At 54.1% G+C, this 60,948-nt stretch overlaps 1 protein-coding gene across 2 annotated transcripts; it reads left to right on the top strand.

The window, feature by feature from the left end:
- Positions 1 to 1,380: 1,380 nt before the first annotated feature.
- KIAA0513 (KIAA0513 ortholog) lies at positions 1,381 to 22,819 on the top strand. 2 transcript variants are annotated; one of them, XM_030458044.1, is made up of 13 exons: positions 1,381 to 1,510; positions 1,681 to 1,773; positions 11,381 to 11,866; positions 13,134 to 13,233; positions 13,445 to 13,518; positions 13,656 to 13,726; positions 14,190 to 14,397; positions 14,813 to 14,853; positions 15,705 to 15,783; positions 15,875 to 15,952; positions 19,851 to 19,931; positions 20,585 to 20,679; positions 20,804 to 22,819. In XM_030458044.1, exons 3-13 carry the CDS (start codon positions 11,547 to 11,549, stop codon positions 20,851 to 20,853), a joined length of 1,197 nt encoding a protein of 398 aa, XP_030313904.1. In that variant the 5' UTR covers positions 1,381 to 1,510; positions 1,681 to 1,773; positions 11,381 to 11,546; the 3' UTR covers positions 20,854 to 22,819. The 2 variants fall into 2 exon arrangements, with proteins under 2 accessions (XP_030313904.1, XP_008489656.1); XM_008491434.2 differs by lacking the exon at positions 1,381 to 1,510 and having other exon boundaries at positions 1,518 to 1,773.
- Positions 22,820 to 60,948: the final 38,129 nt, after the last annotated feature.

The raw sequence follows: 60,948 nt of genomic DNA, 5'->3' as shown, positions 1-60,948 counted from the left end.
TGGTGGTGCTGGGAGGAGGAAGTGTTTGCAGCTGGCTGAGCAAACAAGAGGCCCCAAGGAGGAAATGCAGAGAACCAGGCTGGGGAAAAAACCAACCTCCCTCTCCTGGGCTGCAGGGCAGGGTTAAATCCCAGATTAAAAATGGGTTTCCCCCTCTTGCTCTTCCACCCTGCCCCACAACTCCTGCTGGGAGGTGAGGTGGGTGGCACCAGGTTGGTTCAGAGTCTGGTGGGCAGGAGAAAAGCTTTCCTCTGGAACAGGCTGGAATTACAGGGGGAGTTAATTAGCTGCTTGATTACCAGACAGCTCTGGGTGAGCATCTGCAGTGGTTTAGTGCCCGATTGCCTCTTGCAGCTCCAAGATCATTTTAGATAATTTTTTCCCTCCCTTTACACCAGGCCCTGCACATCCCCTCCTTTGCCTTGCACCCACCTTGAAGCTCAGCTGATCCAACCAGACCTTTGTTGGGTGGTATTTGTTTTTTTTTCCCCAGCTCCAGCCTATCTCCGGGCAGGAGAATGATATTAAACTTGTAACAAATTACCTTGTGCATTCGAGTGAGGCTGCTCGGATGCGTTTTCTTTTCCTAACGACGGAGGCAGTGGGAATTGCAGCACCATTAATTCCTCCTTTTGCCCCCTGTGAGTTCTCAGCATCTCCCTCCCTCGCCTCATAATTGGCTCATCCAACGGGTCGGATGCTCTGCTGAAGCCTCAGCACCCTTTTGGGTTTTTTTTTTTCCTTTTGTTTTGTTTGGTTTTTTTTAAGATCTGTGTGATGAAAAATAACCAGAGCAGCCTGGAAAATGCTTCAGGGGGAAGCTGGGAGCTGGCAGGGAGGGGAGGTTTGCAGGGGGATCCGGAGGATGCTCAGCCCCCGGCATCCAGGGCTGCTCCTTCCCAGTGTTTCCTGCTGGTTTGTGCCTTTTGAACCTTTTGGGGGGGTTCTTGCTGTTGCAGAAGGGTGGGGAGAAGAGGCGGCTGCCAGGCTTTAAAGTGTTTCCAGCCTGGAGGAAGATCAGCCGTGCTGCCAGCCCTGGGACAATAAAGGTTATTAAATGTCAGGGAGAAATAAAGCTGCTTTTTTTTTTTTTCTTTTTTCTTTTTTTTCCCCTTTTTATGTTCCCTCCCCCATCCCCTCTGGCTGAACCCGCTCCGTGCTGCAGGGGGAGGAGGGGACCGGGTGCCTGGGGACATCCCAAGGACTGGAGTTTCGGGATGGGGGGCTCCTGGCCATGGGTTTGGGGGGGTCCTGGCCGTGAGTTGGGGACCTGCAGCCACAGCCTGGTGCAAAAGCAGAGAGAAATGGGTGCATCCCCCGGGAGGGAAAAGCCTCTCAGGAGCTTTGGGCTGAGGGGTGCATCCAGCCACCTCCAGCACCGGTTCCTGACGTGTCCCCAGCCCTTTGCCAAGGTGTCGGTGTTGGTGACAGCCCAGGAGGCGGTGACATTGGCCTCTGCCACACCTCTCCTTCCAGCCCCGTGCCCTCCTGGCTCCGGCAGCAGCAACAGGTATTTCCAGTCCTTCCCCCACCTCTGCCCAGCTCCGTATTTTGGGACAAGTTTCCGGAAAAAGCACCGGGTTCATCACCACCTCTCCTCGTTCATCTTTTATTTTGGGTTTTAAGCCTGCCTTTGATTTCATTTCCGTGCCCCGGCAAACTTTTGCAAAACTCTCCCAGGTTCTGCCCAGCCTGCACCCAACTCCCCGGGACACCCCAAGGACCGAGAGAACCCTCGCAGCCTTCGGAAGGAGCAGCACCCACCTCTTGAAGGTAAAAAGCAAACTGGGGATCCCTGGGGAGGGAAAAAAGGGCAAAGCTGCCGAGAGAAAACATCGGGTGCCGATCCGCACCCCGGCGTGGCAAAGAAAACAGGTTTGGGATGGCAGGAAAGTTGCTGGATTTGATTTGTGGTTTGCAGCTCGGGGTTTGTTGGGTCTCTGAGCCCCAGGGTCGCTGGGCAGTGGTCCAAGGGCAGCTCCTGTGTGTTCCCAAGTTAAGGCATCTCCCCTGGGAAGCGCTGGTCCATGGCCCCCCCCGGTGCTTCCCTCTGTATTTTTACCTCCCCCACGCTGCTGCCTGGCTCCCTCCTTTTAAACAGATGGCGGGAGTGACAATTACAGCCTGAAAAGACTGTATTTATAAATTCCTTGTTGGGCTGTTACCCGGCGTGTGAGAGAGCTTTACACAAACAGACAGCCCAGAGGCACTGCTGGAACCGGAGAGGAAATTACATCCCTCCGGGATGGGGTTTGCCAGGGAAGAGGCTTCGGTGTGCAAGTGGAAAATGAGTTTTGTTTGTGGTAAATTTGGTTAAGAATTAATCCCCTGGGGGTGACTGGCACCCCCAACCCACCGAAGGAGCCGTGGTGCACCGAGCTCCAGGAGCAGGAGGCAAAGCTGCCTCTGATGCCTCCTGTAGGGAATTTGGGTTGGTTTCCTCCTCTTCTGGGTTCTGAATGTGGAAGGTCTTAATGCAAACCGAATCGGGATGCAGTTTCCTCTTGGGAAATGATAAAATAGGCCTTTTGTCCTCCTTGTCCCTGCTCCTGTGCTGCTGGTTGGGAAGGTTGGGATGGTGATGCCCCATGGTGAGGGTTGCAGGGGATGCTGGAGGTGTTCAGTACCTGAGCTGTGGGAGCAGTGGGGTCTGTGGGGAGGTGACACCCCGGCGAGGTGCTCAGGGAGCCTGCTCAAAAATCCACGTCAGGGTTTGGAAAGGAAAGGAGAAGAATGACACTGAGTCTCCTGCCAGCACGCTGTGCCCTCAGCACCCACCTTCCTGGTGCCCTTCCCTTTGGTCCTGTGGCCACTGGCATCTCCTGAGCACCCAAAGCACTGGATGGATCCATCCTGAGCTGCTCATGTCCTATCAGGGCCCAATGGGGCTGCCAGGGGCTCTTCTGTCCCATGCATGGGGTGGAGATGGAGCACTATGCTCCTCCTGGCCATGGTGGCATCCTTGGAGGTGGCTTGTCACCCCGAGGCAGACAACAGAGAGGGGACATAACATATGTCTGCTGTGTGGGGCAAGCAGTGCAGGTGGCAGCAAGCAGCTTTTTTAGGGGGGTTTCTGGAGGCACATTGGGGTTTTCCCCCCCTGATGGAGCTGCAGTGCTGCCCTGCCACCACCTTCCCCCAGGAAATGGGGTGCTTGGCACCAACCTGGAGCAGGAAGCTGAGCTGTGCAACCTTTGCACTCCTGTGTTTGCTCCTCACCTCCTGCCTGGCATGGGCAGGAGGGAGCAGAACCACCTCCTGCTCCCTCTGCTCCCTGCAGCTGCTGCTCCTCAGATGCTTTGCCCTGCTCCCACCCCCTGCTTTATTGGGAAGGGAGAGGAAGGGGAATGGTTTCATTGCAGGAAGCCTTCTTTGGGGCCAACTCCCCACGCAGGCAGCAGTGAGGTGTTTGCAGTGCCCAGCTATTTCTGTATTAAATGCTTGATGGAGCCAAACACCATTCAGGGGAAGGATGGGGAGAGGAGCCCCACTCCTGCTGCTCCACCTTGGCCAGCAGCATCTCCCTGGGAAGGACTCATCCAGAGCTTCAGCTGCTTTCCTTTTACCCTGGGACACCTTCCTGATGTTCTGCAGGTGATGGGGACAATCATTCCCCCCCTCATCCCAACTCCCTGCCTCCTGCTTCCCTGGCTGAGCTCTCCCCCCCTCATCCTGCAGCAGATGTTTGCTGATGGAGAGGACCCCGGGGGAGGCTTTTTCCTCCCCTAAAGAAGTTAGCAGTGAGCAGCAGGGTGGTTCTGACATCTCTGCTGGGCTCAGCAGAAATGTAAGCAGCAGCTGGCAGTGCAGGAGTGTCCCTCTGATCAGGGATCCCCTTGGGAAGGGCAGAGCATCACCCCAGCCCAGCCACCACAGGGACTGTGGGTGCTGGCACCCCTGGAAGGGTTCAAAATGGGGCTTGGAGCAAGCTGGGCTGGCTGGTGGTGTCCCTGCCCATGCAGGGGGGTTGGGACTAGATGATCTTTGAAGTCCCTTCCAACCCAAACCATTCTGGGATTCTATGAACAACCCACCAAATAGCTGGGGTTTTGGGGGTTTGTTTCTTAACCTGGCTCCCAGCTGGGATTTACTGGGGCAAACTGGAGGTCAGCACAGGGCCTTGGGATTTTTCCACTGTGTCAGGTTGAGGTGGAGTAAACCACCCAAACATCCAAGGAAGGAGAAGCAGCTCAGGCCATCAGGAGGGTGATGGTTTCCCAGGGCTGGAATGGTGATGTGCCAGCCAGGTGTGGATCCTGATCCTTCAACCATTCCATAAATGAGGAGAAGGAAGTCCTGGTGCAGCAAAACCTCGAGCAGGACTAAAGAAACAGGAGGCTTTTCCCAACCTTTGGACAAGGAGGACTAAAGAAACAGGAGGATTTTCCCAGCCCTTGGACAAGCTGGGGAGTTGGGGACAGGAGGGTCCAATTTAATGCCATCAGCCAGATTGGATTAGGGGGGATTTGCAGGGGGACAGCCTGGCCCAGCAGCTTATTTAGGGTTTGAGCAGCCATGTCACAACCCCAAGGGGTGTTGCAATGTGCTGTTTCCCTGTGTGTTGAGTTGGGGTGTGGGGTTTGAAGGGTGCAGGGAGCTCCTGGGCTGGGTGTGGGGTGGTGAGGGCCCTGGGAGAGGCCATGGGATGACACAAAGACACCAGGGACCTGAGGTCTTCCTTGTCTTCTGAGCCTGAAGCCCAGGAGGTGGTGGAGGGTGAGTACCCTGTGGGGTTTTCCTACTGCTCTGGGGCTTTTAGATGCAAATTCCTGGTGCAAGGTGCTTTGTGGGGCTGAGGTGTCCCCTTGCCCCCATCCCAACTCTTGTGCTTTTGCTCTGGGCACATCCCTGCCCAGGGGACACTTCTGCCCCTCTTAGCTGGAGCTCAGCTCCCCCCATGGGGTCAGCCCTGGCTCTGGAGTGTCTGGACCTGGGCCCTGGGGCTTTGGATCTCATTTCTCCCTACTCTTGCTTTGCTCCTATTCCTTCCAGCAGGATTTGACATCCCATCCTTCTGGCTTGGAAACCTTGGCTCCTTTCTGGAGCTGTCAGCAGCTTCATCTCTACCCTACCCTGTTTTCCTGGGCTGCTTTCTGCCCTGAAGCATACACAAAAAAAATAATAATTAAAAAAAAAATTGCCCAATACTTCAGCAACTTCCACAGAAGAGCTGCTTCCCCTTGCAGCTGCTGGGGAGGTGGGGATGTCAACCTCTGCTTGGCCCCTGTTCTTCTCTCCTGGTGCTGCAGAACTGGGCTGCTGGGGTTGGTTCTGCAGCACCAGGAGAGAAGAAGAACAGCTTGGCACCCACCCGTGGCTGGGCTCGTGTCCTGTGGTGGCTGGGGAAGGACCTTGTGACACGTGTGACAGCCACCTCCCCCAAGGCTGTGTCTGTGAAAAGGGGAACAAGGTGCTGAACATCCCAGTGGGTGGCAGCTCAGCACGACCATGGGTGGGACCCTGGGGGGGGTCTGTGGGTGCCCCTGGGGTCCCTGCAAACCTCTTGGGGAAGGAAGTGGGTGCAGGGGGCTGGATGGGGGGTGGGAGATGGTGGGCACTGGTGAGGATGGTACTGGAATCCTGGGGTCACTTTTGGGCCCTTCAAGACAAGAAGGACATGGAGGGGTTGGAATGTATCCAGAGGAGGGGATGGAGCTGGGGAAGGGTCTGGAGAAGTTGTGAGGAGCTGCTAAAGGAGCTGGGGGTGCTGATCCTGGAGCAGAGGAGGCTGAGGGGAGAGCTTCTGGCTCTCTGCTGAGAGGAGGTTGGAGCCAGGGGGGTGTTGGTCTCTTTGCCCAAAGAACAAGGGATGGGACAAGAGGAAATGGCCTCAAGTTGTGCCAGGGAGGTTTAGGTTGGAGACTTGGAGGAACTTCTTCACTTCAAGGGTGATCAAACACTGGTCCTGGTGGTTGCATCCCCATCCCTGGAGGAGTTCAGAAGATGTGGTGCTGAGTGATGGGTGCTGAGTGCTGTGGTTTAGCAGAGCTGGGGTGATGGTTGCACCTGATGGTTGTAAAGGTCTTTTCCAACCAGGATGATTCTGTGATTGGATGGATCTTGGCTGAGGATGGAGCTGGGCAGCAGGGTCATCCCACCTCACTGAGCATCCCCTCTCCTTGGAAGGTGTGTTTTGGGGTACTACCACCAGAGAGAGCTTTCCTTGGCACCTCTCAAACATCTCTCATGGGTTAATAACCCATCCTGAGCCTTGAGGCAAAGGGGCTGCTGTGATCCTTGGCCTCTCCCAGAGGAGATGATGTGCTCTCCCAGCTCCTCCTGAGGATGAATCCCCTGGGAAGGGCTGTGAGATCCCAAAGCAGGTGAGGGAGGTACAAACCTGCCCATCCTGGTCCATGAGGAGGGGTTTGGTGCAGCACCAGGAGTGGTCCTGCCAGCACCTCAGTGGAGTTTTCCATTCCCTGTGCTCTGGGGCAAAGCTGAGGTCAGCAGCAGAATGGAGAGGTCCAAACCCTGCCCCCCAAATCGTGGTTCAGAACTCAGGTGTCTGTCTGGGGGAGTCAGTCAGAGCCTCCTCATCACCTTCTGCAAAACCTGGGGGTTCCAGGCTGGGTTTTTCCACCTGACTTGCAGTTTCTAATCCCTGACTTGATGACAATAATCCCCCTCAGCAGACAACCCATTAGTGATGCTCTTGGATTTCTGCTCAGCTCCAGGTCCCCAAGGCCTCATCCCATCCCCCACTCCCCAGTGGAGCCGTTTTGCAGCCCCTGGCTCCATCCCAGCTCTCTCCAGGAGGATGCTCAGTGGCAGGACTGACTCACCCAGCCTTCTCATCCCTCTGCTTGGCACCAAAAAACCATCTGAAAAGCCACTCTGGAGGATTCTGACTCCTGGCCAAGGCTGCTGCTGTGCTGGGGATGCTGCAGTCCCCTCTGCAACCCTCTGAGCTTTCCCTGGGGACCCACAATTGGCTGCTCTGGGTCCCCATGGCATCTCCTTGGGGGCAGGGGGGTGAAATGGTGATGGTTTTATCAGCCAAGGTTGTTGTTTGTCCCACCGTGGGGTGTCACTTGTCACTGTCCCCCTGCCCCAGGGAGGGGAGGATGCTCTGAAAGGGGTGGGTGTGTGGGATGCTGGAGCAGGGATGCTCTGGGGACACAGGGACTGTCACTGTCACTGTCACTGTCACTGCCTGGGCAGTGCTGCAGAACTGGGGGTGGGGGGTAGGAAGCTGTTGCTCCCTAAAGTCACCCCCCCAATTCAGGGGGATCCTGAGCAAGCATTAATTTCTCCAAGCAAGCAATAATTCCCCTGAGTGCTGCCCTCATCCAGCTGCTCTCCCCATGTGTCTCCTCCCTCCTGGGGCTTTTCTCCCCCCATCTCAGTTGCCATTTATTTTTTTTTTCTCCCCCCAGTCTCAATTGCTATTTATAATTTTATTTCTCCCCCCATCTCAATTGCCATTTATTTTTTTTCCTCCCCACCTCAATTATTATTTATAATATTATTTCTTCCCCACCTCAATTGCTATTTTTATTTAAATTTCTTTTTTTCTCCAAATAAGGGGAACCAGATCAGGCCACCCCCTCCCCCTTCCCCAGGGGGCTGAGTGATGGGGAGGCTTCAAACCCAAAACCCCCCTTGGATGCTGCAGAACCACTGGTTCTGCTTAATATTTGGGCTGTCTGGATGCAGAGGGACTGGTGTGGGGAGGGGGGGTGATGATTAATCCATCTCCAAGGCCTTTTATTTTTCTTTTTTTCCTGTGCTGCAGGGGGGGGATCGGGATGGTTCGGGGGTGGATGGTTCAGGGGGGGATGGTTCAGGGGGATCGGGATGGTTCAGGGGGGGATGGTTCAGGGGGGGATGGTTCGGGGGGGATGGTTCAGGGGGGGGATGGTTCAGGGGATCGGATGGTTCAGGGGGGATGGTTCAGGGGATCGGGATGGTTCAGGGGGATCGGGATGGTTCAGGGGGATCGGGGATGGTTCAGGGGATCGGGATGGTTCAGGGGGGGATGGTTCAGGGGGATCGGGGTGGTTCAGGGGGATCGGGATGGTTCAGGGGGGGATGGTTCAGGGGGATGGTTCAGGGGGATCGGGATGGTTCAGGGGGATCGGGATGGTTCAGGGGGGGGATGGTTCAGGGGGATCGGGATGGTTCAGGGGGGGGATGGTTCAGGGGGATCGGGATGGTTCGGGGGGGGATCGGGATGATTCTGGGAAGCCAGCCATGCTCAGCCATCCGTGCCAGCTCTGGCGAGATGACACAATGGAGGTTATTTATTCCTTTTTTTTTTTTTTTTATCCCTTTCCTCCGAGGCGGTGCGGGCTCTGCGCGCAGCCGTGCGTGGGCACCGGGAGGGAGGAGGGAAAGGAGGGAGGGAAGGGAAGGGAAAGGGACACCCAGACAGACCCACGGACACACGATGGGGACCAGAGGGAGGGATCCCATCCTCCTGGTGTCCCCAGCACTGTTCCGTGCCGGATATACTGGACCCAAGTGATGCTGCTGCTCCCCCAGCAAGGGGAACCGGAGCTGCTGGGGGCAGGTAACAACCAGGGATAGGGATGGGGATGGGGATTTGGGGGGGATGGGATGGGGATTTTGGGGGGGATGGGGATTTGGGGGGGATGGGAGCTCTGCTGTCACCCCAAGGACAGCCCCTGGTGCCATGGGTGCCCTTGCCTTGCTGAGGTTGAACCCATCCTTTTCCTCCATCATCACATGGGAAAAGAGGGGGGGGGAATCTGCTTTTTCTCATCAGCCCTCCCCCTCCCCCCCAGCCTTTTAACCTCACCCTGGGGGCATTCATCCTCACCAGGTGGGATGCAGAGTCCCCAGGTGCCCCCCAGCCATGTCCCTGGAGGACATTTTTAACCCCAAACCCCATCTCCAGTGGGAAGGAGGTGGGGGCTGAGTGCATTCAGGGAAACCCCCCCTTCCCCCCCCACTCCATGGGCTTTTTGGGGAGCCAAAATACAACCTGGACCCTGAGGGCCTGAGGGGAAACTCTTTGGGGGTGAATAAGGGGAGTTGCAGGGATTTTGGGGCTCCCTGGAGCTGCGTGTGTGGGAGATGGGAGGTGGGGGGAGATGGAGAGCTGCTGGCAAATGTGGAAGGAGCAGGGGCTGCTGGGCACAGACCTGGGGATTCTGCAGCCCAGGGCTATTCAAGAGACATTTAATTCCCCTCTGAAGTCCAAACAGACCCAGGGAGCTGCCATCTGGTGTCTCATGGCAGTGGGAAGAAAAGGGATATTTTATTTTTTTTCAATTTATTATTATTATTATTATTATTATTATTATTATTATTATTTGTTTTTTTTGTCTTCTTGCAAAGCTGGGAGCTTGCTGGGCTTCAGGTTGCCTGGCAATGGCTCCATTGGGGCAAACTGGCCAAGACCCTCTGGGTAAAAGCTGATTTTGGGAGATGTGTGTGGGGGGAAAGGGGTCAGAAGAAGCTTTGCAGCTCTGGGGAGACCTAGGGGCACCCATCACCTACCCAAAAACCCTACCCTGGGTGTTAGGACCCAGGCTGTGGGCTCCTTATCCCATTCCCCATCTCTGGGAGCTGTGTCTGGCATGCACTGAGTGTGTGTGGTCTCTGCTCCACCTCTGGTCTCAGCTCAGAGCCTCCCTGGGGTTCGTTTTTGGGGGGGATGGGGGAAGATTTTGATGGAGTTGGAGGAGCTGGAACTTGAGCACTTGGGCAGCATCTGCTGCAAGGGTGGCTTTGGGGACAGGGGAAGGGTGAAGGGGAGCAGATGAGGACAAGCAGCCCAGGAGGAGGAGGAGTTGGATTTTCTTCCAAGTCTCAGGGCTCATCCAAACAAGGAGGTTTTTTTTGGGGGGAAAGGGGGGTGTTTGAAGAGGAGTTTGGTGGGGTTTGGGGTGGTTTGGAGGATGTGGCACCTGCTGGGTCTGTGTCCCTCAGCCCCAGGGTGTTGGCATGGCAGGAGGGAGGCAGGGGAACAAGACTGACCAGTTCCCTTGGAGGAAACAAGCTGTTCCCTACAGGCACAGGGAGTTCTCCTGGGCAGGAACAAAGCTTTGTCCCTGGAGCCTCCACACAGCCCTGCCAGGCTGGCTCAGCACCCATCAGGATGGACCCATCGTGTCCCCAAGCTGCTGGGGTGGGCATAGTGGAAGAGATGGGGGGGGATCCAGGGTCTGAAGGTGCTGGTGGGGTTTTGGAGAGGTCTGGATGTGCTTGTGGGGGTTTTGGGAAGGTCTGGATGTGCTGGTGGAGGTTTTGGAGGGGTCTGGATGTGCTGGTGAGGACTTTGGATGGATCTGGATGTGCTGGTGAAGGATTTGGAGGGGTCTGGTTGTGCTTGTGGGGGTTTTGGGGGGTGGGTCTGGGTGTGCTGGTGAGGACTTAGGATGGATCTGGATGTGCTGCTGGGGGTTTTGGAGAGGTCTGGATGTGTTCTTCAGTTTAATTACCGTTTTTAATCACCCCTGGTGCCTCCAGGCTGCAGGACCATCTCCAAGGTGGTGGGGGGATGGCTGGGAAGCCTGGGCACCCACAGCAGCTGCCAGCATCTTAAAATACCTTTTCTGGCCTTGGTTGAAGGGCAGAGCTTTGTGGTGAGCTGGTCAGTGAGTTGTTTAACCCTTTTCTGACCTTCTGTGAGCCAAAGGCACTCCCTAAGCTCAGCAGGACCCAGCTGGCAGTCCAGAAAGTCAACTGTGTCCTGAAGCAAAACCAGAGGTCACCATCACTCCAGCACAGTCCTGGAGATGTTTGGAGAAATATCCTGGAGGTGTCTGTCTGTCCCCTGTGCTCCTGGGGTGGTGGTGTTGGGTTTCTGGGCTGTCCTGCCCAGAGTTTGGAGCACAGGAGGCTGAGAGGAAACCTTCTGGCTCTGTGCAATCTCTGGAGGGGTTTCAGAGCTCTGGAGATGTGGTGCTGGTGGGCATGGGTTAGTGCTGAACTCAGGGATGGGCTAATGGCTGCATCACTTGTCACCTCCCATGGCAGAACCAATGTACCTGAGGACACAAGTGACACTAACAAAGAGGTAGCTTCAGGGCAGACCCTTCTTTGGCTCTGTTTTTGCTGCCCTGGGATGTGGAGGTGCTGGAGCATCATGGTCCATCACTCTCCATCACTCTCCATCACTCTCCATCACTCTCCATCACTCTCCATCATGGTCCATCTCCTGTCAATGCTCTCTGGAGAGCAGAGCTGCAGGGTGACAAACCCCCCTGAAGGGTGCAGGAAGCATTCCCTGGATCTGACTCTTCCCAGGGCTGGTGGGGAGCACCTACCTCCACCTGCCCAGTTCACCCCTTTCCTCTCCTTTCCCCTTGCTGATGGGCACCTTGGGGACACCACAGGTGGCAGCCTGTGGTCTCCTTGTCCCCAGTGGTGATTTACTCCTCACCCTTGTCCTTCCCCTGTCTTTCAGATGTCCCACAGTAACCCAGTGCCCCCCAGCAGGACCTGCCTGCCTTAGCCAGCCCTTCCTCCCAGCCATCCCCCTGGCCATGGCCTTGGCACCCCAGTGAGGCCCCAGAGGACAAGGAACAGGTCACCCCACTGCCACCACCACCACCACGTCCCCTGGGAGAGCCATGGAGACCCCCACGGAGGTGCCTGTTGGGAACCTCATCGACTTGGACACCGAAACCCCCCCAGGGGTCCCCTCGGAGCCCTCTCCCCATATTGCCCCGAGTGACAACGGGGACACGGGGGAGATGGAGAGCGATGCCACCGAGTCAGCAGACAGTGACAACGACATGGGGGACATCCCCAGGGGCTGGGGCAGCTACAGACGTTCCTCCTCCAATGAGTCCTTCTCCTCTGGGCAGAGCACGGAGTCTGCCCGGGACCAGGGGGCAGCTGAGCACCGGGATTTCATCCGCCACTACGTGGAGAAGATCTTCACAGGGGGGTGAGCAGAAGGGGACAGCCCGTGGGATGCCACGTGGGGGGGTTTCCCACTCCAGGACCCATCCTCTGGTGTCCTTTCCTCCTGCATGGCCCCGTGCTCCCAGCCCTGGGGAAGCTTTGGGTTTGAGTTGGGGGATGCAGGGTCTGGTTTGTGCCCCTCTCTTGGGTAGGTCTTGCACCCCCAGCTTCCCTCCTTTCTCCTTAATCCCCTTTTGTATGGCAGGGGCTCACATTGCTGGGGGTGTTACCATGATGGGGGGGTCACCATGCTGGGAGTGTCACAGTGCTGGGGGTGTCACCATGCTGGAGGTCTCCATCTCCTCTCCCCCACTGAGCATCTCTGCTGATGCTCATGCAAATGCCAGCAGCTCACACTTGCCCCTAACTCTGCCTCCACAGCCCCTCATCCCCCAGCCCCTCATCCCCCAGCCCCACATCCCCCAACCCCTCATCCCCCAACCCCTCATCCCCCAACCCCTCATCTCCCAACCCCTCATCCCCCAGCCCCTCATGCCCCACATCCCCCCAGCCCCACATCCCCAAGCCCCACATCCCCCAACCCCTCATCCCCCAACCCCTCATCCCCCAACCCCTTATCCCCAATCCCCCAGCCCCCAGCCCCACATCCCCCAGCCCCACATCCCCCAGCCCCACATCCCCCAGCCCCACATCCCCCAGCCCCACATCCCCCAACCCCTCATCCCCCAACCCCTCATCCCCCAACCCCTTATCCCCAATCCCCCATCCCCCAATCCCACATCCCCCAGCCCCTCATGCCCCACATCTCCCAGCCCCACATCCCCCAACCCCTCATCCCCCCAACCCCTCATCCCCCAACCCCTCATCCCCCCAACCCCTCATCCCCCCAGCCCCACATCCCCCCAGCCCCACATCCCCCCAGCTCCCTTGCTCCTGCCAAGCCAAGCGTGAGGAGCAGCCCCGGGGTTGGTTTTGCTGGGGGGCACAGTGTCTCTGGAGCTCAGCTTCTGCTCGGGCTGTCCTTGGCTTTTCCCTTCTCCTGCTGCCTTTGGGAGAGAATGAAACAAAACCACAAAAACCCCCATAAGCCCAAAGATGACAAAATGGGTCCTCCTTTCCCCACCTTCCTCTGCCTTTCCCTAATCCAGCATCACAGCTGCCCAGAGGGATAACGTGGAAGGGGGTTGGATGGAGAGGGGTGGTGGCCACATCCCCAATTTTAATGGTATGGGGTGGGTTTGAGGTTGGGTTTTGATGCTTCTTTTTTTTTTTTTTTTTCCCTGTTCCAGAGAGGATTTGGACCAAGAAGAGAAAGCCAGGTTTGGGGAGCTGTGCAGTGGAGAAAATGGGAAGGGCAGGGAGTGGTTTGCCAGATATGTGAGCGCCCAGGTAAGGGAAGGGTGGGTGGAAAAGACACCACCTCTACCAGGGCTTTGGAGCAGCAGGGAATTTAGGAATGTTTTTTGGAAGGGGGGAGGGTAAGGGCTTCAGTGCAGGGAGATCCCAAGGGGACTCAGTGCCCCTGGAGGCAGGGCAAGGTGTGCTTGTTGCTGCGTGGAGCAGAAATCACCTTTTTCTGTCTCAAATTCAACCCCACCAGCGCTGCAACTCGAAGTGTGTCTCGGAGCAGACCTTCTACCGCCTGATGCAGTCCTTTGCCCTCGTGCTCTTCGAGTAAGTCGAGGTCTGGGGGCTTGGATGCAACCAAAAAAGCTCCTGAGATGGGGGATGTGGCTTGAGGAGGGGCAGCGAGCAGGGGGATGCTCGGGTTGGTGGGTGTCTTCACCCCATCTTCCCCCTCTCTCTCTCAGGTGTCACCAGATGGATGATTTCAGCCCTGCCAAGAACCTCATGACCATGTGTTTCACCTACTACTACCTGGGTAAGAGGTGCCAGAACCCTTGGGCTTTGCTTGGGCTGGAGACCAGTGGTGAAATGTGCCCTGTGCAGTGGGGAGGGGATGGGTACCCAAACCTGGCTGCTTCTGGTTGCCTCCAGTCTCAAGCAGAAAAGAGTTTCCATGGCCCAGAAGCTCTGCAAACCTCCTGGAGAGCCTGGCTGGGGGTCTGCTTTGCCACTGAGGGATATTCCCTCCCCAGATGTTCCTCAACCCTGGGCTGTGATGTGAACCCTGCAGCCCAGAAGCACTTTGGGTCATTACTGGGTGTGTGGTGGTCACTCCTCTGGGGGGGGGGGAGATGGATTTTCCATCCCAGATAGAAGGGATAAAGACCTTGGAGAATCAGGATGGGGTCTGGGCTGTTTCCATCTGGCTCCTGGTCTCCAGAATAGCTGGGAGGGGACCTGCAGCACCCAGAACTGAGCTCCTGCCATGTTTCCTGCAGGCAAACCCCATGTGCTGCCCTTGGAGGCCAAGGAGAAGCCCATGGGCAGCATCGACTCCTACCTGAAGTCTGCCAACAGCTGGCTGGCTGAGAAGAAGGACATTGCAGAGAGGCTGCTGAAAACCACCTCAGCCAAGACAGAGAACGTCAAGGGCTTCTTCGGGGGCCTGGAGACCAAGCTGAAGGGTCCTGTCCCCAAAAAGAGCGAGTGGGTGCCCACCCTGGGGGGGTGGGCTGAGGAATGGGGTCACACAGGGACCAAATCCCTGGGTGTAGGGTCACCACGAGGCAGGGGTGGTTGTGGCCATGGGAAGACAACCCCAAGCTTGGTCTGGTGCTTCAGACCTTGGTCATGGGGATTCTGATGGTCTGGGGGCCCCTGGCCATGGAGATGGGGAGTTCTGGGGGATGGTGATGATGCTTTGTGGTCTTCTGCAGCATCTCTGTGTGATTGGGGTGGACATCCCAGTGTCCCTCAGGCAGATTTTAGGGGACAGTAGTGGTGTGGGAGGAGGGGGGTCTTTGAATGAAGGTGTTCCCCTTGCCAAGAGGCAGAGAGGTTTGGTGCAGGGGCTGTCAGGGGGACAGCATCTCAGGAGCTGACACTGCTTTCTGTGCCACAGAGAAGGGGAGGAGAAACCCAAGGAGAAGCTGAAGAAGAGAGGTGAGTGGAGCCAGCACTGCTGGAGCAGGCAGGGCCAAGGCATCCCTGGGGAAGGAACAAGAGTTGGAAGTGGTAGGAGATGATGCCCAGCACTGATGGAGTTGTGGGATGGGGAGAAGGGCAGGAAGGACCAGTGCTGACTCCTCAGTGCTCCAAAGGAGGTTTCTCATTGCTTTGGAGTTATCCCAGCTCCTGTCCCACAAGGACATCTCCCAGTGTCTTGTCCTCAGAGGCACAAGTCACAGAGGTTTGGGCATCCTCCCCCTCTGAGCTTTCGTGGTAGCTGTGTGTGCTACCAGCCCAGTGGTCCATCCAGTCCTTTGAGTGTCCTCCTGGGACACCCACACCTCGATCAGAATGAGTTTCTGCCCACCAAAGGCAGCCACAGGTCCTCTTCTTGTTGCTGAGGATGAGTATTTGGTTTGCAGACCTTGTCATCACAGCTGCCTGGGGGCCAAGCCAAGAGGGGTGCAAAGTCTGGGCATGGGTGGGAAGGTGGGGGGCATCCAGACCTCAGGAGCCTGCAAGAAAAACTGGGGAGGGGTTTGGGACAAAGGGCTGGAGGGATGAGACGAGGAGTAATGACTTTGGATTGGAAGAGGGGAGATGGAGATGAAGTATTAGGAAGGAATTCTGCCCTGTGAGGGTGCTGAGCCCCAGGGTGCCCCCAGAAGCTGTGGCTGCCCCATCCCTGGAGGTGTTGAAGGTTGGATGGGGTTTGGAACATCCTGAGCTGGTGGGAGGTGTCCCTGACCATGGCAGAAGGGTTGGAACTGGGTGGGATTGAAGGTCCCTTCCCACCCAAAGCACTCTGGAATTCTGTGGGTCTGTGTATCCCTGTATCCCCACAGTTTCCATGCAGAGCCCAGAGGAGGAGAAGAAAGGAGAGAAGATCTACCTGTACATGCACCTCAAGCAGCAGCCCATCTGGTAAAGCCTGGCTCCTGCTTGGCATTTGGACTCGGGGACAGGCTGGGAGGGATGGGAGGTGTGAGCATTCCCAACCTCTCCTTCCCCACAGGCACAACCTGAGGTTCTGGAACGCTGCCTTCTTCGATGCCGTGCACTGCGAGCGCAGGAAGAGGTCCCCAACCACCAGGTAGGACACGTCCCCTGGGAACAGGAGGTGCCCTATCCCCTCCAGCCCCACAACACTGCTTCTGATGGCTTCTAGACCATGGAGAAACGTTCTGCTTTCCACCCTGGAAAGCTGCTGGGCTGGGGGGTGGGTGGGTGAGATCCACATCTTCTGAGGGATCTGGGAGCACCAAGGTTTCCTTGCTCCTTTTGCATTGGGTTTTTTGGTTGTTTTTTATTTTTTTATTTATTTATTGGCAAGAACAAAACCCTAGAGGTGTGTCCAGAAGACCAGGCCCAGGGTTCAGGCTTTTGGTGTTCATTTACAAGCAGATCTGGGGGAAGATGCTAGGTGCAGCCCTTTGAGGAGGTGCAGAGGGGATGTCTTGGGTCCTGGTTGCCCCTGGGAGGGCTGTGCATGTGCTGCCAGCACAGCCTGGGGACCAAGGTGAGGACAAGGATCAGGATAAACCCTGGAAAGGGAAGGGGCTGCTCATTCCAGGGGGTGGCTGAGCATCTGGATGCTTGGGCATGGGATGCAGGGCTGAGAGAGCTGCTCCTCAGGCTCCTGCCCATCACCTCCTGCTCCAGCATGGAGCTGCCATGAGGGCTGGACCAATTCCTTCCTCCATCAACCCATGCCTGGGAAGTGCTGGGAGCTCTTGGGATCAGATTCCTCCAACTCAGGGCATTCCAGCAGCCCCTTTTCTGAGGGGTCAGGGCACTTCTTGATGCAGCCAACCTTTCTCCATCCTCCCCAAGGGCCCAACTCGAGCCACCACAGCTCTGGCTCACCCCACGGGATGCTCCGTGCATCCACCAAGATTTATCCCACCCTTTTTCTCCACCATCAACCTCTCCTCTTTGTCCCTTTTTTATTCCCTGAGGGAAACTCCCCACCAATGGCACCAGAGCTGCTTTGGCTTTGATCAACCCCTAGATTAAGAGCAGCAAAATGTCTCAGGAGGACGTGGGCCACCAGGAGCTGCTTCCCCTGGAGTAACAAGTCCCACCAAGCAGCTTGGGGTATCTCAGGGGGGTTGGAAGGCGGTGGTGAACCCCCCACAGTCCTCCAAAGGGGATACTGGAAGCCACTGGGTGAACTGGGATGCGGTTTGCTGGACACGGGGGATTTGAATCCCTGGCAGGAGGAGCTGGGGGCCCCTGGGATGGGTTTGAAACCCCAGGAATGGTTTTTTTATCCATGGCAGGTGTCTGCAGGGTCCCTGCTGATGGGTTTGTGACCATTCCCATCACTGGGGGGGTTTGATCTCCTCTGGGGTGGGTGGGCAAGGGATGGTGTTAAGGGGGGGGGGGGAGGAGGGTGAGAGGGAAGGAACCCAAACTAAATCCCTATTTTTGTCTCTTTCTTTTCCTCTCTCTGCCTCTAACAACCTCCTTCCACCTCTTCTTCTCTCCTTGCCCCTCTCCATCCCCTCTGTCTTGCATGATCTTGCCCCCACCACTGGTTTTGGCCCCGTTTCTGCTGCCACTCCAGAGGGAACGCTGGGGAGGAAGAGGAGCAGAGGTGTGTCTGGCCCCGGACTCGGTGCTTTAAAGTGTCCAAAAAGCTCCCTTCAGGACCAAAATCCTGCCCTGGGGAAGGTTAAAAAAAAAAAAGCATCAAAAAAGCAGCATTTTTGTTTTTTTGGGGGGTGGTGGTGGTGTTTTTCCACCCAGGAGCTTTGACTTCATGGGTGTCACCTTTTCCAGAAAGGGTTGGAAAGGTTTCCATCGGGTTCCTCTGCAATGTGGCTTTTAAAAAAGGAACCTGATGGGCTTCCAGCTGAGCTATGATGTGGGAATCAGCTGCCCAGCTGCTGGGAAACACTTCCCCAGGCAGGATTTGGCCATGAACTGAGTCTCTCCATGGAGAAAACATCTTTCCCCCCCCCTTCCTCCTCCTCCATCTCCTGTCCTTCCTGCTTGCTCCCAGCTTCTGCTGTGAGGACCTTGGGGAAAAAAAAAAACTGGTATTTTTCTTTTCAATGCTCTCTTGAAAAGCTCCAAAGCAGAACACAGAGCTCAGAATCCAAGGCTTGAAGCTGGGAATGCTCCCTGCTCTCCTGCTGGAGCTTGGGATGCTCCACCTTGGAGCAAATCCCTCCGGGAGCCAAGGGGCAGAAGCTCAGCAGGGAATTCCCAGCCTGGTTTTGCCAGGGAACTGGAAGAGTTTTGCTCCCAGGGCACCTTGCTGAGGGTGACACTGGGGCTGGAAGCCATTCCCAGGGATCCCATCCCACCCTCCTGGAGCTCCCCAGCTCCAGGCCATGCCCAAGTTTTCCTGGTGAGATGTTATTCCAGCCCTGCCATGCTGGGATGAAGATGGAAGTGGTTCAGGAGAGCCACACAGGGGATTTCCCTGCTTTTTTTTCCCTTCTTTTTTTCCCTTCTTTTTTTTCCTTCTTTTTTTTCCTTCTTATTTTTTTCCTTCTTTTTCCCTTCTTTTTTTCCCTCTTCTTTTTTCCTTCGTTTTTTCCTTCTATTTTTCCTTCTTTGTTTTCCTTCTTTTTTCCTTCTTTTTTCCCTTCTTTTTTTCCTTCTTCTTTTTTCCTTCTTCTTTTTTCCTTCTTTTTTTTCCTTCTATTTTTTCCCTTCTTTTTTTCCCTTCTTTTTTCCCTTCCTTTTTTCCCCTTCTTTTTTCCTTCTTTTTTTTCCCTTCTTTTTTCCCTTCTTTTTTCCCTTCTTTTTTTCCCTTCTTTTTTTTCCCTTCTTTTTTTTTTTCTTCTTTTTTTTTCCCTTTTTTCTTCTAAAATTCCCTCTAAACAAATCACAGAACTTTCCACAACCCCCCTAAACCTCACTCCTGGGGATGCCCCTCTCAGCTCAGCAGCTTCCCCAGCAGGCCCAGCCTGGGCTGTGTTCCGTGGGGTCCCTTTTATGGGCTCAGCCAACCTGAGCACCCCTCCTCTCCCATTTCCAGCACCACGACCCCACCCTGGGGCTGAGCCCCCCTCTCTGGGTTTACCCCCAGACCCTTTATCCCCAGCAACTCCTTCCCCCCCCAGCTCAGCCCCTTCCATCCTGCTTGGCCAGCTGCAAACCTGCCACCTTCTCCTGCTGTCCTCCTCTTCCTTTCCCATCCATACAACTATTTTTCCTTCTGCTTTTTCCTTGCTTTTCCTCCTCTTATCCTTGGCTGGACCCTCACCTGAGTTCTTGGGAAGGGGTTGGCTTTTCCTTGGGGCTGGATTTCTCCCCCCCCTGTGCATGCCCTGAGCTCCCTCTGCCACCACCCGAGCCTTGCACGGCCACAGTGACATTTCTGTGACATTTTCTTCCCATTTGGGGAAGAAAGCCTGGATGGGGACTCACCTGGTCTTGGTTGCAACCACCCACAGCTTCCAACCCCTCCTTCCCTTCAAGGCAATCCCCAGTTTGCCTTTGCCAGGGAGCTGGAGTGGAGCTGGAGCATCCTCAGGGCCAGGCTGTGATTTGGGAAGCCAGGGGGTGGGGAGGGGGGATGGGAGCCTCCTGCCATCCTGGGGGGATCTTCTTGGGAAGCATCTCAGGGCTTCAGAGCCCTGCTGCAGGTGTTTGGTACCCTCCTGGCATTATCCCCCATCCCAAGGCTGGGGAGGCTTCAGCAGAGGGATGGACACCTCCAACCCTGCCACCCCTCCTCTTCTTGTCCCTCTTGCCCAAGAGAGGTGAGAAACCCAAGCTCAGAGGTCAGTGCTGTTTCCTGGGGTCTCCAGGAGAAAAGCCAAGGTTGAAGGTGACTTTCTCCTGGGATGTCTCCTGCTTTGCCCCAGGGTGAGAACTCTTCGGATGGGTGGAGGTGTGGGACCTCCCCCAGTACCCCCGGTGGCCAGAGGAGCTCCCAGTCCTTTCCAGTCCCTCAGGGATGGGGTGGAGGGCAGGGGCTGGGGTTCTTGGGGTGCTGCTGAGAGGTGCCTGAGGGTTTTGATGCCTTGCAGGGAGAAGTGGTGCCACATGAGCCAGGAGGAGCGTGCCGACAGCCTGCGCTTCAACGAGAACATCACCTTCGGGCAGCTGGGGTGAGCAGGGCACCAGCAGCCTCCTGGGGCTTCACCAGCCGTGCTGGGACACCCAGCAGAAGTTCCCCCACTGGGGACATCCCTCAGGGTGTAAAGAATCATAAAATCATGGGATGCTTTGGGTTGGGAGAGACCTTAATGGCTACTTAGTGCCAACTCCTCTGCCATGCCCAGGGACACCTCCCACCAGCCCAGGTTGCTCCAAGCCCCATCCAACCTAGACTTGAAGACTTCCAGGGATGGGGCAGCCCTCTCTGGGCAGCCTCTCAGGGTCTCACCAAGGGTCTCACCCCCTTCTGGGGTCCCACCAAGAATGCTTGATGTTCCTCCCTGCGACCTGCTCCTGCAGCTCCAGGAACAACAGGGATCTGGGATGCTCTCCCTCAGCCAAGCATCATAGAACCATTAAGGTTGGAAAACCCCTTCAAGATCATCAAGTCCAGCCCTAATCCAACTCCCACAACCACCAAAGCTCCTGAAGCACCATATTTAAATGCTTCTTGGGCACCTTCAGGGATGGAGACTCCAGCACCTCCCTGGGAGGTCCCTGGGTGTCTCAGCACCCAGGCCGAGGGGCTGTGGGGAGGAAGAGGAGAAGGGCTGGGAGGGGTTGCTTCATCCCTCTTCAAAAACCTCTCCCACCCCCTCCTCAGCACCTTCATTCACAACATGCTGGCCTTTGGCTTGAGCAAGAAGCTCTGCAGTGATTTCCTCAAGAAGCAGGCGACCATCGGCAACCTGGATGAAGGTAGGGGGCAACCTGGGGGGTGGGCAACCCCTTCCCAAGGGGTTGGAGGGATGGATCCCACCTCTCTGACCCGGGATGCTTCAGCACCATCCTCCCAGCCCCTTTTTTTTTCTCTCCTCTGTAGAGCAATACAAGCTGCTCAGCGACCACATCGAGCAGATGGCCACCGAGTAGCCACGGGGCTGGCACGCTGCAAAGGGAGGTGGTGGCCAAGAGAGGCTGGGGAGGGGAGAAACCCCCCCCCCTACCTGGGGCTACCTGAACCTGCAAGTGGGCTAATATCAAAAGAAAAGGCAAAGCAATCAGCCAGAGAAGCTGCAATAAAACCTGCATGATCCTCCAGCAAACTCCTGAGCTGCTCCAGGGCTGGCTGTAGAAATAGGAACCAAGCAGCCCCCTTCCTCCCCCCCCCAAAAGCCCCCCTGTATTGGACCCCCCCACTTCACTTTTTGGAGTAGGTAGTCTCAAAAGTGTGTTTTGTATGGTAAAAAACCAAAACCAACAGCAACAAAATAACAAACAATGAGAGGAAAGCAAAAAGCAAATGACTGCTGCAAGCCCTGGGGGGTTTGAGGGGTGAATTCTTGGGGCTGCAGCCCCCTCCCTGCCCCATGAAATGCTGCTGGGGGGGTCTTTTTGGGGTGGTGCCAAAGGTATTTGGTGCTGGGTGCCTTTCTGAGGCTCCTGTGGGAAATCCAGAGGATCCCGAGGCTGAAAGCTCCAGTGGGAGCTGGAGCAGGGATGTGGGAAGTGAGGGATCACATCCCACTGCTGGGGATGTGTCCAGCCCCCCAGGGAAGGCTCTGCCTTGGCTGGGACACAGCTGCCTTTTGGGGGGGGGGCACAGGGTGCTCACAGCATGGGGCTTTGTGCTGGCACAGCAGGAGATGGCTCTGGGGGGATGCAGGACCCAGATGTGGGGGGATGAAGGAGCTGAGATGGGATGCAGGATCCAGCTGGGATGGGATGTAGGAACTGATTGTGATGGGATGCAAGATCCAGCTGTGGTGGGATATAGGAGCTGCCTGCAGGATCTAGATCTGGTGGGATGCAGGAGCTGACTGTGATGGGATGCTGGATCCATCTGTGGGGTGGGATGTAGGAGCTGTCTGCAGGATCCAGATGTGTTGGGATGCAGGATCCAGATGTGATGGGATGCAGGATCCAGCTGTGGTGGGATGTAGGAGCTGTCTGGGATGCAGGATCCTGATGTGTTGGGATGCAGGAGCTGACTGTGATGGGATGCTGGATCCAGCTGTGGTGTGGGATATAGGAGCTGTCTGCAGGATCCAGACGTGTTGGGATGCAGGATCCAGGTGTGATGTGGGATGTAGGAGCTGTCTGCAGGATCCAGCTGTGTTGGGATGTCCAAGGCAAGAGAAGGTCTTTGGGTCAGTCTGGAGCAGGCTGTGATGTGCAGCCAGGGCTGTGACCCCTGGCCAGGGCCATGGGCACTGCAGGGCATTGCTGGGAGCTGCATTTCCCAGTTTAAGGAGCTGGAGGGAAATCCTTCCATTGGGAAACCTTCCCTGCACTGCCTGGGTGGTTTTTGGACGTCTGGGCAGAGACAAATCATGGTTTGCTCCTTATGAATCTGGAGGAAAAAAGGAAAAAAAGCCATGGTGTGGATCAGCAGCATCCCTCACCCCCAAAATGCCATCCTAAAACATAAATCCAGGGATCATCAGCCCATTTCCCCCATGCTGCCAGCTGCAGCCCCAATAAAACAGCAGAACAAGGTGGGTTTGATGTTGTAGCTCTCATTTTCTCCTGGGTTTCCTCACTCCTGGGATTTTGGGGCTCTGCTCCATGCTGGGTCTCTCAGGAAGGCTCAGATCCAAACTTGGCTGGTCCCAAAGAGCTGGCCAGAGTGAACAAAACCCTTCTGGAGAGCAGAAATATTCTGGAGCATCAACATCAAGCAGCTCAACACCAAGACCTCCATCCTGGAGCATCCCATCCCTACAGCATCCCTGAGTCTGTCTCCACTCGGCTGTTTCTCTCCATGTCTTTGTTATTATTTTGTTTATTTCCGAGGTGAAAAGACAGCAACAAAGTCTGGGGGTGAAAGATATATTATTTGCATGTGTATTTTTCTAAGAAAAAGATATAATTAAAATAAAAAACAGCCATAAAACCTTCTTGGCTGGGAGTCCTTGGAGGATGGGGTGTGGGAGATGGGAATAAATTGGCTTTAAAATGACTTTTTTAACTCATTTTCCCCCCTCAGCTTCTCCCTTTTGATGTTTTTTTTTATTCTAACAGGGAAAAAAAAATGGATGCACCTTTTAAAGCAACATTAAGGTTTGCCCTGCAGCCAGTGAGGCAGAGGAAGGAGATTTAATTCTGATTTCCTTTATCCCCTGTGCCCTCAGCCTGCCTGCTGAGCTGAGGATGGGGCTGGGATCCTGCTCTGACCTGGGGACATTTGATTTCTCTGTATTTAGGAATCAATTACTCAGCATTAGCTCATTAAAGCAGCAACAACAAAGATGTTCCCTGGGAGATCAGAGCCCTTCAGGGCTGTGTGGGGCCAAGCTGAGCCTCTGCCCTGCCCTGCTGCTTTCTGGATGACCCAGGAGGAAGGTTTCATGGCCAGGTTTCTCTTAGGGGATCTGAAAATGCCCCACAGGCACCTTGTTTGGGGTGCTCATAGGATGGGTTGGGTTGGAAGGGACCTTTAAGGGTCACCCAGTCCAAGCCCCTGCAGTGAGCAGGGATGTCTTGGAGCAGATCAGGATGCTCAGAACCTCATCAAGCCTCACCTGGAATGGCTCCAGGGATGAGGTCTCCATCATCTCTCTGGACAACCTCTCCCAGGCTTTCACCACCCTCATAGGGAAAAACTTCTTCCTGCTGTCTGATCTAAACCTGCCCTGCTCCAGACCATCCTTCCTCATCCCATCCCTCCAGACCCTCGTCCCAAGTCCCTCCCCACTTTTCCTGCAGCCCCTTTAGGTGCTCTAAGGTCTCCCTGGAGCCTTCTCACCCCCAGGCTGAACACCCCCAACTCTCTCAGCCTGGTTCCATAAAAGAGGAGCTCAAACCCTCAGCTCTTTTGGGTTGTCCTGCTCTGGATTTGCTTCATCAAGTCCCTGTTTTTCTGGTGTTAAGGGTTCTCCTGAGCTGGACACAGCATTCCATGAGTATGGGTTGACCAGCTCTGGAAAACCAGAAGCCCTGGAATGGTTTTTGTTGCCTCTGCCCAGGGAATTACTTTTCCCCTGGCCTGAGCAGTTTGTGTGCAGAAGGAGATGCTCATTCCTCCAGGCTTTGCTCTGCCCTGAGCTTGCAGAAAGGGCTTGAGAGGCCAAAGGGGCAGCACCCCCAGACCCATCATCCCCAGACCCATCATCCCCAGACCCATCACCCCCAGCTGGGAGCTCTGGGGGGGCTTCTCTTCATGGGTGGGGGTCACTGAGCTCACTGGGAGTGAGAAATGAAGTGTCCTGAGGGGCAGCTGGGGGGTGGTACCCTGCTCAGGAAGCTCTTTGGCTGAGCTGAGCCCACCCATCACTTTAAATCCCCAGAAATGGGGTTGGGCTGAGCTTTGGGGAGCCACAGGAGGAGACAAAACCCCTTCAAAGGTAAGAGGAGGAGGAGGAAGGTCCCAGCCTGGCTCCTGGGGGAGGTATTAATGACACGTCCCACACCACAGCTTTAGGAAAGCTGATCCCATCCTTGGCTGATGCCACCTGGAAGCCAGGGATTAGCCATGGCCTGGGGGGCTGCTCTGAGTTCTTGTCACCCCTGTCCCTCCCTGGAAAGGACATCAGCTCAGAGGGCTCAGGGGGTTGCTGTGCCTCACTTCAAGCTGCTAAAAGACCCCCAAACCTTCCCTTTGGAGTTGTGCTGGGGAGCAAGGAGTATTCCTAACAAATTGGAGATGGGTTTGCTTGGAAAAACACCTCCAAGCTGCTGGGATTTGTGGCTGATCAATCACCCTCAGCTGTCCCAGCCCTTTCAGGTGTTCATCACCCAACAAGCAGCCACGGGGGGGCCGGAATTCCTGGGGCTGGGTAGGGAGGGGAGATCCCCCCTGTCCATAACCACCTCCTGATTTATGGGCACTGACTCTTAGGATTATTTTTTTTTTTTTAATTTCTTCTTATTATTATTTAATCTTGAGAAGGAAAAGCCTTGACTCTGGCTGACTGCTCTCCCCCTCCTGCTGCTGGGCCAGCTGGAGCCAGGATTTAGGGCAGTTTGACAGCAGCAGCAGCAGCTTTTGGGGAGGTTTGAGCCCTGCAATGCAGGGGCTGCTCCTCTGCCTCTGCTCAGGAGCTGCTTGGGGACTGGAGCTCCTCAGCCTCCTCCTGGCTCCGGGATAAAACACAGGGAAAAACCCAGCACAAAGCTCGGGTTCCGGGAGGAGTTCTGGCAGGAGCAGCACGGAACTCGGTGCCCTGCAACAAAACAGATGATGGAAAAAAAAACCCTTTTGGAGGACAAAACCTCTGGGTTTGGCCAAGTCCTGGCAATCCTTGCTCAGCCTCAGCACATCCAGGCTGGCACCCAAGGCTGCCAGGCACTCTGGCCAGTATCCCATAGGGATGCTGCAGTGCCAACCCGGTACCCACGCAGCAAGACCCCAAAATTTCTGCCCCAGACCCCCATAGTTTCTGCCAGGGATGCTGGGGATCGGTTTCGTAGCCCCATCAAGTGTCTGCCAAGTGAACTGCATGGCTGGCTTCCAGCTCCCTGGCCCTTGGGGCCAGCAGCCCTTGGCCCCACAGGGTGTTAAAGGGAAAATCTGCGGCTGTTGCTGCTTTCGAAGCCAGGTTGTGCCTGGAAAAAAAGGAAAATATTCCTGGCAGATGTGAGCCCATCTGCTTTCTGGCTGGAAGGAAGAGTGGGTGTGAAAAGTGGGATTTTCTGGGAGAGCTGGAGCCCTGGACCCACCCAGGTTGGTGACCTTCCAGGTGGGTTTTGGTGGGGAATCGTCCTGGTTTGGTGCTAGTGCAAGGTGCAGGGGTGCTGGTGGGTAAATGGTGAGATAAAAGTGAGGGTAATCAGGGGGAAAACACACACACTGCCCAGCAGGTGGGTCTGGGCTTTGCAGGAGGCCTGCAGAAATCCTGCACTGCAGTGCCCTCCCCTTCAGATTCTCTGATGTCTAATACGGGGCTGCTCAGCCTTGGCTCAGTGCTTTGGGGCTCTCTCTGCTGGATGCTGCTGAATTTCCTAGGGAATGTGGGAAGGAAACCTGTTGAAATCCCCATATTCCTCCCTCCAAACCCAGGAGTATGTCCAGAAGATGTTTCCTAAGTGCCTATGAAACCCCCCACTCCCCCCAGCGATGGGGATGGGTGTGTTATCCTTTAAACCTCTAAACCCAGGGAGATGGATCCCCCCCATGAAATCATTTGGGTTTCTCCTTCTCTGACCAATTTCCAGTTGAAACTCAAGGTAAAGGCTGAGTCAGGGCAATGAAACCCAGACTGGGCAGTGGGGAAACCTCTGTCCCCTGCAGCCACCTCCCAGCTGTGACATCCATCCTCTCCCTCTGCACTTTTAACCTGCATGTGCCCAAGGTGCCTGCAGCTCCTTGGCTGGCTGGGGAGGTGCAAGGTGGTGTCTTGGCTGGATTATTTCCATCAAGTGTTCACCTCAGCCTTGATTTTTCTCCCTGCTGGTTGCCCAAAGGGCCCCAAAGGGCCATGGGCTCAGCCTACCTTGCCCCTCCACGAGGAAAGAGGGATGTATAATGCTGGATAAGCTGGAAAATCCCAGGTTTTTTCCTGCCAGCTTGGAGCTGTTGGAGTAGGATTCTCCAGGATGCTTCCTGGAGTGCAGCAAATGCATCTTGGTGCAGAGAATCCTATTTCTGACAGCACTGCCAAAGCCTTCTGCAGTTTTCTCCCGGCTCTGGGACTTTTCCATGGCTCTGCAAGCCCCAGGGGAGGAGGATGCAGGCAGAGCCTGGCTGAGTGGGCTGGCTCAGGGATGGGAATCCGTACCTCCCTGACCCCCCACCAGCAAGAAATCCCAGCCTGGAGCTTGGGAAGCTCTTCAAGATCTCTGTGTGTGTCTGGGGCTGCGAGTGGTGGTGGGAGGGTGACTTTCCCCTCCTGGGCAGAGTGGTGGGGGGGGTGTTTTGTTGGTTTGGTTTTTATTTCCCTGCAGCACACCGGGTTCCTCTGCTCCAGCTGCATCCCCATCCCCGGGCTGGGGGGTTTTCAGCCCTTGCTGCAGTTCCCAGGTGGAAGGAGCCACTATGGGCTGCAAGAAGGAGGCAGAAATCCCCTGGGGGGGAGGTAGGAGGGATGCGAGAAATCTCTTGTGTCACCTCCAGGCAAGGTGACCTCCTCCAGCCTGTAGAGATTCATCTGAGAGCAACACCTCCTCCTCCCCGGGGGGTGGGAGATGGAGGGGGGGAGAAACCCTGCAAAGAATTCCAAGAAAAAAAAAAAAAAAAGGAAACAAGAAAAGCTGGAGATCCCCCAGGGATTGCTGTGGGGCTGCAGACAGCAAAGCTGCTTTCTCACTAAAAAGAGGCAAAATTGGGATTTATTTTTATATATTTATTTGGGGTTATTATATATTATATATATTTATTAATATTTGGGTTTGTTTTTTTCCCTTGGCTCTCCTGTTCCTGCCTCTGCTACTTCCAAGCAGGATGCAAGGGGACAGGAGGGACAGGCAGGGCCATTGCTTTGCTGGCCCTCAGCAGGGGTTGGAAATGGGTTGGGAAATTCCCTTTTCCCAGGGAAAAGGATTGTAGTGGGGTGGTTGCTTTGCCTCGGAGTTTTGGCATCCAACCCCCTCCTGGTTGCCATGGAGGGGATGCTCAGAGGAGCTGGTCCCTGAAAGAGGGGAGGGAAAGGGTGGAAAGAGGGAGAGGAAAGGGATGGAAACGAAGAGGAAAAAGATGGAAAGAGGGGGAGGAAAAGGATGGAAACGAAGAGGGAAAGGATGGAAACGGGGAAGAAAGGGGTGGAAACAAGGGAGGAGAAGGATGGAAATGGGAGAGGAAAAGGATGGAAAGAGGGGAGGAGAAGGGTGGAAATGGGAGGAAAAGGATGGAAATGAAAAGGGAAAGGATGGAAACAGGGGAGGAAAGGGATGGAAAGAGGGGGAGGAAAAGGGTGGAAATGGGGGAGGGAAAGGATGGAAATGGGAGAGGAAAAGGGTGGAAACAGGGTAGGAAAAGGATGGAAACGGGGAGGGAAGGGATGGAAACAAGGGAGGAGAAGGATGGAAATGGGAGAGGAAAAGGATGGAAAGAGGGGAGGAAAGGGATGGAAAGAGGGGGAGGAAAAGAGTGGAAACAGGGTAGGGAAAGGATGGAAAGAGGGGAGGAAAAGGGTGGAAAGGGGGAGGAAAAGGATGGAAGGAGGGGGAGGAAAAGGATGGAAAGAGGGGGAGGAAAAGGGTGGAAATGGGAGGGAAAGGATGGAAACGGGGAGGGAAAGGATGGAAATGGGAGGAAAGGGATGGAAAGAGGGGAGGAAAAGGGTGGAAACAGGGTAGGGTAAGCGATGGAAAGGGGGGAGGAAAAGGATGGAAATGGGAGGAAAAGGATGCTCAAACACAGGTAGCTGGGAGGCCAAGTTTCCCAAGATGGCACTGTGGTGTTTTGTTGTATTTTATTTATTTTTCCCCCCCTTTCCCCCCCCCTTTTTTTTCTTTTTCTTTTCTTTTATTGTTTTGTTTTAATTTTAATATATTTTTAATTGCTATGATTTGCTTCATCCTTGCTCAGGAGCGAGGTTTGGCTTTGAGCTCCCTTGGTGGATTTTTTTGTGGGTTTTTTTTTTCATTTTCTCTTTTGATTTCTTTTTTTTTTTAATCTTATTTTTATTATCTCTTTTATTGCTATTTTTGTCTTTATTTTTCCCTCTCTCTTTCTCGCATTTTTCTCTTCTCTTTTTTCTCATTTTTATTTTCTTTCTTTTTTCCTTATTTCTCCCCCCTTCTTTTCCTCTTATTTTTTCCCTCTATTTTCTTTTCTTTTTCTTTTTCTTTTATTTGTTTTCGTCTTATTTGCTCTTTTATTCCTCTTATTTTTATTTTCTCTTTTAACAAAAATAAGAGAAAAAGAAAAGAAAAATGAAGAAAAGAAAAAAAAGAAAAGAGAAAAGAAAAAGAAAAGAAAAAAGAAAAAAAGAAAAAGAAAAGAAAAAGAAAAAGGAAAAGAAAAGAAAAAAGAAAAAAGGAAAAGAAAAGAAAAAAAGAAAAAAAGAAAAAGAAAAAATAAAAGAAAAATGAAGAAAAGAAAAAAAATTTAAAAAAGAAAATTAAAAAAAAAATTAAAAAAAAAGAAAAGAAAAATGAAGGGAAAAAACCCCAAACCCCACCAAACCCCCACCCAAGAGCCCAGGCTGCTGGGTTTTCCAGGGGTGGGCACGGACACATCCCTCCTGTCCCACCCGTGTCCCCATCCATCCCTGGGGGACTTCCCGGGACACCCCCAACCCCAGCTCTGTCCCCCTGCCCGGCCCGGGGGGGTTCGGTTCCGCCGGTCCCGGGAGCCCGGAGGGGTTTTCATCTCCTGCTCCCGCTCCCTGCAATTAACTCCGTTCCCTCCCTCGGTTCCTGCAGAGCTTTAATTAAAATCCATTGTTCGCCTCGCCAATTACTTGCTCTGGCCCCCGGATAACCCCTGCGCAGCCTGCGGGGGGGTTGGGGTTTTTCTCTTCTTTCCCCCTCCCTCCCTCTCTTTTTTTTTTCCTTTTTTTTCCTTTTTTTCCCCTTTTTTTTCTTTTTTTTTTTAAATTTATTTTTTCCTTTTATTTTTCCCTTTTTCCCTTTTATTTTTCTTTTTCCCCTTTTTTCCCCCTTTTTTCCCCCTTTTTCCCCCTTTTTTCCCCCTTTTTTCCCCCTTTTTCCCCCTTTTTTCCCCCTTCTTTCCCCCCTTCTTTCCCCCCTTTTTCCCCCCTTTTTCCCCCCTTTTTCCCCCCTTCTTTTCCCCCTTCTTTTCCCCCCTTCTTTTCCCCCCTCTTTCCCCCCTTCTTTTCCCCCCCCTTTTCCCCCCCCTTTTTCCCCCCCCCTTTTTCCCCCCCCCCTTTTCCCCCCCCCTTTTCCCCCACCCTTTTCCCCCCCCCCTTTTTCCCCCCCCTTTTTTCCCCCCCCCTTTTTCCCCCCCCCTTTTTCCCCCCCCCCTTTTTCCCCCCCCCTTTTTTCCCCCCCCCTTTTTCCCCCCCCCCTTTTTCCCCCCCCCTTTTTTCCCCCCCCCTTTTTCCCCCCCCCCTTTTTCCCCCCCCCTTTTTTCCCCCCCTTTTTTTCCCCCTGAAAAGAAAAAAGAGGGGGCTTTGCCCCAAGAGCTCTCGTTGACTCCTCCTGCACCCGGCAGCTGCTGCTCCAGCAGGGGAGAAAAACCTGGAGCGAACCTGGATGGCCTCAGGGCTTGAGAGGGAGCTCAGGATCCAGCCTTACCCACCCCCTCCATCCCCCCCCCCTACCCCTCTCCCCCATCCTGCCCTCCCCTGGGATCCTGCCACCACCCTCCTGATGCTTGTCCTGGTGGACAAGGGTGGGTGCTGGGTCCTGGTGACATGTGTTGCTGGTCCTTGGTGACAACCGGTGCGTGCTGGTTCCTGGGTGGGACATGATGATTCTGGTCCTGGTGACAAGGTGGTGCTGGTCCTGGTGACACGATGATTCTGGTCCTGGTGACAAGGTGGTGCTGGTCCTGGTGACAAGGTGGTGCTGGTCCTGGTGACATGATGATCTGGTCCTTGGTGACAAGGTGGTGCTGGTTCCTGTGACCACGTGATTCTGCTTCCTGGTGACAAGGTGGTGCTGGTCCTGGTGACATGATGATTCTGGTCCTGGTGACACGATGATTCTGGTCCTGGTGACAAGGTGGTGCTGGTCCTGGTGACATGATGATTCTGGTCCTGGTGACAAGGTGGTGCTGGTTCCTGGCCGGTGACACGAGGTGATTTGGTCCTGTGGTGACAAGGTGGTGCTGGTCCTGGTGACACGATGATTTCTGGTCCTGGGTTGGACAAGGGGGGGGGTGTTCTGCGTCCTGGGGGTGGGGTTCCCTTGGTGACACGATGATTCTGGTCCTGGTGACAAGGTGGTGCTGGTCCTGGTGACATGATGATTCTGGTCCTGGTGACAAGGTGGTGCTGGTCCTGGTGACATGATGATTCTGGTCCTGGTGACAAGGTGGTGCTGGTCCTGGTGACATGATGATTCTGGTCCTGGTGACAAGGTGGTGCTGGTCCTGGTGACACGATGATTCTGGTCCTGGTGACAAGGTGGTGCTGGTCCTGGTGACATGATGATTCTGGTCCTGGTGATTTGGTGGCTGGAAGAGATTTGGGAGGAGGGAATTGAGGGATGGGATGAAGGGGGAAGGGTTTCATGTTAAACCTTCTCCCAGCCAGCCTGAGAGGGTTGATTTTTTGGGAGAAGCCAAGCTCCATGTCACTGGAGTCAGAGCAAGCACACGTGGTCCTTTGTGTTCTCCTGGGGATGTGGACTTTTTATATATATATTTATTATTATTATCATTATTTTGAGGTTTCAGACTCCATCCTCCTGGCTGCATTTAGGTGGCTGCTGCTTCACACCTGAACGCTCTCAGCTCTGCTCCTCTCCTCCCCCCCAAAACCAAAGCTCTGGAGCAGCAGGAGGAAATTGAGCTGATTATCTCTGCTGCCCAAGTGAAAATTTAAATGGAAATTTCATTTTTTTCTCCACCCAGCAGGGAACCAGGTTCCTCCCAGGGCCCTGGCTGAAAACCTGATGGTTACCTGATGCTCCAGGCAGGCAGAGCAATAGGTGATGGGCTGAAAGGCTTGGGGATCCTAGAAGACTTTCTGGGGGATGTGCTGGGCATGGAGGTGCCAGTGGGAGTTCCCAGTGGGATTTTGGGGCTGGGGAGAGGGAACTGAGCATCTCCTGAGCTTTGAGCACCACCTGAGATGCTCTCAGCATCCTCAGGGCACAGCATGATCCCCTTCCTGGTGCTGAGTGATGCTCAGAGAACTCTGGATGCTTCCAGGTGTTCTCAGCCAAGTGTTGTTCTGCCTCATCCAGCCGCCCTTGGCCACCTTCTGCTCTTCACTGCCATCAACCTGGTGGCCACCACTGTCACCTGCAGAAGGTGACATTGCCATGGAGCCACCAGCATCTCCTCCCAGGGTGGGGTTTTTGGGGCACCCAAAGGTTGCAAAGGGTTGAAGATGAAGGGCAGGAGGACCCCATCCCCTTTGTCCCTCACTTGGGGAACCTCTTGGAGAGGGGATTGGAGGGATCCATCAAGGAGAAGAAACCACAGGTGGAGGATTCCCCAGGAACTGGACCCATGCCCTGACCCGCTGTTCCCCCCTGGATTTTTTTTTTATTATTTTAGGGTTTTTTTTGGGGTGGGGGGCAGGAGAGAGGGGGATCTGTGGCTCTATGGGGACCATTTTCTCCCACCCCACATGGATTGGATCCCTCAGCCCATGGATTCCTTCCCGTGGCAGATCCAGGCTGGGCTTCCTCTGGGCATTTCTTTTGGGTTGGGATTTTTTGTTTTTAATTGCCAAACAAAAGGCAGCCTTGGAGAGAGGGAGCCCCAACCCCTTTTGTCTTCAGGGGAAGGAGAAAAAGATGTGAAGGGAGGAGGGCAAGCCCTAGGCCACCAATCCCCACCCAGCCTGGGGGTCACCGTGTGTGTGTCCCCCCCCCAAAACCCCTTTCAGGCATCAGCTGCCCCTTCCCTGGGGAAACCACTTGGAGATGGGGGCAAAAGGGGAGCAGCTGCTGGGTTCTGCTGCAGGCAGGTGTGCTGATCACTTGTGCTCTCCTGAGCTTTTCTTTCTTTCCTTTTCTTTATTTTTTTTTTTATTTGTTTTGGTTGGGTTTTTTAGTCTGGTGTTGGGGTTTTTTTGTTTTTCTTTTTAATCCCCTATAAAACAAAGCCAAAAAGGGGGCAGCTGCACCCAGCTGAGCATCCTGCAGCATCCCCCCAGGCTTTGGGGGGTTTTGGCTTTGCAGGTGATTCCTGCTTCAGCTTTTTGCCCAAAAAATTTTTCTTTCTTCCCCCCTTCACGTTTTGGTTGGTTGTTTTGGGGTCTTTTTTGGGGTTTTTTTGGGGGTGGGGAAGGCTTCCAGACAAGTCAAAGCTTTTTTTGCTGGAGCAAGGATGTTTTTGGGAGCATTACACCTCCCCCTCCCCTATCTCTGGGGCTGCCCAGCCAAGGGGTGGCTATTTCTGGGCTGAAAAAAAAAAGGAAAAAAAAAAAGGAAAATATCCAACTGCTGAAATTGGCAGTGAATCCCCTGACTGTAATAAACAGCTTCCCAGCCAAGGCCTTTGGCTATTTTCTCTCTGCTTTGGCTGGGAGAGGAAGATTTATTTTATTTGCTGCTTGGAATTTATTTTTCCCCCTCTCTTTTGTTGTCTTCTTTTGCTTGGGGGGGGTTGCTGGGGTTAACAAGACCACCTTGTCCCCAACCAGCTTGAGGTGGCAGCTCCCCTGAGTGTCCCCAGCTCTGTGGAGGTGTCAGGGCCACCCCTGGCTCTAGAATGAAGAGGTTTTTGGGGGGTGAAATCAAAGCCCAACCCTTAGGGATCTGTGGGGTGTTGGTTGCCTCCAGGTGAGTCTTGATATTAAACAAAACAAACAAAAAAAAAAAAAAAAAAAAAACACAACCCAAAAAAAAAAAAAAAAGGAAAAAACCCAAAATAAACCAAACCTAAACCCCAAACCTGTCTCTACAAGAATTTTCCTGGCTGAGGAAGCAACCCATGGGGCAGAAGGATGGATGGAAGGATGGATGGAATCTCCAGCTCCTCATTTTCCCCAGGGTGTTTGGGATGCTGAGCCCCCTCCCTGGTGTTTTGCTGCCCCTGGGTGCCCCTTTTCCCCATCCTGCACCCCCCCACCCTTCACCCTGTGCTGCTGAACCTCATTCCCATGGGATGCAGAAGGGAATGGAGGTGGAGGAACCAGCCCTGAGTGCTGGCCCAGCATCCCCCAAGGCTCCTGGGGTGGGAGGAGGGAGTTTGCAGCTTGTCACCGAGGGGACCTGGCAGCGGCTGCTCCTCTCTGTTTATTGATGTTAAAGCTCGATTTACTCTCTTGGAACGGCTCCTTTTTTGCCTCCCACCTCCTGGTTCCCGTCGGTTTTCCTGCTGAGTTACCCTGTTTGCTCTCCAGTCGGGGGGAGGAAGGGGAGGGAGCAGGATAAAACTCAGAAATGTTATCTTCCCCCAAACCCTGAGGGCAGAATCCCCTCCCTGGGGGGTGGGCAAGGATTGGGAAAAGTGGGATTAATCCCAGCCTGAAGATCACCACTTGAAAGGGTTTAATCCCTGTTTTTCCATGCCAGCAATGGGGTTGGGGGAGGCAAAAAAGGTTCAGGGGAGGGGGTGATGCTGCTACAGTCGGTTCTGGTCCAGAGGGAACCCGCAGGAGGGGGATCCTACAATCCTGTAGGATTTGGCATTGGATTGCTTGCTTTCCCTGCAGCTTGCAGGGTCACCCCAAGCATCTCCAGGGTTTTTTTTTTTTCTTCCTGCTGGAGAAGCAGCTTTTGACCATTGATTTTTCCCTGGCTCTGGAGCTGTGGCTGAAGGGCAGGGCTGGCTGAGCTGGTGAATCCTTCATTTAACAGGGATCAAGCCCCTTTGGAAGCCAAGGGCAGCTGCTGGCACGGAGAGGGGATCTTGGAAGGATTGCCAACTCCAGCAGAGGCAGGAGGATGATTGCTGGGGCTTGGCCAAACCTTTGCTGCATTTTCCTGATGAAAAGGGGGTGCAGACCTGGCCTGAACCCACCACCCCCGGGCTCATCCCACCCGGTGCTGCTTTCCCTGCAGGATCCCTGCAGGATCAGCTTTTCCTTTGCTCTCCCCAGCCCTGCAGCATCTCTCCAGCCAGCCCGAGGGAAACCAGGCCTGACTCCAGCCAGATTTGGGAGCCTGGCAAGGGCTCAGCCTTGGCAGAGCAGCCAGGGGAACAGCTTGCAGCAGCCTCTCTTCCCCTCCCAGCTCCTGCTGGGGTGCATTCCCCAACCTCTCCTGCCTCTGTTCCACTCCTGTGTTTTCCCCTCCCTCTCTCTCCCCTTTTATTTTTTTTATTTTATATATATATATATATTATTTTTTTTTACCCTTTCCCCTTAACTGTAAATGCACCATAAAAATGGATCAAATTGCCTAAATCACTGTCATTAAATCAGTGTGAGTCCCCCCCACCCCCCCTCCCTCCCCTCTGCTCCAAGCCTGGCAGAGAACATTTGTTCCAAAGGCTGAACAGCCCTCTTATTGCTCTGAAAGCATATTTGCTGCTTGATGGAAGGAAGAGAGGGGGAGAAAGGGGGAAAAAAACCCAAAACAACAAACCAACCAGCCTGCAAGGGAAGGAAGGAAGGAAGGAAAAAGGGGTTGAAACCCCCCAGGGTGGGGGATGCTGCTCCTTGAGCAGGGATTGACACCCAGGGTGCTGGCTGGTGGGGTCCCCCCACCCCAAAGCCCTTTGGAATGATGGAAAAGTGTTTGCCAGAGCTGGAAGATGCTCAGCGTGGTGCATGTGTTGCTGGAAAATAAGGCAGGTCAAGCTGCTGGAGCTTGCTGAGTCCCTGGGTTGATTAAACCCTGCCAGTCCTCAGCTTTAGACCTGTTGGGGGCTGAATAAAAAACCTTTTTTTTTTTCCTTTTTTTTTTCCTTTTCTTTTTCTTTTCTTTTCTCCCCTTCTCCCTCTCCCTGGGCCCTGTTGGAGCCAGCAGCTTGGGAGAGCTGGGGAAAAGCAATTATTCTGGAAATTCAGGTGGGTTTTTTGGTTTGGTTTGGTTTTTTGTTTTTCTTTTTAAGAGCTGCTTTGGCAGAGGGATGGATGAAGCCGACTTCAGGAGGTGCCCAGAGTTCCCACGGAGCCAATGCAGGAATGCTTCTACCCAGGTGGTCTGGAAAATCCCCACAGAGAGAGGGAAAGAGAGAAGAAACCTGGGCAGTGAGGCTGGGGAGAGCTGGAGGGGGATCAAAGGCTGGGGCTGGGGCTGCTGCAGGTGGCAGGAGGTGCTGTGGCCAAGCACATCCTGAAGGCATCCCCGAAAACATCCCCAAAGTATCCCCAAACCCAGCTCCCAGGCACCAGCACCCCCTCCTGTTCTTTACAGAGCCTCTTGCCAAGCTCTTTCGTTCACTGGAGACTTTCTGGGTGGGTGCTTTGGCCCCCAGGAAGGTTGCTGGGAGGATTCATGTTCCCTCCCCATCCATCCTCCTCCATCCCATGAGCTGGGATGTCCCTTGGAGCTGCTTCCTGAGCCATAAGGGACTGGGGGGAGCCTCCAAACCTAAAATCTGACCCCGGGGATGGTGCCCAGGGGGAGGGTGATGGAGCAGGGTCTCCTGCTGCTGCATCCACCTTTGCTCGTGAAGCCTGAAGAGCAAGAGAAGGGTTGGATGTAGGACTCCCCAGGAGGGGACAAGATGCTGTGGGTGCAGTAGCTAAAACCCAAAGGAGCTGAAATGCAAACCAGACATGCAGCACGGGGAAATGGGGGGGTCTAAGGTGGTGTTCCCCAAGGCAGAAGACCCTGTAGGCAGGGAGCCCTTTTCCAGGAGATGAGGGGCTGGGTTTCCCTTGGAAATGGGAGCCTGGAGGCCACTGGTCCCTCCCCGAGGGCTTTGCAGATTAATTATTCCCAGGGTAAGGAGCTGCTTAATGACTTCCCCACCCCCCCAACCCCTCTCCCCTCCCTCTTCCCATGGGAACTTGCAGGGACAGCTTCTCCTTGTCCCTGGGAGAGGAGGTGATGGATGGGAAGTTTCATCCCTCAGCATCCTACTGCTTGCAAGCCACCGGGCAGCTACTTGGCCCCGGTGTAAATCAGGAATGAGGCCTTTTAAAAGCAGAGAGTTTGTGTCTCCTGCTGAATGCTCTGTGTGGGACGAGGGGAGGAATAACCAGAGGGGGGTGGGGGGTGGGATGTGGAACCATCTTGAGGGTTGGGGAGAGGGGTTTGGGGGGGTCGTGGTTTGGTGGTTTGGTCTTGAAATGCCTGGGGGCAGCAGAGCTGTCTGGCCAAAAAGGAAAACAAACAAAAAAAGGTTGTTAATTCAGGGGAAGTGTTTTCAAGCTCTGGAACCACCATGGAAGTATGGGAGATGTTCAGCTGGAAGCTGGAGTGGTGATTTTCCTCCTGGCTGCATCCCAGCCTGTGGGGATGCTGAGGGACAAAGCTCATTTCAGTCCTGTCTGCTCTGTCCTGGGATCACCCGTGACCTTCCCACACCAGGTTTCCACCCCGTGGAGCTGTGTCCTGGGCAGAACAACCTCACTGGGGCTTTCCCAGGACTTTTTGCAGGACTTGAGGCCCTCAGCGACCTTCACATCCAACCCCTCCATCTTCAAGGAAAGAGGATGGGGGCCAACAGGTAGGGCAAGCCACCAGCCAGACCTGGGGTGACATCTCAAGAGCTGGAGGTGACATCTCAGATGGTGATGCCAATCAGTGGGGTCATGGCCATTTGCCTGGAGAAACTGGACACCAGTAAGAGGAGGGAACTGGGACCAATATGGCAGAGGTGAGGAGAGCTGAAACTCAAGTGAAGGGTGAGGGGCAGGTCTGGGAGGTGCTCTTGTCTCTGGAGATGTTCTGGCAGCACCTGGGACCAGGAAGCCTCCTTGCCCCCTCAGGGGGGGGTCTCAAACAAGGTGAACATCAGCTCACCATGGTGGTGACAGCGTGGCTGAGCACGGGCACACTCAGCACACACGTGGCACCAAGGGACAGCGGGATCCCCATCAGCCGAGGTGCCAGGACCTTGGGTGGGACCCAGGCTGTCCCTGCTCTCCCTGTCCCTGGGCCAGCAGAGGGCAACAGTGACCTTTGCAACCAGCTGTCCCCAAAAGATCGCCCTCCCAGCTGCCTTGGGGCATGCCGGCTCCAGGGGGGGCCCATGGCACCAGGGAGGGGGGTGCTGGTTCCTCAGAGAGCCACCAGGCTTGGGGCATCACCTGCTGGGTAGAGTGGTGGGGTCCAGGCTTGACCTGGCAGGGTGACCCCATCAGTGGGGGGAGGATCCCCATCTTAGAGTCTGTAGATGGTGGGAGATTGTCACCCCATGGGTGGACACCAAGGTGGGACCATTATCCTATTGATGGGCTTCATGGTGGGGATAATTATCCTAATGATGGGCTCCAGGGTGGGGATTCTCACCCTACTGATGGGATTCATGGTGGGGATCATTATCCCAATGATGGGCTCCAAGGTGGGATCATTATCCCAATGATGGGCTTCATGGTAGGGATCATTATCCCAATGATGGGTTCCAGGGTGGGATTCCTCACCCCACTGATGGGCTTCATGGTGGGGATCATTATCCCAATGATGGGTTCCAGGGTGGGATCATTATCCCATTGATGGGCTCCAAAGTGGGGATCCTCACCCCACTGATGGGTTCCATGGTGGGGATCATTATCCCATTGATGGGCTGCAAGGGATCATTATCCTAATGATGGGCCCCAAGGTGGGGGTTGTTACCCCCTCCCCAGACTCCTCAGTGGGCTATATAGCAAGGAGAGCTACTCTGAGCCCAAAGTTTGTACCTGAGCAGGGCTGCTTCAGCTCCCAGCATTGCTCTGGAGGGTGCTGGGGTTTCTCTTGGCATGGTTGGACCAGCTCCAGACCTCCCCAGGGATGTGATGCCAGGTAAGCACTGCTCTGATCCTCAGGAAAAAATGTTGGATGGGGCCTTGGAAGCCAAAGTGTGACTGTGATCTTTGGGAGGGATGTGGGTGCTCCCCTGGGCAGGAGGATGTGGAGTTGCTGGAGGAGTTCTGGAGCAGGAGGAATGGTGAGGAACCTGAAACCCAGAGTGGAGGTGTGAGCAGCAGGCTGAGGGAGGGGGTTCTGCCCCCCAACTCTGCTCTCGTGAGACCTCTCTGTAGTGTGGTGGTCAGACTGGAGAAGAAAAGGTTCCAGGGACATCTCAGAGCACATTTCAGTGCCTGAAGGGGCTCTGGAAAAGCTGGGGAGGGGCTTTGGACAAGGACCTGGAGGGATGGGGCAAGGACCTGGAGGGATGGGGCAAGGACCTGGAGGGATGGGACAAGGGGTGATGGTTTTAAACTGGAAGAAGGGAGATGGAGATGAAATATTAAGAAGAAATCTTTTGCTGTGAGGGGGGAAGAAGTTTTTTTGCTGTGGCTGCCCCATCCCTGGCAGTGTCTCAGCCCAGGTGGGATGGGGCTTGGAGCACCCTGGGCTGTGGGAGGTGTCCCTGAGCATGGCAGAGATGAACCCAGATGAGCTTTAAGGTCCAAGGTGAGGATGTCCCTGCTCCCTGCAGGACTAGGTGACCTTCAGAGGTCCTTTCCACCCCCAATTATTCTCTGATTCTCTTCTGTGTGCACAGGGATGGGGGCTGCCAGGCCCCTCTGGATGTGCCACAGGGCTGGGGACATCTCAGGTGGCTTCTCCAGGGGTTGGCAGGTTTTACCCTGGTGGGGAGAGAGTGGGGTTGAGCTCCTGCTGAGAGCTTTGGTTAATATTAAACCATTAAAGGTGCTCAGCTCTGAAGAGAGGCATTGGTTGGAGCTTTAACCCTGTGTTTGCTGATTCCCAGCCCATTCCTCCCTTGCTGCCCAGGGAATTTTCATCTCTAATTCCCCCCCTATATATATTTTTTTTAATTATTTTTTTTTTAATTTTCCTTTCCCAGCTCTTTTCCTGCCCAAACAAACAAAACAAAACCAAAAACCAAAAGGTCATCACTAAAATACGGGGCTTTTTTTTGTTTTATTTTTTCCCCAATCTATTAATTAAAAATCCTGTGATACTCTGGGAAAAAAATAATAATTAAAAGATGGTGTTTGAACTGGAAATTGTACTTTAAAGCAAGCCCAGCTGTTTAATTCCAGCCTCCATCCCTCACGGGAGGGGTAGGGGCTGGGTGCTGCCTCTTCTCTGCTCCCCCTTTCATCTCTTCACTCAAAGGATTTGGGGGGGGGGGTTCGATTTCCTTTTTATTTCCCCCACCCAAGGTGGAATCTGCAACCAATTTGGTGGGTGGGAAATGAAATAAACCCCAGGAAAAGGAGGATATCTGGAGCTGGAGCAAACCCCGTGCTGCCTCCTGGTGCTTCCAGAGCCACAAGGAATCTGCTTTCCCTTTGCCCAGCCTGATCTGGGCTTTTTTTAGGTATTTTTTTGGCCTGTCTTTCCCACTCCCCCCACCCCCCCGCGCCAGAAGGAACCGATGAGTTTTGCATCTGCTGCAGCATCTGTTTTACCCATTGGGGCTGAGAAGGGGGGGTAAAAAAATTCGGTTGGGGAAAAAAAAAAAAACCAAAACCAAACCAAAAAAGCATCCTCTGAGAGCCCCTGGCTCTGGGAGGAATTAAATGTGGAGAAATTTAGCAGGGGGGGAGCAGCTGGGTGTCCCCCCGAGGCTCAGCACCCTCTGGAGGTGGTAAATCCAAGGGGGGGGGGTTGGGTGATGAGGATGCTGATGGAGCTGGGTTCCTTCCAGAGCATCAGTAATTTTTATTTTTTTTTTTTTGGGGGGTGGGGGGATGAACTTTGAGGCTGCTGAGGTCCTGAGGATGTGTTGATATTCCCACTGGATGAATCCAGCCCCTCCAGGCTTGGGTTCTGCCCCAGGGGCTCCACTGGCAGCTGGAAAAAAAAAAAAAACAGAAAAAAACAAACCAAAATAAATGTAACTAAACCTCCTGGCCATGGGTGAAAGCACAGAGCTCCCAGATGGGGTTTTGTGGCCGGTGGGGTGGCCACGGGGTTGTCCCCAAGCTGTGGTGGCAGGGCTTGGTGTCCCTAGGGATTCCTGGCTGTGGAGCAGGACCCCAAGGCAGCAGGATGAGGTCCCTCTGCTCAGCCCAGCAAGATGTGGCCAAGGTGGGAGGTGCTGAGCATCCCCATGATGGTCCTAGGGAGCTGGGGACAGTGGGTGACATCCCCTCTGGTTGCTCAGCTCCCCAGGGATCAACTTTTGGGTGGCTTTGGCTGGGCTCTCCTGCAGCTGGGATGCTTTCCCCATGCCTCCCCTGGTCCTACTGAGCTTCACCCTCTCCTTCCAGCCTGCTTCACTCCAAGTTGCTCCTGTTTGGACCCAGCACCCCTTGGTGTGGGGTCTAAACCCTGTCCTGCCCAGATCCTCCACTCTTCGTGGCCTTCTGGTCTTGCTTGGTCCTTCTGGTGGGCTCCTGGTCTTGCTTGGAGCCTGCACCTCTTATTGGGCTCCCAGCCCTGCTCCTATGTGGTCCCTGCACCCCTTGTTGGGCTCCTGGTTTTGCCTGGACCCTGCATCCTTTACTGGGCTCCCAGTCCTGGTCCTACCTAGCTCCTGTATCCCCTGATGGGCTCCTGGTCTTACTTGGACCCTGCATCCCTTATTGGGCTCCCAGTCCTGGTCCTACATGGCCCCTGTGCCCCTTGATGGGCTCCTGGTCTTACTTGATCCCTGCACCCTTTACTGGGCTCCCAGTCCTGGTCCTGCCTGGCCCCTGCACCCCTTGATGGGCTCCTGGTCTTGCTTGGACCCTGCATCCCTTGATGGGCTCCCAATCCTGCTCCTAGCTGGCTCCTGCATCCCCTGGTGGGCTCCTGGTCCTGCTTGGACCCTGCACCCCTTATTGGGCTCCCAGTCCTGGTCCTACATGGCCTCTGCATCCCTTGATGGGCTCCCAGTCCTGGTCCTATGTGGTCCCTGCACCCCTTGATGGGCTCCTGGTCTTGCTTGGACCCTGCACCCCTTATTGGGCTCCCAATCCTGCTCCTAGCTGGCCCCTGCACCCCTTGATGGGCTCCTGGTTCTGCTTGGACCCTGCATCTCCTGATGGGCTCCCAGTCCTGGTCCTACCCGTCTCCTGCATCCCCTGATGGGCTCCTGGTCCTGCTTGGACCCTGCATCTCCTGATGGGCTCCCAGTCCTGGTCCTACCTGGCTCCTGCATCCCCTGATGGGATTCTGGTCCTGCTTGGACCCTGCGCCCCTTATTGGGCTCCCAGTCCTGGTCCTACCTGGCTCCTGCACCCCTTGATGGGCTCCTGGTCCTGCCTGGCCCCTGCATCCCTTGATGGGCTTCCAGTCCTGCTCAGCTCCTGTCTCTCCTTTTCCTTCTTCCCTTGGGAGGCTGCTCCAAGCTTCCATTTCTCCCCCCTGTGTGGGGTGGCTGTGCCATGAGCCTTTTCAGGAGAACATTAAAGCCTTTGTCTGGTCGGGAGTGGGGAGCAGAGCATTTAGGAGGAATTAGTGGTTACATTGAAAGGGGAAAATAAGGGTTCCTGGGTTAAATGCACTTTAAATGTCTTAATAATTGCAATTGGCCGAGTCGTTCCTCCCCGGAGCCAAAAGGCTGTAATATGGGAAGCTTTGCTCTCATCAGGAGCAGCGCTGATCCCTTCTGTAGGAAGCCACAGAGGATGGAGGGAATTATTGCTGGGAGCTCCCTGAGCTGAGCTGCTTGGCTGCCACCCCCTCCTGAACCCCCCGGTCACCAGCACAGCCAGGATGGGGCTCTGTGCCACCCCCCCTTCCCTCGTTTGTGTCACCCCCTCCCCCCGTTTGTGTCACCCCCCCCGTTTGTGTTTAACCTCTCCCCGCTTGTGTCCCCCCCCCGTTTGTATGTCCCCCCCACCCCCCGTTTGTGCCGTGTCCCCCCCCGTTTGTGCCGTGTCCCCCCCCCGTTTGTGTGTGTCGTGTGTTCCCCCCCGTTTGTGTCGTGTGTCCCCCCGTTTGTGCCACCCCCCCCCGTCTGTACCCCCCCTTCTTTGCCGCTCCCCCCCCCCCCGTCTTTGCCACCCCCCCCGTTTGTGCCAATCCCCCCCGGTCTGTGCCCCCCTCCCCCCCCCGTTTGTGCCACCCCCCCCCTCTGTCACCCCCTCCTTCTTGTGTCACACCCCCCCCCATGTGTCACCCCCCTCTTCTTGATGTGGGGGGGACATTGTCCTGCTGGTTGTCCCCCGGGCTTGAGAAGCTCCGTGGAGCTCCAGCAGCCACCTCGGCGCTGGCAGGAGGTGGTTGGTGCCCTGCAGGTGTTTGGTTGGACCCCCCCAACACCCCATCCCACCCCCCCCCAACACCCCATCCCACCCCCCCCAGCCGCATCCCGGCTCCTTGGCTCCAGCCAGGCAGGGCCACGTCATCCATCAGCCCTGACAGCTCCTGCTGCAAGGAGCCTTTGTTGGCACCTCCGGGCCGAGCCAAGGAGAGGAAAAGGGGAAAAAAACCCCAAACCTAAAGAAAAGAACAACAAAAAAACCCCAAACAAAACCTAAACACCCCCCAAAAAAACCCTAAAAAAATCCCCCCCCAAGAAATCCCCCCCCAAGAAACTGCCCCCCAAAACCACCGCCCCAAACCTCTTCCCCCCCAAACCTCTTCCCCCCCAAACCTCTTCCCCCCCAAACCTCTTCCCCCCCAAACCTCTTCCCACCTCTCTCTCTCCCCCCCCACCTCTCTCTCTCCCCCCACCTCTCTCTCTCCCCCCCAACCTCTCTCTCCCCCCCAACCTCTCTCTCCCCCCTAACCTCTCTCTCCCCCCCCTAACCTCTCTCCCTCCCCCAACCTCTCTCTCTCCCTCCCCCCAACCTCTCTCTCTCCTCCCCCCAACCTCTCTCTCCCCCCCCCAACCTCTCTCTCTCCCCCCCCAACCTCTCTCTCTCCCCCCCCCAACCTCTCTCTCTCCCCCCCCCAACCTCTCTCTCCCCCCCAACCTCTCTCCCCCCCCCCAACCTCTCTCTCCCCCCCAACCTCTCTCTCCCCCCCAACCTCTCTCCCTCCCCCCAACCTCTCTCCTCCCCCAACCTCTCTCCTCCCCCAACCTCTCTCCTCCCCCCAACCTCTCTCCCCCCCCAACCTCTCTCTCTCCCCCCCCAACCTCTCTCTCTCCCCCCCAACCTCTCTCTCTCCCCCCAACTCTCTCTCTCCCCCCAACCTCTCTCTCTCCCCCCAACCTCTCTCTCTCCCCCCAACCTCTCTCTCCCCCAACCTCTCTCTCCCCCCCCAACCTCTCTCCCCCCCCCAACCTCTCTCCCTCCCCCCAACCTCTCTCCCTCCCCCCCACCTCTCTCTCTCCCCCCCCCAACCTCTCTCTCCCCCCCCCAACCTCTCTCTCCCCCCCAACCTCTCTCTCCCCCCCCAACCTCTCTCTCCCCCCCCAACCTCTCTCTCCCCCCCCCAACCTCTCTCTCCCCCCCCCAACCTCTCTCTCCCCCCCAACCTCTCTCTCCCCCCCCAACCTCTCTCTCCCCCCCCCAACCTCTCTCTCCCCCCCCAACCTCTCTCTCCCCCCCCAACCTCTCTCTCCCTCCCCCCAACTCTCTCCCCCCCCCCAACCTCTCTCTCCCCCCCCAACCTCTCTCCCTCCCCCCAACCTCTCTCTCTCCCCCCCCAACCTCTCTCTCTCCCCCCCAACCTCTCTCTCTCCCCCCCACCTCCTCATCCCCCCCCCAACCTCTCCCTCCCACCTCTCTCCCTCCCCCCAACCTCTCTCCCTCCCCCCAACCTCTCTCCTCCCCCCAACCTCTCTCCCTCCCCCAACCTCTCTCCCTCCCCCCAACCTCTCTCCCTCCCCCAACCTCTCTCCCCCCCCCAACCTCTCTCTCTCCCCCCCCAACCTCTCTCTCTCCCCCCCCAACCTCTCTCTCCCCCCCAACCTCTCTCTCTCCCTCCCCCCAACCTCTCTCTCCCTCCCCCCAACCTCTCTCCCTCCCCCAACCTCTCTTCCCCCCCCCGGGGGGAGACCTAGAAGGAGAAGTGTCCCTATGGGGGTGTCCCCGTGTGTCCCCATCACCCCTTCCACACCTCCCTCCCCACCAGCGCAGTGGTTGGGGGAAAGGGAGGTGAAAAGGTGCAGCCTGGAGGGGGTTAAAGGCAAAAAAAAAAAAAAATTAAAAAAAAGAATTAAAAATAAAATAATAACAAAAAAAATTTTAAAAATTAAAAAATAAAAAAGAATTAAAAAATTAAAAATAAAATAAAACAAATCAATAAAAAAAAATAAAATAAACAAATGAATATATATTATTTATTTAATAAATAAAAATAAAATTAAAAATTAAAGATTAATAAATAAAAAATAAAAATAAAAAATTTTAAAATAAATAAGTTTAAAAATTAAAAATAAAAAATTAAACAAAAAATAAAAAAAATAAAAAAAAATAAATAAAAAATAAAAAAATCAAAAATTAAAAAAATGCAGCTTTTCATTTATTACGTGGCCAAAAGCGATTTGGCAGCCAAACCAGATAAAGCCTCTGGAATAGCAGGAATTCTCCAGCCGCTGAGACTCCGAAGGGTAAAGCCTCTGGAATGTGTCTGGAGAGGGGGGGTCCGGGTGTGTTTTCTGCTCTGCCCCCCCTGCGAGTTCCGTGGGAGTGCTGGAGGCTGCGGGATGTGCGGCTGCATCAGCGGGGATTGGGGGGAAATTCCCCCCCCTTGCCGAGGGTCTGGTTTTTGTTTGTTTGGGGTTTTTTTTTGGGGGGGGGGGGGAGCCGCTGCCGTGGTGCCTGGGGGAGCGACAGGGACCAAAGCGGCGCTGTGGTTGGGTTGGGGTTGGTGGGGGAGGATGAGGAGGATGCTCGGGGCTGCTCCTGCCCTGGGAAGCAAAGAGAGAGAGGGCTGGGGGGGGGGGGGTGTTCAACCTGCAGCCGGAGGGGTCTTGGGCAGCAAAAATCATAATTAAAAAAAATTTTAAAAAATTAAAAAATTTTAAAAAACTAAAAAAATTTAAAAAATTTAAAAAAAATTTTAAGAAGATCTAAAAAGATCTAAAAAACTAAAAAAAAAATCTAAAAGATTTTTAAAAATCTAAAAGATTAAAAAAATTAAAAATTAAAAAAAATTTTAAAAATTTAAAAACTAAAAAATGAAAAATAAAAAATAAAATAAAAAATTAAGTCATTAAAAGTTAAAAAATAAAAATCAAAAATCAAAAATTTAAACAAATTTAAAAATTAAAAAAAATTTAAAATTTTACAAATTAAAAAATTTAAAAATTAAAAATAAAATAAATAAAAATAAAAATAAAAATTTTATTAAAAAATTTAAAATAAAAAATTTTAAAAAATTAAATTAAAAAAATTTTAATTGAAAAATTAAAAACCTAAAAATCAAAAACCAAAGCTTTAAAAATTAAAAATAAAATTAAAAAAAAATAAAAATTTTAAAATTTTCAAAAATTAAAAATAAAAAAATTAAAATTAAAAAAAAAAAAAATTAAAGTTTAAAAAAAAAAACAACTAGAAAGCAGTAGAGCTGTGTGTGGCCCCCTCCCTCACTGCTGCTGCAGGAGGCAGGAGGATGGCACTGTCCCCTCTGCAGGGTCTCCTGCAGCTCAGGTTTCTCTGCTCCATCTTCAAGCCTGGTTGAGGCCTGGGGTCACCATCCCACCCCCTGCCCATCCCCTGCCTTCCCTCTGCCCCAAACACCCCCCTCATAAGCTCAGGTTGTGGAGGAGGGAAGGAGCCACCCAGCTCCCTGTAAAAGGGGAAAAAAATCCTAAAAAGGGGAAAAAAATCCTAAAAAGGGAAAAAATCCTAAAAAGGGAAATAATCCTAAAAAGGGAAAGCAACCCATCCTAAAAAGGGGGTGACAAAGCTCTGTCCCTTTGCTCAGGGGACAAAACATCCCTGCTGGTTTTGGGGGGGATGAAATGTCTCTGGGGGGGAGGATTGAGCTGGAGCTGGGCCACCCCACCCTCCCCCTTCTCTTCTTCTTCCTCCCCCCTTCTCTTCTTCCTCTCCCCTTCTCTTCTTCTCCTCTCCCCTTCTCTTCTTCTTCCTCCCCCCTTCTCTTCTTCTTCCCCTCCCCCTTCTCTTCTTCTTCCTCCCCCTTCTCTTCTTCTTCCTCCCCCTTCTCTTCTTCTTCCTTCTCCCCCTTCTTCTTTTCTTCTTCCTCTCCCCTTCTCTTCTTCTTCCTCCCCCCTTCTTTTCTTCTTCCTTGCTGGAGCTGGGAATGCTGTTTGGATCCTTCCCAGTATCCCAGTAAAAGGAAGGATGCCCCAGCACAGGCTGGGTGGGAGCTGTCGGTGTCCCAGCCCCACACTCTGGATCTCAGATTTGGGGCAGGGAGAGGAGGAACCAGGCAAGGTCTGGTTGGGGATTTATCTCTGGGCCTCAGGCAGAACAAGGAGTTCCCTGTCGGGATAACTCGGGTTATCCAGGAGCTGCTGGGATCTCCGGGATGGGAGCTGGGGAACGTGGGCACAGCCAGGATGGTGGCACCAGGGCTGGGGAGCTCTGAGCATCCTGCCAGGGATGAGCCATTTGGGGCAGGTTTGGGGCTTTGGTTTCCAGCAGGGTTGGGGTAGGGGGGCAGAGCCCTTTCCCCCCCCAGCAGAGGGGCAAAATCACCCAGGGCATCTCTGTTGGTGTCAAAATGCCCCGAGCTGAGCTCTGAGCTTTATTTTAACCCCAATTCCTCCTTTTCATGCTCTGTTTCCCTTCCCTTCACCTGGGGGTGACAGGACAAGAGGCTTAATTTTTTTTTTAATTTATTTTTCCCCTTTATTTCCCTCCTTTTCTTTCTTTTTTTTTTCCCCATGGCAGATCTTGCACCTGCAGCCACTCGACAGTGTGAAGCAGCAGGATTTATTTGTTGCTGCCCTGCAGCCCCCTCCCCAGCAGGACTTGGGGGGGGGGGGGGCAGCCAAATTGTCCCTTCTTTGTCCTTGCAGTGGTGACACAGCCCTGCTGGCAGGGCAGAGACCCCCAGGACACTTCCAGACATCAGGTGGCTTTGTGTAGAAGAAAAAAAAAAAATCCAATGGAGCTTTTTGGGGTTGGGGAGACCCCAATGTTCCATTCAAGGGGAGGGGGTGAGTTGATATCCCCTGAGAAGAAGGGAAATTCCCATTTTCCAGTCCCTGGGTGTGTTTCCCTCCCCCAGATTTGCACGGATGCAGCTTCCAGCATCCTCCTGACCATCAGGGAGCCTCTTCCCTTGCCTCTTCCCTCTTGTTCCTCCCAGGCCAGGTTTTAATACCAGTAAGATCATCACCAGGAGCTAATGCTGCACCTTCCTTTATTTATTTTGAGTGTTTAACAGGGGAAAAAAAAGACTGCAAGAAGAGCTTGAGCCTCTCCCCATCACCTCTGCTGCCTGAGTAGTGTCACAGCAAAACCTCGGAGAGCATCCCTGGAACAGGGACTCCTCCAGCTGCTGGGCTGGCAGACAAAAAGGTGTATTTTGGGTTTTTTTTTTCCCTCCCCAGGGTTTTATTGTTATGGGAATACTCAGGCAGATTGCTGCCATCTGCCTGACAGGGCTCCCCAAATCCTGTGCACCCTGATTTTCCTTTTTTCCCCATGGAATGGAGTTTTCCCTGGGTTAGGAGGATGAGGGGACTTCTCCCCCCCCCCCCCCCCCCACTGTTTTCTCTGCTGGAGGCTTGTTTGGCTGCTAGGAAAAAAAAACAAAATAAAACCCAACCCCACAGTAATAATTATCATTATGCATTATTTGACCCAGGATAAGCAACACCTGAGAGCTTTCCTGCAGCAAAAACTCTGGCTGCACCAAACCCAGCAGGTCCCTTCTCTTCTTCTTCCTCTCCCCTTCTCTTCTTCTTCCTCTCCCCTTCTCTTCTTCTTCCTCTCCCCTTCTCTTCTTCTTCTCCCCTTCTCTTCTTCTTCCTCCCCCTTCTCTTCTTCTTCTCCCCTTCTCTTCTTCTTCTTCTCCCCTTCTCTTCTTCTTCTTCTCCCCTTCTCTTCTTCTTCCTCCCCCTTCTCTTCTTCTCCTCCCCCCTTCTCTTCTTCTTCCTCCCCCCTTCTCTTCTTCTTCCTCCCCCCTTCTCTTCTTCTTCCTCCCCCCTTCTCTTCTTCTTCCTCCCCCTTCTCTTCTTCTTCTCCCTTCTCTTCTTCTTCTTCTCCCCTTCTCTTCTTCTTCCTCCCCCTTCTCTTCTTCTTCCTCCCCCCTTCTCTTCTTCTTCCTCCCCCCTTCTCTTCTTCTTCCTCCCCCCTTCTCTTCTTCTTCCTCCCCCCTTCTCTTCTTCTTCCTCCCCCTTCTCTTCTTCTTCCTCCCCCCTTCTCTTCTTCTTCCTCCCCCCTTCTCTTCTTCTTCCTCCCCCTTCTCTTCTTCTTCCTCCCCCCTTCTCTTCTTCTTCCTCCCCCTTCTCTTCTTCTTCCTCCCCCCTTCTCCCTGAGTCAATTCCTTAAAAAAAAAAAAAATCAATATGAAAATGAATTTTTTTTTCCCTAAAACCCAAGATAAAATCCAGCCACTCCTCTCTGCTCCGTTTCCCCTCCTTGAGATGGTTTGCAGGAGCTTCTGAGCTGCTTTTCCCCAGCTCTTGAAATATAAAATCTAAGCTGTGAAATGGCAGCTTCTGGGACACGGGGTAAAAATAATGCTGGGGAGGTGAGAGGGGATTTCCCAGTTTTCAGTTTAGCTGCTGGAAGTTCTGCTTTTTGGCACTGGGGGGTGGGTATGGGGATTATTCCCCCGTGGTGTGGGGTGTTTGGCTTTGGTGTGGTGCAGAGCTGAAGGGTTTTGCATCCTCTGGGAAATAACTAAGTCCTGGCTGCTAATTGGGTACCAAATGAGAGCTCTGGGGGGTAAGAGGAGGTGATGCTCTGGGTGCTGAGCATCCCTTGGGCACTGCAGCATCCCCAAACCTGCTCCCAGGCTGCTCTCTCCTCATCCAATGGAACAAATCTGCTCTTTTTCCAGAGGCTGGGTAGCAGCAGGGGAATCTTCTCTCCAGCTCTGCCTGCTTTATGCTGCTGTGGCCTGAGGTTTCCTTCTTATTTCCATGTTTTTCATCCCAAGAACTGCACCCGCCGTTGCTCCTGTTGGCCTGGGAGCTGCTTAATAGGTTGGTTTTGTTGTTGTTGCTGTTGAAAAGGGAGTTGCTCCATGATTTGAATCCCATTGAGCTGCTGCTGTTGCTGCTGTGCAGCAGTGAGGAGTTCCCTGGGTCAGCTCTGGGCTCTCTTGTGGGGGGATAAAAGGGAAATCGTTTGCTTTCTGCTGCCTGCCTCCCCCTTCATGTTTCCTCTGAAGCTCTTCTGGTCTCTCTTAACCCCCTGACTCGATGCTTTCTCCTCCCTGCCCTTGTAGCCCTGAACTGGGCTGTGCTGGGGGAAGGAGCAGCCAGCAGAGCTGCCTGGCCTGCCTCCTCCTCCTTCTCCTCCTTCTCCTCCTCCTCCTCCTCCATCCCCTTCTTCTTCCTCTCCCCTGTTTCTTCTTCCTCTCCCCTGTTTCTTCTTCCTCTCCCCTGTTTCTTCTTCCTCTCCCCTGTTTCTTCTTCCTCTCCCCTGTTTCTTCTTCCTCTCCCCTGTTCTTCTTCCCTTCTTCCTCTCCTTCTTCTCTTCTTCCTCTCCCTTCTTCTCTTCTTCCTCTTCCCCTTCTTCTCTTCTTCCTCCCCCTTCTCTCTCTTCTTCCTCTCCCCTTCTTCTCTTCTTCCTCCCCCTTCTTCTCTTCTTCCTCCCCCTTCTTCTCTTCTTCCTCCCCTTCTTCTCTTCTTCCTCCCCCCTTCTTCTCTTCTTCCTCCCCTCTTCTTCTCTTCTTCCTCCCCCCTTCTTCTCTTCTTCCTCCCCCCTTCTTCTCTCTTCCTCCCCTTCTCTCTTTTCCTCCCCTTCTTCTCTTCTTCCTCCCCCCTTCTTCTCTTCTTCCTCCCCCTTCTTCTCTTCTTCCTCCCCCCTTCTTCTCTTCTTCCTCCCCCCTTCTTCTCTTCTTCCTCCCCCCTTCTTCTCTTCTTCCTCCCCCCTTCTTCTCTTCTTCCTCCCCCTTCTTCTCTTCTTCCTTCCCCCTTCTCCCTGTGCCTCTCCCTGCTGGATCCCAGTGGTTTGCATTCATCCAGCTGCCTCCACACTCACATCTCCATCCCCAGGGATTTTTGGGCTCATTTCAAGCCCCAGGAGCACTCCCTCCATCCCATTCCTCAGTGCCCAACCTCCTCTGCTGCTTCCCTTCTCAAGCCCATCCCCTCCAAACCCTCCCGGCGCCGACACCATCCCCACCACCACCACCACCCCTTCCCAAAGCCCCCTCCAGCACGTTCCTGCGTGCTTGGCAGGATCAGACCTCAATTCCTTCCCTCAGGAGCTATTTGCTGACCTCGGGGGTGGCTTTGGCAGCATCTGGCACCACTCTGCAGCCTTCATCCATCCCACTCCCCCCCCTTTTCCATCACCCACCCCCTGCCTGCCGTGCACTGGCTGCTGCCTCCTCTCCCTGCCTGCACACATCCTGCTCAGCCCCTGCCAGGCTCCCTGGGGCCAGGACTTCTTCCTGGGAATGTCTTGGGATTGCCCAAGCCTCCTCTTGACTCCAAGCTTGGCATCCAACACTCCCCATGCTACAGCCTGGGTGGTGGGGAGCAGCTTCAGGTTGGGGTAGTTTTGGTTTGGGGCTTTTTTTTTGTTTGTTTTTCCTTTATTGGGGGATTTAAAGAAAAAGAAAAATCCCCAGGAAAACCTTTTTTTTTTTCATTTTCTAAGTTATTTTTTTTTCCTCTGGACTCTCCAGCACTCCCCATCCTGCTCCAGCATGGCAGCAGGAGTGATGGGGGAGAGCAGGACCCTCCAGAGCTCCCCCCCTTCCATCCTTCTCCTAAATTAGGAAGGGGGAGCTTATTTATCCAACAGCTGCTAAAATAAGGAGGTTTTACCCAAGTGTCCATCCCTAGGGATGCTGCTGCCTTCTCCTCCCTCTCCTTGAGCCTTTGGGAGATGCTGCCCATTCCCAGCAGGGATCCTGGGATCCAGGGGGTGAGGGTGGCTGGAGAGGGTGGGTCTGGGCTGTTTTTTATAGGAATTGGCTGTCTCAGCACTGGTTTATTAAAAAAAAAAATCACCCCACGTAGAGCTGGGCTGGATCCGTGTTCTCTGGGACTTTCCCTCCTGCATTTGTCAGTGTCAGCAGGAGTAATTTCATAAATATGCTGGGAGCAGGGGTGGGGACTTCACCCAGACTTTACGTCAATGTAAACAGCCCTAATTGGTGCTGGAGCCTCATAATTCCAGGATTTTCCCCCCCCCCTCCTCTTTCTCCTCCTCTTGCCTGTGTGCATCGAGGAAACTCACAGTGCCAAGGCTGTGTTTTCATTCATAAATCCTTTTTTTTTTTTTTTTTTCTGGGGGGGAAGCAGGGCCTTGCTGGTGTTTTCTCCTCGAGGGGGCTTTTTATTTCCTCCCCAATCTGACTTATCCATTTCTTACACTGATGGTGGAAGCACAGGGGGGTTCAATGGGGTCAGTGCTGGGAAGGGAATAGAACCATTTACTGCTCCATGCCCCCACCCTGGGGGGCTGCCTTCCAGCAATCCCTGCTCCCAGTTACTCCTGGGATGATGATGGAAGAGCAGGATCTTTGTTGGGGTGAAGATGAAGTCCCCTCCTGCACCCACGTTGAGGTTGGGGTCGTGGCTGTGCTGGGTGCTTGGTTTGGGGCCCAGCAGCCACCTGGGTGCTGGTTTACCTGGGGAAGGCAGAGCTGGGGGTGATGTTATGGACACCCCCACACCTCCAGCATGGTTGGACTTAGGATGATCTTAAAGTTCTTTTCCAACTCAAACCATCCTGCGGGCTCTTCAAGCTGCCCAGCCTCAAAAACAAGGGGCCAGGGGTCCCACTGGGCTGCCAGTCACCCACATCCATTAGAATCTTGTCCCTACCTATGAAATGGAGCTTGTAAAATAAAAAATAAAATTTAAAAAAACCCCAAACCAACCCAATTTGGCAGCAGCCAGGGCAGGGTTACTCTGAGCATCATCCCCAGCCCCCCAGGGAGGGTTGGCAGCCTTGGGCTGAGGTTTTGGGGCTTTGGAGCCATCCTGCTCTGCTGCTCCAAGGGTTTTGGGGGCAGTAGAAAGAGTCCTCAGCAGCTGAGCTCTTTCCAAGCCCCTCTGAACATTTGGGGTGCTGCTGTGGGTGTTGGATTTGGGTGGGTGGGAAGGCTTGGTGGAGTTGGGGCTGCTCGGCTGCCTTCCCACCCACCCACCCACCCTCGGGGCTCAGCAGGGTAAATCCAGGGAGCTGGGTTTCATCCCCCCTCAGTGGCTGTGGTGGGAAAGGCAGCCCTGTGGGTTTCAGACACAATTGAATCCCTCTCAGCTCCATCAAGAAAGTGGGAAAGGCCTGGGAATGGCAGGAGGCAGGATCTGGGCATCCTTGATCCTGCCTTGGGGTCACAGCAGTGCTGGTGTCACCCTGCCCTGCAGCACACCCTCCTCTTTCTTCCTCAAGCCCCTCTCTTCCTCCTCTTTCTTCCTCAAGTCCCTCTCTTTGCTGCCTTTGACATCTTGCAGATGTTTTCCCTTTTTTGTTTTATTTTTTTTTTCCCTGGGCTGGTCAGTGGAAGGGGAATGGTTTGGGGATCCATCGGAAGCGCCGTAAATCATCCCCGATGGGTTCCTCAGAAGGGCTTCCAGCCAGGGCCATAAACATCTTCCCTGCAGCCAAGATGACATCCCTGGAGCTTCTCAGCCATCCACTCAGCCAGCCTGCAGCTCGCTGCCTCTCTTGCATCCAGCTAGCACTCAACAGCTGATAACTTTACCCCCCCAACCACCACCCCCCCTCCTCCTCCTCCTCCCTCTTTGGCTTCCAAGAGTTGAGTTGTTCTTCAAACTAAGCAGCTCCAAAGGGCCCTCAGCCAACAGCTGACAAACCCAAGGAGGAGGTTTGGGGAGCTGGGTGCTTTGGTGGTTAAAAAAAAACAACCAAAAAGCACCCCCAGGGTGCTGCTCTCTGGGACATCCATCCTTGGCCAGGTCACCCCCCCCCTGAGAAGCAGCAAGGTTCCTCCTCTGTGAGGGAAGGGTCTGGAAAAGGTGATTTAGTTCTGCTGTTCAAACCAACTCCCACTTTGGGGAAAAAAAGGTAAAGAAACCCCAAATCTTGAGTAGGATTAATTTTTATTTTTTTTTTTAGGAACCTTTGTCACCCCTCTTGATTCTTCTCTGAGTTTTCCCACCAGCAGGGTTGGGAAATCTGTGTTTTACACCACTTGTGAGCTCCAGGCTCTTGTGAGGGGTGCTGGATTTCAGCCAAAAGGGCTGGAAGGGATCCCCTGAATTCCCCTTCACCCTGGGCAGGAGCTGTCATTTCATAGAGAGCTGGAATAACAGGAATGTTCTAAGGAAAATGGGATGGAAAACTATCCCTGGGTGATGGATATTCCTGGTTGTGTTGTGGAATATGAAGTCTCTTGCCATGGGGAAGCTGCTTCCTTATGGGTGTTCCTCTGTGTTTTAGGGCCCCTGGGTGCTACAAGCCCTTCAGGAAAGGGTCACCCTTCCAGAACCTTTGCAGGAGAGGTAGTCTGGGGGGGGGGAATAGCAAACCAGGGATTTCCACTTAAGTTTGGCAACGTTTGGTCACTGCTACCCCTGTGTTTCCATGCTGAGGATGGAGCTGGGACCACCAGGGGTGCAGAAGGAGGTTTTGGGGTGGCTGAGCCCCATTGGTGTTTGCAGCCAGGGTACAGCTGGAAGTTTCTCCCACTTCTCCAGTGGGTCTTTCCATGCTCATGCCCATTCCTGTGGGATGTAGCTTGGCCCTGGGCAGGTATTTGCTGCCCTTGAAAGGCTTTGGTGCTCTGTCCCCTCCTCTGCAGGGTTGACCCTGTGGGATTTGGGGGTCAGGATGGGGGTTTAGGTGGTGGGTCTGGCATCCAACATCCCCACCAGCATCCTGGAGCACCTCTGGGTGCTCCCTTCCTCCCTCCCTCCCCACCCCCCAGGTCCTGCTCTCCCTGACTCTTCCTCTCTCCCAGCAGAGAAAGGTTTGGATAAATAAAGTTCGGAAAAAATCCCGAGCTGGAGCTGCTGACTCCTTGTGCAAGAGGTTTAAAATAGGCCAGGATGTTCCAGCCCTGCCAGCTGGAAAACAACCAGGGACAATGACACGGGAGCCCCGTGCCAGGTTCCTCACTCCCACACAGGCAGCCCTGGGATGTCACCTCCTGGCATGGCAAAGGAGGGGACATCAGGGGCTTGGCAGGAGCCACCAGGTTGGTTGTGACTTGGTGGTGGGAGACTGGTTGAACTGGTTTGGTGGGAAAAGAGCTTGAAGTGCAAGTCTTGACCCAGCAGTGCCAAGGCCACCCCTGCCCCACGTCCCTCAGCACCACAGCTCCATGACCTGGAAACCCTTCCAGGGATGATGGGGACTTCAGCCCTGCCCTGGGCAGCCTGGGCCAGGCCCTGACAACCCTTTCCAGGGAGAAATTGTCCCCAAGCTCCAACCTAAACCTCCCCTGGCACAACTTGTGTCCTCAGGTAGGGTGGTTCTGCCATGGGAGGTGGCAAGGGACAAGTGATGCCCCCTGAGGTGTGAGCAGCCCCACAGCAGCAGCCAGATGAGTCCAGGCATTAACCCAACTCTGAGCCCAGTGCTAACCCATGGCCCTCAGCACCACAGCTCCAGAGCCTGGAAACCCCTCCAGGGATGGGGATTCAATTACCAGGACCAGCGTTTGATCACCCTTGCAGTGAAGAAGTTTCTCCTAACATCCAAACCTAAACCTCCCTGGCACAACTTGAGGCCATTTCCTCTTGTCCCATCCCTTGTTCTTTGGGCAAAGAGACCAACACCCCCCTGGCTCCAACCTCCTCTCAGCAGAGAGCCAGAAGCTCTCCCCTCAGCCTCCTCTGCTCCAAGATCAACACCCCCAGCTCCTTTAGCAGCTCCTCACAACTTCTCCAGCCCCTTCTCCTTCTGCTCCAGCCCCTTCCCCAGCTCCATCCCCTCCTCTGGATACATTCCAACCCCTCCATATCCTTCTTGTCTTGAAGGGCCCAAAACTGACCCCAGGATTCCAGGATCAACCTCACCAGTGCCCAGCACAGGGGGGACCCATCTCCCACCCCCCACCCAGCATCCTGCACCCACTTCCTTCCCCACAAGGTTTTCAGGGGAAACCCCTCCATGTCCTTCTTGTGGCTTCTGAGACATTTCCCTTCACTGTGCAGGTGAGATGTCACTGAGGAGGGAAACAGAGTCACTGGGGAGGTCAGGCCATGCAGGGGAACATCTCTCTCCCCCTCTGTCCATGCCTCACGCCATCCTCCTGCTGCTCCTATTGTGTTTCTATATTTTTAACTCTAAATACTTTTTTGTTGTTGTTGTTGTTGCTTCTGCTGCTGGCCAGGAGCCCAGGAGGGAAGCAGAACCCAGCTGGGCTGGGCAGAGAGGTGGTGTTGGGGTAGGGACTGCATCCCCCCTGGAGCCATCAGCCCAAGGTGCCTTTCCCGTGCCTGGTGGCCCTTTGGGGACAGGAAGGGCTGCATTGTAAGGAGGCCTTCCAGGATTTCCTCTGGCAGCTTTTGGAGCAGGATGAGGCCAGGCAGCAGCTTCCAGGGGAACCTGCAGCCTGCCTGGATGCTGGGGTGACCTGGGGACTGCTCCTTCCCCAGGGCAACTTTCAGGCTTTTGGGGCTGGGAGTCCTGAGGGGATTTGGCAAAGCAGGGGACAGTTCCTACAGGCTGAGACAGCAAAAAGGTGGAAGCCCCATCAGCCCTGGGCTGATCCAGCAGAGCCAAGAGGCTCTGGGTTGGATCTGGAGCTGAATCTTCACCCCTCTGGCCTAAAAATGTTGTGTGAAGGAGGCAACGAGGTCTCCAGCATGGGCATTTTCACTCCTCTCTTCTCCTAAAGGTGATCCTGGAGCATCCTCATGGATACTGCTGGTGCCAGCTGGGCATGGAGGTGAGGATGTCAGCAGTGCCCTGGAACTCCCAGGACAGCAGAGGGGACATCCACAGGTAGCACCCCCTCCTCATCCCTGCCTGGCTTCCTTCTCCCTCCATCTCCCCTCCCATCATCCCTGATCTTCCAAAGTGACAAAGATCCTGCTTCTCCTTGGTGCTTCCCACAGGAGGAATGAGGAGGAGCTGGGAGGATGCAGGCAGAAGCCTCCATCTGCAGGGACAGGGGGGCAGCTCCAGGGCTCCAGCTCCTGGAAGCTCCAGGGCAGCTCAGAGCTGGGGCATCACCTCCAACTGGAAGGCTGCAGCATCCTGCCCCAGGAAGGACCATTCCCTAGGGAATGGGGATTTACTGGCTGCCTGCAGCTTGCCTTCAAGTGCTCAGCACCTTGGCTGGGAGGGGAAGAGGAGGAGGAGGAGGATTTGGCAGCTGGGAGCGAGGGGATTAGCAGAGATTTGCTGGATCTGGAGGAGGGAGGTGCCGAGTTGCATTTGCTGGAGGAGAAACCCTGCAGCAGGGGATCCCTGAGGGTGCTGCAGGTCCCTGTCAGCTCAGCACAGCCCTGGGGAGATGCCAGGGAGGAGGGGGAGATGCTGCAGGCTGGAATAGGTACCCCAGGCAAGGGTTGAGAGGGGACAGCAGCAGGAGGATCCAACAGAGAATTCCTCAGGAGGTTGGATTGGAGCTGAGCATCCCCACTGCTGGGGCTCAGATGCATTTTTGGAACTCAGGGCCTGGCAGAGGGGAGTTGGGGGGGGGGGTGTCAAGGGAGCCTGCATCCTCCTGGAACAAGGAGCCAGCATCAAAGGGAAATGCCTGAGCCAAGCAATAACCCAGGCTAACAACACACCGAAAAAAACCCTCAGAAAACACCAAGAAAAAAAAAAAACCTCTCCCTTTTCATTTCCCTCCCTCCCCTCTTGACCTTGAGGAATGCTGGAAGGTGTCATGGCAGCAGCAGTTCCCAGCCTCTGGGAGCTGGAGGGGAGAAGGAGGGAGGGGGGAGGAGGAATTTTTTTATATTATTTTTATTATTATTATTATTATTTTATTATTTTTTTTTCTTTTCTTCCTTCGGGGCACCCTGCCAAGAATAACAGCCGACTCCAGCAGGTCGGCACAGGAAGGGAACGGCTGGAACCTGATTTGCAGGCAGAGTCTCTGAGAGCCAGAATGCAGTTTATTGAAGAGGGCTCCGGGGAGGCATAAACCTGACCCCCCCACACCCCAAAAATGAAAAGAAAAGAAAAGAAAAGAAAAGGAAAGAAAAAGAAAAGAAAAGAAAAGAAAAGAAAAGAAAAGAAAAGAAAAGAAAAGAAAAGAAAGAAAAGAAAAGAAAAGAAAAGAAAAGAAGGAAAAGGAAAAGAGGAAAAAGAGGGGGGAAAGGGAAAAAGAAAAAAAGGAAAAAAGGGGAAAACAGGGGGAAAAAAGGAGAAAAAAGGGGAAAATATAAAAATAATGAGTAATGGGCTTCCAATGAAGCTCTTTTTTTTGTTTTTGATGTGCTTTTGAAAAAGACTTTCAGCTAAACTCACTTTGAGTTCAGGTCACTGGCACTGATTTAGGGAGGGAGAGGGGAGGAAGGGAGAGAGGTCAAGGATGGGGTTCCCCACCCTGAGTACCCCCTGATTTGGGGCCAGAGTCCCCCAGGGTGAAGACCCCTTGGCCTGCTGGGTGCTGGGTGCCTGGGAGACACCCTGGGCACAGGCTGAGAAGTTTGGTGTCCTCACTGCTGCTCCTGAGTCCAACACTGGCCCTGGTTGGAGGGCTGGGAAGGTCCCCAAGGAAGGGACACTGAGAGCATCCCTGAGGATGGAGTGAGGAGAATCCCTGTTGGGTCCAGGGAAGGGCTGAGCTATGGGAATTTGGGAGGGCTGGGCTAATAATCCTGCAGCTTATCCCCCGTGCCTCAGTTTCCCTGGATGTGACAGCTCTGTGCCCATAGGGATGTGTTTGGGGAGGGTGATGGGATCAGCATCACTCAAGGAAGGTGAGTTTGGGCTAGCAGGGATGAGTGCCTGGCTGCTTGCCCCTGTGTGGGCTGAGCTTGCCACTGCGTGGCCACTGCCTTCTGCCAACAACAACAACAAAAAGAATTATTCTTCACAAGGCAAAAGTTTCTCAGCTCCCCTTTTGGTTGCAGAAAGGCAGATTGGTTCCTGCTCAGCTCTGCCTTGGGTTTCCTAACCTGCCTTTAAAAATAAAATTAAAAAAAAAAAAAAGAAAAAAGACAGAAAACAACCCTTGTCCATCACTTGGCCACCCCAAGGCACAGCAGAACCTCCCAAACAAGCATTTCCACCAATTCTTACTGGGAAGACAGGGGAGGCAGCCCTTGATCTCCAGCCCTGCTGGGGAACCTGCTGAGCTCCCAGCCCTTGCTCTGCTAATCTCCTCCTGCAGATCCCACAAGATATTCCCAAGAGGGAGCATGGGCTGGGCTGGCTTTGTTCCACAACTCCATCCTTGGGGACATCTTTGCCTCCCAGCAAGCAGCAGTTGGCTCTGGGGGAGGCAGGACCACGGGTGGGGGTGACAGTGGGTGACAAGCCACCGGTGCTGCCAGCCTCATCCTCACCCCAATCCTGGGAAGCAGCAGGGAGAAGCAGGATCCTTGCAGCCGGGGTGCTGGGATGGGGTGAAACCTTGCAGCTCTCTCCAGCTCCCTTCTAATTCCTTTCCCAGCTGTGTTGCCTCAGCTCCATGACCAGGCTGTAACCGGAGCGGGTCAGCCTTTTGCTGATGGAATGTTTTTTCCATCGGGAAATACCAATTTCTGTGGGAACATCTCAATTTTAACCAAATTTTGCTTTGTTTTTTCTTTTTTTTTTCTTTTTTTTTTGAGGGGGATGATACGTAAAGCCCAAGGTTTTCAAGGAGGTTTGACCTCCTCCTAGCATTCCTTGAGGAACGAGCATCCTGGAGCTCTCTGGGTGCTGACATAGGAGTAAAATCCAGGCTGAGGAAAGCCCCAGGTGCCCTTCAAAAACTGGAAGCTTGACTACTTTTTATAAAAAAGTCAAAATGGAGTCACCTGGTGGATCAACCTCAGAGAGACAGAGAGTTTCTGGAGGAAGCTCCAGCCTTAGTTTCCCTCTACTCCTTTATTTCTACACCTTGTGTTTCCTTTGCCCAGGCAGCAAAACTTGGGCATCCCAGGGTTTGGCATCCTGGGTACCAGAGGCTGGAGAGACAACACCAAGGAGGATTTTCACCTGCATCCTGAGGGGATGAAGACATCAAATTCCTTTTTAGGTGCCTTTTTTTTTTTTTATTTTGGAGCTTCACCAGCCAGAGATCCAGCCTGGGCTGCCCAGTGAAGCAGATGGCATCTTCCACTGGTGAATAACGGGCTGGGAATAGAAAGCTGAAACCAGAGCCCTCATCTTCCCATTGCATCTTCAGAGTCATGTGAGAGGTTCCTTCCATCCCTCCCCTCCTCTTTGGCCAGGCCTTGCCTAGAAATAGCTTCTGGCACTCACATGGCAGGACCTCGACCTCAGGAAGCAGCTGATGCCACGGGTGGCCCCACCACGGCTCTCTGCCTCGGGGCTCTGCGGGAGCTGGGAGGGCTTGGAAAACACTTGGAAAACACTTCATGGAGGGAATGCCAAGCTGCTGGGATGGGCTCATGGCCCTGGGGGTGCTGGACACAAGGGTGCAGAGTCTCCACTCAGCTGTGCTCCTGAGTTTTTACTGCTGTGCATATTTGCACTGATAAAACTTTTTCTTCCTTTTTTTTTCGATTTTTTTTTCGATTTTTTTTTTTCCCGCCCCCTCTCGCCTCTCCTCTCCTCTCCACCCTTTTTTTAATAGCAGCCTCTAACAGCCACACTCATTCTTCTTTGTTGACACGGCCCTTTGGCATCAGCACTTGGCATTTGCAGAGCAGCTCGTTCTGGAAAAAAAAAAAAAAAAACAACAAAAAAAAAACAACAAACCTTTAAAAAACACACAAAAAAAAAAAAAAACACTTGGAAAAAAAAAACACAACACAACCAAACCAAAAAAACTCAACAAGCAATCTGGCCCTTGTGCCTTGCAGGGGACGTGGCTCCCTCCTGCCTGGCAGGGCTGGGTGCCCGGGAGGGGATGAGTTGGGGATGAGGATGCCCATGCCGTGCTTCCACCCGTGTTCCCCGCACTCCCCCCACGCGTGTATGTGTATGTGCGTGTGTGCTGTCCCTCCAGGCTGTCTCCGGGGCTCCTGGCTCCCCATGTGTCCCCGTCGTGGCTTTGTCCTCTGGCTGTCACCGTTTCTTTGCCGCAGCAGCAGCTCCCAAAAGCGCTGGAGCGGCTCCGGCTCAGCCGCATCGTGTCCCCGCAGGGCTGCGCTGCCTCTTGGTGGCCCCGTTCCCCCCTCCCCACCCCCCCAGAGTCACCTTTCTCCATCCCGCAGCATCCCTCCCCCCCAGGCAGGGACCACCCTGTGTCCTCCATCCCTGCAGCCCCCGGCTCCTAATTTTGGCACAGAACGGCTGCATCTCCTTCCCCTCCTCTACCTCCCCCCCTCCCCCTCCATCACCATCTTTTCTTGGGTCATCTATTTGTTTATTTTTTAATAGATTCCAGGTTCCAAGCTGTGCAGGGGGGGATGTTCCTGCTTGCAGCTTGGCTGGGAGCATCCTTGACTCACCTACGTGGCCAGGAGAGGGACCTGGGGAAATTATTTATGAGCAAGAGAAAACCCAGCTGGGC

This window comes from Calypte anna, chromosome 11 (genome assembly GCF_003957555.1).
Source record: "Calypte anna isolate BGI_N300 chromosome 11, bCalAnn1_v1.p, whole genome shotgun sequence".
Classification (NCBI taxonomy): Eukaryota; Metazoa; Chordata; class Aves; order Apodiformes; family Trochilidae; genus Calypte; species Calypte anna.
Note: the sequence above shows the minus strand (reverse complement) of the source record. Positions and strands in the feature narration are given on the sequence as shown.

What these genes read in the sequence shown, in the direction of transcription:
- KIAA0513 (XM_030458044.1), top strand. Translation starts at nt 11,547, where the DNA reads ATGGAGACCCCCACGGAGGTGCCTGTTGGGAACCTCATCGACTTGGAC. An exon ending in TTTGCCCTCGTGCTCTTCGA is followed by an intron (nt 13,519 to 13,655) that starts GTAAGTCGAGGT and finishes TCTCTCTCTCAG; the next exon opens with GTGTCACCAGATGGATGATT. An exon ending in CTCAAGCAGCAGCCCATCTG is followed by an intron (nt 15,784 to 15,874) that starts GTAAAGCCTGGC and finishes CCTTCCCCACAG; the next exon opens with GCACAACCTGAGGTTCTGGA.